Source organism: Panicum hallii, chromosome 1 (assembly GCF_002211085.1).
Source record: "Panicum hallii strain FIL2 chromosome 1, PHallii_v3.1, whole genome shotgun sequence".
In the NCBI taxonomy this organism is placed as follows: Eukaryota; Viridiplantae; Streptophyta; class Magnoliopsida; order Poales; family Poaceae; genus Panicum; species Panicum hallii.
The window spans coordinates 47,282,943-47,343,890 of NC_038042.1; the positions used below are offsets into that span (position 1 = coordinate 47,282,943).

The 60,948-nt window shown below is 47.8% G+C and overlaps 8 protein-coding genes and 1 pseudogene across 16 annotated transcripts; 3 read left to right on the top strand and 6 right to left on the bottom strand.

The window, feature by feature from the left end:
* Positions 1-6,841: 6,841 nt before the first annotated feature.
* LOC112874443 (E3 ubiquitin-protein ligase EL5-like) lies at positions 6,842-8,625 on the bottom strand. Its single transcript, XM_025937762.1, has one exon. The coding sequence runs from the start codon at positions 8,545-8,547 to the stop codon at positions 7,516-7,518; it is 1,032 nt and encodes a 343-aa protein (XP_025793547.1). The 5' UTR covers positions 8,548-8,625; the 3' UTR covers positions 6,842-7,515.
* Positions 8,626-10,968: 2,343 nt separating this feature from the next.
* On the bottom strand, positions 10,969-12,224 carry LOC112902877 (E3 ubiquitin-protein ligase EL5-like). The gene has a single exon (XM_025972067.1). It carries the CDS (start codon positions 12,163-12,165, stop codon positions 11,203-11,205), a length of 963 nt encoding a protein of 320 aa, XP_025827852.1. The 5' UTR covers positions 12,166-12,224; the 3' UTR covers positions 10,969-11,202.
* A 2,311-nt stretch (positions 12,225-14,535) lies between these two features.
* On the bottom strand, positions 14,536-15,707 carry LOC112897629 (annotated as a pseudogene).
* Positions 15,708-16,849: 1,142 nt separating this feature from the next.
* On the top strand, positions 16,850-18,193 carry LOC112873806 (DNA repair protein XRCC3 homolog). Its single transcript, XM_025936870.1, has one exon. It carries the CDS (start codon positions 16,902-16,904, stop codon positions 17,793-17,795), a length of 894 nt encoding a protein of 297 aa, XP_025792655.1. The 5' UTR covers positions 16,850-16,901; the 3' UTR covers positions 17,796-18,193.
* A 3,485-nt stretch (positions 18,194-21,678) lies between these two features.
* On the bottom strand, positions 21,679-22,500 carry LOC112897638. Its single transcript, XM_025965991.1, has 3 exons — positions 22,489-22,500; positions 22,183-22,317; positions 21,679-22,101 (listed from the first exon to the last, which is right to left on the bottom strand). The coding sequence occupies exons 1-3, from the start codon at positions 22,498-22,500 to the stop codon at positions 21,679-21,681; spliced, it is 570 nt and encodes a 189-aa protein (XP_025821776.1).
* A 208-nt stretch (positions 22,501-22,708) lies between these two features.
* On the bottom strand, positions 22,709-23,423 carry LOC112897645 (protein ALP1-like). Its single transcript, XM_025966001.1, has 2 exons — positions 23,252-23,423; positions 22,709-23,163 (listed from the first exon to the last, which is right to left on the bottom strand). Exons 1-2 carry the CDS (start codon positions 23,421-23,423, stop codon positions 22,709-22,711), a joined length of 627 nt encoding a protein of 208 aa, XP_025821786.1.
* A 3,232-nt stretch (positions 23,424-26,655) lies between these two features.
* Positions 26,656-31,954, top strand: LOC112884959 (calmodulin-binding protein 60 B-like). 3 transcript variants are annotated; one of them, XM_025950626.1, is made up of 10 exons: positions 26,656-26,849; positions 26,942-27,123; positions 28,173-28,248; positions 28,353-28,411; positions 28,542-29,035; positions 29,147-29,307; positions 29,393-29,596; positions 29,981-30,215; positions 30,519-30,587; positions 31,055-31,180. In XM_025950626.1, exons 2-9 carry the CDS (start codon positions 27,008-27,010, stop codon positions 30,551-30,553), a joined length of 1,380 nt encoding a protein of 459 aa, XP_025806411.1. In that variant the 5' UTR covers positions 26,656-26,849; positions 26,942-27,007; the 3' UTR covers positions 30,554-30,587; positions 31,055-31,180. The 3 variants fall into 3 exon arrangements, with proteins under 3 accessions (XP_025806411.1, XP_025806402.1, XP_025806395.1); XM_025950617.1 differs by lacking the exon at positions 30,519-30,587 and having other exon boundaries at positions 26,657-26,849; positions 31,058-31,954; XM_025950610.1 differs by lacking the exon at positions 30,519-30,587 and having other exon boundaries at positions 26,659-26,849; positions 31,055-31,954.
* Positions 31,955-32,947: 993 nt separating this feature from the next.
* Positions 32,948-35,205, top strand: LOC112899963 (protein AUXIN-REGULATED GENE INVOLVED IN ORGAN SIZE-like). 4 transcript variants are annotated; one of them, XM_025968666.1, is made up of 2 exons: positions 32,948-33,295; positions 34,625-35,205. In XM_025968666.1, the coding sequence occupies exon 2, from the start codon at positions 34,698-34,700 to the stop codon at positions 35,010-35,012; it is 315 nt and encodes a 104-aa protein (XP_025824451.1). In that variant the 5' UTR covers positions 32,948-33,295; positions 34,625-34,697; the 3' UTR covers positions 35,013-35,205. The 4 variants fall into 4 exon arrangements, with proteins under 4 accessions (XP_025824451.1, XP_025824442.1, XP_025824424.1 ...); XM_025968657.1 differs by having other exon boundaries at positions 34,628-35,205; XM_025968639.1 differs by having other exon boundaries at positions 32,948-33,290; positions 33,417-35,205.
* A 1,530-nt stretch (positions 35,206-36,735) lies between these two features.
* LOC112890944 (ankyrin repeat protein SKIP35-like) lies at positions 36,736-42,055 on the bottom strand. 4 transcript variants are annotated; one of them, XM_025957852.1, is made up of 4 exons: positions 41,861-42,055; positions 40,824-41,487; positions 40,315-40,732; positions 36,736-37,562 (listed from the first exon to the last, which is right to left on the bottom strand). In XM_025957852.1, the coding sequence occupies exons 2-4, from the start codon at positions 41,372-41,374 to the stop codon at positions 36,927-36,929; spliced, it is 1,605 nt and encodes a 534-aa protein (XP_025813637.1). In that variant the 5' UTR covers positions 41,375-41,487; positions 41,861-42,055; the 3' UTR covers positions 36,736-36,926. The 4 variants fall into 4 exon arrangements, with proteins under 4 accessions (XP_025813637.1, XP_025813631.1, XP_025813625.1 ...); XM_025957846.1 differs by having other exon boundaries at positions 36,736-37,721; XM_025957840.1 differs by having other exon boundaries at positions 36,736-37,721; positions 40,297-40,732; positions 41,751-42,054.
* Positions 42,056-60,948: the final 18,893 nt, after the last annotated feature.

Here is a 60,948-nt window from a genome sequence, read left to right on the forward strand (position 1 = left end):
AAATGCAAACCCATATCCGCGCTCGTCGGGTTTGCTATCCATAGGCACACAGATATTTTGTACCCGTTGCCATCTTTACACCAGATGGTCGAACCGAGGTGGCACCGAGTGTAGGAGCTTCTCCACTACTCGCTGCTCCTCTATCTCCTCACCTAGTTCCTCTAGGTTGATGACGAGGTTGGACAGGCGCAATGCAAAATCATCCACCTTTTCGCCGCTGCGACACGTCATGGCTTCGAACTCCCTCGGCAGCTGCTGAGCCCTGCCCTTCTGGACTTTGTCACTACCAACGCACAGCGTCTTGATGGCGTCCCATGCTTCTGCAGCCGACTGCTTCTTGGCCACACGCGGCACCATCTCTGGCAGCACTGAGAGGATAAGGACCTCTCTAGCCATGCAATCTTCCTGAAAGTCATAGTTGCCATATTCAATGGCATTGCAGAGGTTGCGGGCTTGGAGCACCACCTTCATGACCAGGCTCCAGTGAGTGTAGTTGGATCTCGTTAGCGTCGGGTACTTTACGCCACTCAACTCCTTTACCACCCTCTGAACGGCTGGCCACTCCCCGTACCGACAGCGCCGCCCATGCGGGGAAGGGGAGGGATGCCTCCGGTGGCGATGCAAGGTTACAGAGTCATTCGACGGTGACCCTCCCCCCCCCCCCCCGGCATCTTTCTCACCGACCGGCTTCTTCTCCTTCTTCACCTGCTGCTTTGGGTCTTCTGGCCGCTAGTCCTTGGGCGTCAGGTCCTCCTTCCCATGGAAACCTTCTTTGCCCTCGATCGGCTTCTTGCTCTCCCTCGAGCCATGCCTAGACCTAAGGGCTTCCCGGATGGAGATATTGATCCAACGGATACTTAACCTAGGATCTGGTACCAATTGTTGGAAATCCACCTCCCACCGAGTGATTTCTCAGGCTCAACCGAGTGGTTTGCCTAGACTGGGTGGGGATGAACACACGCACACATTTGAGGTTGTTTGCACTAGGGCTCTGACTGGATCCCGGTTGCTGCTGTGAGCTTTGATTAGATGTCCCAAGGGACAAGGTACAATGAAGTGGCGCTGGGTACAAGACCAGACGCAAGTTACAAGAGAGCGGAACTTGGTCCACGGGGTGCATGCAAGCAGTAATTGCAGTATGTCGCTATCTACGACTAGTCTATTTCAGCCTAGATACTGCCTATATAAGAGTTAATGCCCCAACATGCGAGGCACACCACACACTTCGCCGCGTGCTCCTCCTCCTCCTCCTCCGAGCGCGCCGCCGTGCGGTATGTCGTACCCGGCGGCGAACGCGGCACCTCGGGGTCGCCGCCACCGCGTGCTCTGCGACGATGCGGACGTCGGGGCGCCGCAGCGGTGACACGCGCCGAAGCAGCAGTGCAAGGAGACGACTTCTAAGGCGAAGATCGCGAAGAGCAGGACGATACCGGCCACGGCGAGGATGTCGCCATGCCACCATCCACCAGGCCGCCGCCATGGTCGGAATCTCGTGTCATGCTACTTTCAGGTTGGAGGGGGCGTGACGCACGCACGTAGTCATACGCGTGGGGGCTGGCTGAGCGATCGAGCGGCTACCCCTCGCGCCTAGCTGCAATGCCCTGGCCAGCGGCTACGAGTTTTGAACTTTTGACTGATTGGTACTGGCATGTGAATGATGACTGATTGTCGATTCTATCCCACCCTGAACCCAAGTCCCCCGAACAACTTGTCGTGCTGCAATGCAATGCTCGAACCCTGGATCTGTATGTGGGATAGTTTTCGTATGCGCCCCCACGCATTTGGCTATCTTTTGATTGGTTCCTGGAATTGACAGGTTGCAGAAGCAATCACGCAAAATACCTCATCATGAGGACATGAACGTGCCCCGTACCGTGAGTGAAGCGCCCGCTGCGTTACCTTTTGAGCTGTTTAGTTACTGCCTGGAGAGGGCACATGTTTAAAAGAAAGCCATGCAAAGGATAGGAAATATACCCGTGCATTGCTACGGCTACGAGTGAATGCTGTAAAAAGTTATGCAGGTTTATGAACCATATATATCATTATTCTAAGCAGTATGTTTAAGATACACAATTGAACAAAATTAAATAATTTAAGCCATAACATCTCATTTATTTAAGGACAACCTAACTTCATCCAATTATGAAAAAGTACACTTTATTGTGGTGAGTTCTTTCATCCCCTGAATTTGGATGTACCCTAGGACTTAGTGAATTTTAGGTGATCCAAACCATAAAAAATTCAAATGATGGAAGAACTCACCAAGAGAAGTACAAGCTCAAAGATGAGGAGTAGGCTTGTGCCATGAGTTGAAGAAGAGGAGCCTAGTGCCGCCGCTGCATGGGCTCGAGGGAGGAGGCTGGTGTGGCGGTGACAACGGAGGAGGTGGAGGCCAGCTCCGCCATCGTGGGCTCAAGAGATGAGGAGGCCGGTGTGGTGGTGATAACAGAGGAGTTTGAGGCTGACGCCATGATGATGACGGAGGAAGCAGAGGCCGGTGATGCATAACTTGGGAGGGGGAGGGGATGGGGGAGGGCTAGTGCTGCGGTGGTCATGGAGGAGGTAGACGCAAAGCGAATGGACCCATTCAGACTAGTGTATGTGGAGCAGGCCAAGCAACAAGGGAGAACACGCAAAGGTTGCGGACACATTGTGTGACGGTAAGGGTAGAGCAAGTAGGTAACATTTTGGTCACAGGCAATTTTGAAATGTAGATTAGCTATAAGCAAAGCACATCACTTTTTATCTAGTTAAAGCCTTAAATGTGATACGTTTTGTTATAATTTTTCACTTACCAGAACTTGTTTGCCTAAACGATTGTTTAGTCCATTTACACATCGTGTAAACGCTACACTATAATGTGTGCACGTGCGTGGTGGCACTGTACGCATGTTTCTTATGTTTCTAAAAAGAATTAATAGTGGTCTGAATAAGGTGCTGCAGAGAATTTTATATGCACAATTCTTGGAAAGTTGCATACTATCAATCTTCTGTGCTAGACTGCCAGCGCTACACGGCGGCTTCCTGGGTTTTCACTAGCCATTTGGCGGGAAATAAATTGGGTGCAGCCCGGCTGCAAACCGAGGCTGCTGCAGCCCTGGATGGATTAACGCCACCTGTCCATCTAATCGAATCTTAAGGCAAGTTTGTTGTCACCGCACGGCCTATCATGGCTTCGGCTTGATTAGTTCCAGCTCCGGCTCGATTAGCTCCAGCCCCGTAAAGGATTAACCTAACACAGAGTCATGCCGCCGCCGCCGATCTGATCGCAACACAGGATCACGCCCCCGCCGATCTGATCGTTGCTTCCCGTCTCCTGCACCTTCTTTCTCTCCTCCATCGCAGCCAAGTTTAACACAACGAATAAGAAGTCACGAGATGACAGAGCAAGATGAGGCGGCAATACAACCTGCACTCCCTTTTGTGCATGAGAACTCTTCAATCATTGATGATTATTGTGGAGTCAACGGCCAGCAAATTGCACACGTGAGTCACCTATTTATTGGATGTATGTTTTCTCTATGATTTTATCATTCACACGATTGTAGTGCTCATGATCATACGTTACATGTGCATATGTTAGATGACACAAAACACAAATTCGATGACCATAGAGCAAGAGACGGATGAAGCACCGAAAGAGCAGACACTGCATGTAGCATCATTGGCGACTGGTGCAATCACTCAAGGTGATGACAACACAATCACGGAAACAACATCATCTAAGGTGCGTATGAACTTGACATTTAATATTTTTTTAAAAAAATATGATGTGGCAATACAATTATTATTCTAACACACAAAATAATTAAGCTGTTGTAATATGATTTTTATTCTTACAAATCGTACGATAGGTTGATGACAAAAATGAGCCAAGAGTGGTAGTTCCTGAAGTTGGAATGACATTTGAGTCTGAGAAAGATGCTTATAACATGTACAACAACTATGCTGGCAAGGTTGGATTCAGTATTAGAAAGAGTGATATAAAGCGCCGAGTAGATAAAACAATATATTCCAAAATTATAGTTTGTAGCAAACAAGGATTTGCATAAACTAGTTCATCAGAAGCCACTACAAGGACAGGATGCAATGCTCGCATTTAGTTTAGTGTCGGTAGAGAGGGTATTTGGACTGTGAAAAGGTGATATCTAAATACAATCATTATCTAGCTAGTCCAAATAAGACTTGCAAGCTAAGATCTCAACGACAAGTTATAGAAGCCGACAGAGTACTTATTGCTCAGATAAGGGAAGCTGGGATGAAGCCAAGTCAAGTGTTTGAGTTCATGAAACAATTTTATGGTGGCGCCGAAAATATTCCATTCTCAAGGACGGATTGCAATAATAAAATTGGTTGTGAGAGGATAAAATACTTGGAATCTAATGATACACAAACACTGTTGGAATACTTGAAAAATAAGCAAATAGAGGATCCTGCATTTTTTTATGCCATTGAAATTGATAAGCCAACTGCTCGGATAACAAATTTCTTTTAGGCTGATGGTCAGTCTATCATGGATTATGCATGCTTTGGTGATGCTGTGTCATTTGACACTACATTTCAGACAAATAAGTTTTAAATGCCATTTGCTCCGCTCCTTGGAACCAATCACCACAAGCAGACAATAATTTTTGGGGCTGCACTGCTATTTAATGAAACTATTCCATCATTTATTTGGTTGTTTCAAACCTTTTTGACGGCAATGTCAGGCAAGCATCCAAGTACAATTTTTACCGATCAAGATGCGGCCATGGCAGGAGCAATTGCTTCTGTATTCCCAAATACAAGTTATCATCTTTGTTTGTGGCATATTTATCTTAATGCAGCAAAGCATCTCAGTCATGTAATTCATGAGCACCCCAAGAAATTTTTACCTGCTTTTAAAAATGTGTGTACGAAGATAGACCAGAGGAGCGTTTCCAAAGAAAGTGGAATGAATTGTTAACTGATTATAAACTTGAAGAAAACTCATGGCTACTAAATCTGTATGATTTGAGAGAAAAATGGGCCGCTGACATGACAACAACTCAAAGGAGTGAAGGTATGAATAATGTCTTTAAGAAAAAATTTTGGAGGAAACTTGGTCTTTCTGAACTTATTGTCGAATGTGAGAAAGTTTCTGCTTCCCTTCGTGAAAATGAGTTGGATGAAGATTTTAAATCCCGTATAAAGAGCCCGGTTAATTACATCCCAGATTTACCTTTGTTGAAAACTGCTGCTGAGTTTTATACAAGGAGGATATATGCAGAGTTCGAGGCAAATTTCAAATCTCAATTCTCATTTTCTTGTAAAATGTTACAATCTGAAGGTTCAATATCAACATTTATGGTTACTCATATGCATTCTCAGGAAGGAGTAACTACTGTATTCAATAGTACAGATATGTCTATTACATGTTCTTGTAGAAAGTTTGAGGCCATAGGTATGTATACACATGCTGAACACATTTTGAATTACAGTACTAATTCTTTTAAAAATTGCTAATCACTTGCTTCAATATTTTATATATAGGTATATTGTGCAGCCATGCCTTCAAAGTATTCAGTGTGAATGATGTTTTCATTCTACCATCACAATATATATTGAACAGATGGACAAAATATGCAAAAAGAGGTTTTTATATTGATGAAAAAGAAAGTGAGAAAGAAAACTCGAAAGCACATGCTGCACGTCTATCTCGAATGGCAACATCACTTGCGTTAAAGTGTTCGGTGTCAATACCACTTCTTGATGAGTTGGAGAAAGCATTGCACAAGTTAGAATTAGAAGCAGATGATTCCCTAAGAAAGATGCAAGAGAACGACGTAGAAGCAATCATGCCAGTACGATGTCCAAGCTCCAAACCATTGGCCAGCAAAATGGCCGCACGAATTGGCAGCCCCAACCAAGCCCCCAACAGATAATCCTGAGTAAGGACTGAGGGCATGCCCTATGCCCTGAGCCCTGGCTCATGGAGATGCCAGCTGAATTGACTTTTGAGCCTTCTACTCCTCGTTATCTACACTTCAAATAGCATTAGGGTTCGTTTTACATTTTCTGCAACTAAACATCCTGAATGAACACACATGGTGGATATACTTTCATTCTAAAAAAAGTTAGTGGCATTTCGACATTCATGTCACAGACATAGTTCGCGCGGGGACTAAACTTTTGCCATGCCCGAGGCCTCTCGGTCATGACAAAATTTTGATAAAATTTGACGGACCTCAAATTAAACATGCCATAGTTTTCTGAAATCAACAGTGGATTTCCTTGTGACATTAATCCGGTATATTGGCATAAAACGATTGGAGATACAAACTTAGCTTTAACAAAGGTGCAAGCAAAAGTTACATGCTTAAAACACTTGAACTTTCTGTATATATTCGCTCGCATATAGCATAAATCTTGACACACCTGTAGAACATCACAGTGCTTGTGTTGGAGCCATCTAAACCATTGAAGGGGCCAAACTTGCCCGGTTTTAACCGTTGGATGGCTCTGGTTATCCGATTTTGCAGATGAAGGTTGAAAATTAGATTTTTATGATAGTTTAAGGGTGTAAACTGGACTTTTCCCTTTTAGATATCAATCAATGGTGGATTTCCATATGACATTAATCCGGTGCATGCTAAATCTCGGCGACATCTCACGTACAACCTACCACCTCAAGGGTATTTATCAGTGGGCTTGACGGTAAAACACGGACAGCATATACTGCTATACAATAGCAAGTTAGAGATAGTTGATTGTTGCTTGATGCTTAAAAAGTTGGGAGATATAAACTTAGTTATAACAAAGGTACAAGCAAAAGTTCATGGGGACTATAAAACACCTGAAGTTTCCTTATATATTCGCCCTCATATAGCACAAATCTTTACACATGTAGAACATCACAATGCTTGTGTTGGGGCCATCTAAAACATTCAGATGAGATTTAGCTTTTTCCAACTGACCGTGTTTGCCCTAAAGGTTTGCTGCCTGTTTTTCCAAACACAGACACATGGAAGAGAAAATTACTTTTCCAGCTTTTGGGCACTGGCCTACTGCTCTATCGATCAACCGAGAACGATGAGTCGGCGCTTCTCCAATGATCTCCGCGGTTGGGAGCGCGAAGGACCGGCGGGAATTTGGCTCGATCTGACACTGGTTTTGGGCGTGCGGGTATTTTGGGACGTTGATTGGGCAGCTGTTGGAGAAGGGTTTTTCGTGTTTGGTGCCTAAACTAGATTTTTGAAAATTGTTTTGGACATATTTGGAGATGCTCTAATGAGCAGCCGCCCTCCGAAGCGACGCTCGCGTCGCCCCAAAAAAAAAGCGGCATACTCCTGTTAGACGCCCATGAATACTGGATACTTTTTTCCAACCTTATACGCCCATGAAAACTGGATGGAGGGAGTATAAAAGAACGTGCACATGCTACAGACTGAGACTGTACAAACGAAGTCTATGCACAGAGATCGAAAATTGTAACTGATCTCCGATCCGTGTCCGTCGACCGTTGGCGGTCGGCCCGCCGCAAGTCCGGTTCCGTCGCTATACGGCAGATCCCTGGGTTGCACCACCCTGCTCCACGTCGTCTCCTTCGCCGGCGCCGCCGCAGGAGCAAGAGGAACTCGCCCCAACCCCTTGCCTTCCGAAGCTCCACAGCCTCCGAAACGACCTCGGCCTCGCCGAGCCGGCCGGCGTCTTGGCCGCGTCGCGCAGGGTCGGCGCCGGCACGGCCAACGACTCCGGGATCTCGATCACCAGCACGGCCGTGGTGCCCGTCGAAGCGCTCGTGTCCCCGTCGGAGGCCACGGTCACCGCGGTGACCGCGCCCTGGTCGGACACCCCGAGAAGCACGCTGGCCGGCAGGTTCGCGGAGTAGTTGGCCGGCTCTGGCTGCACCGGACGGAGAGCCAAGGCAGGAGCGGGAGACGCGTCGGGCTTGGCGACGGTGAGCCGGCAGAGCGGGCAGGTGGTGTGGGACGCCAGCCACGTGTCGACGCACGCGGCGTGGAAGCCGTGGCCGCAGCGGGACAGGAACCGGGCCTCCTCGCCGTCCTCGAGCTCCGCGAGGCACACCGCGCACTCCGCCGCGTCCTCCTCCCTCGAACCCGGCGCCGCCTTGCGGTACACCGTGACCGGCAGGGAGCGCAGCACGTCCGGATTCACGCCCCGGGCGGCCCGGATCCCACCGCCGCCGCCCGCCGCCCCTCCGCCACGGCGCCGCGACGCCCGGGCGCCATGCCTGTCGGTGTCCCACGCGTCGAAGAAGTACTGGAGGGTGACGAGCCCGGCGGCGATGACCATGAAGATCAGGATAGTGCCGGCCACGGTGGCGATGCTGCCGGCCGTCATGACGGACCCAGCTGCCGCCGCCACGGGCGCCGTGGGAGGGCCGGCGGCGGCGGCGCCGCTCGGCCATGGCGAGTCCATGCTATCGTCGCTCGCGCCTGGGTGCGTCATGCTCGGACCACTTCGGTGTGTGGTGCGCGGCGAAGCGCAAGTGTATGCCGAGCAGTTGGGAGCTCGCGCAGATATACAAATACAAGAAGCCGGGGGGCGCACGAAGTGTCCGAGCATTGCCGTGATGGTGGGGAAATTGGCGTTGATGCGATGGGGCGCGTGCGCGGACGAGGAAGAAGGCGCCGAGAAGGAGGCTGCGGCTAGGCTTGAAACTCTTTGCTGGTGCTTTGCGCGCCTGGGCCAGGCTTTAGGCCGGCCGGCCGGTCAGCGGTGGCGACGAGACCGTTCCACGGTCGCGCGCGCCTCTCAGTGTCAGCTGCTGGCGTCTGGTAGTTGCAATGCACCGGTTTTTGATTGATTTGAGGCGACATATGGTTTTAATTTTGTGGAGAAGATCCTAATCTCTATTTTCTACTCAAATGAATAACATGATAGTTGTAGTTTCATCACATTAATTCAAAGATACCATCCACGTCTTTACTTGATTAATAACATGTTTGGAGCAAATTAGCTGCTATTGTTCCAAACTAATCTATATTTTCTACTCAAATGAAAGAACGAAATTGAGTAATTGACCCTCACAAAAAAAAGAATAAAGAGCAAACTTGTTGTCTAGGGATGAAATGGTCGGAAACCATCGGTGAAAGGCTCATCACTTTCACTTTCATATTTTTTTCATCGAAAATGAAAACGATACGATATTATCGAAAACGAAAATGGCATCGGTATTACAATAATTTTGGAAATGAAAATATACGATCGAGAACACATTGATAATGATCGAAACTTATCGAAACAATATTTTAAAAAAACGATAAATATGTCAAACTATAGAGCACAACTCTAACCATATGATTTGACACATTTTATGCACAAGTACTGATGGTTAAGATGTTAATCCAAATATCCATCCATCCATGACATGTATCTCATTTTATAGTACTAAAAATTTAAATATTAATCCCACCATCCAAGAAATTATTCATAGTCCTATGAATTCAGGTCGCTAGGTTGTGATTTAGGGTTAGAACAAATAAGTCATGACTCTAAAAGTATATATATGATATTTAATATGGATAGCAGGGGTGTTGGCTTTGTACGTGGATACGGTATTTCTATCGGTATGAAGGTCCTGACAATACGATAGTTCTCGAAAATGATCGGAGGATGCTCAAATTATTTTCGTTTTCACTTTCATATTATTTTACCATTTTTGCTTTTGTTTTTTATAATTATTTTTATTTTCATTTAGCCTTAAAAGTTGATAAAATCTTGAAAACCATTCTCGAAAATTGGAAATTATCATTTTCATTTTCACCATCGCAAAAATCTAAATGCTTTAACACCAGCGGTCAACATGGCACCTTATTCCTCTTGCAAAAGATGGCACCCGAAATGCTTGTTCTCTCCTTTTCTGCCATGAGTAAACGGCCATTTTCCATTTGACCGGTTGAAAGCTAACACGACAAATCGAACTGTGATTTTTGCCTTGATCGGCTGGTTTATTAAACTTAAAATTGACAGCGACATGGGCCAGAAAAGCTTAACATGCACGAGGATCATGAGATGCGTCAATGCGTGCAATGCATTCATCCATGTCACGGCTTGACTTCCAATCCGCTGGCTGCTTGTTGACATGGACGGACCGAGGACGACACGGTTGCGTACCAAGCAAAGACTTGGCAAGAAAGATTTGACGGTGTTGAGGTCGCCGCCGACAATGAGTTGCCGGTTATAGAATCTCCGGCGAAGTAAATAGACAAGTTAAACACGTCTCGCAAACTATCCCAAACTATTATGAGATGCCAGAGTTGAATAAGTATGTGCTAAATCTCGAATTATATCTTTTCTCTAAGATCTTCCTAAGTTTAATTTAAAAATAAAAAGGCATATGATTCTCGATGACGCAATCGCTATTGATTAGTCGAAAGAAGAGGGAAATAATAACATGTACCGCCGGTCCTTGAACTTGAACTTAGATTAGAGTGTCATCCCTATCCTCAAACTTTCAAAATACACATTTAGATTCTTAAATTTTATGGAAGATCCAAATCACAGTTGTTTAAGCTAAATTGAAAGTTATATAATTTATTTAAATAAAAAAATTATATACATACAAAAATAATTTATACCAGTTTACTTGTACAAATATATTCAAATATAAAAGATCTATATAAAAAATTGTAAAATAAGAAACTTATATAATCAAATTTGTAAAAAATAGAAAATAAAGGGCAATTTTGGAGGAAATATTGGGAAAAAAATATTCGGCATAAAGTTTTAAAACAAAATTTTGGAAAAAAATTAGAAAATATAAGAGTTGAGCAGAAATTTTGAAAAATAAAATTTGGACCCACATAAGTTGAACACTTTCATTTTATAATTTAAAAATATTGATTTGGACTTCACACGATACGATTAGCAAGTTTGAGTACTTAATGTGCATTTTGAAAATTTGGGAATCGGGATGACACCCTGAGGCAAGTTCGAGGACTGGCGGTTAGAACCCATGGATGCAGCAGAATGTAACTTATTGAGTTCACAAATGCTGACTGCTTTTTTTTAAAAAAAAAGAACAACACAAGTAGGCATTTTCTTTTGCCTTTTGGTTGCTCATTGACGGATCAACGGAGAACGATGAACAATTACATCATATGGAAGCTTGAAATCTAAGAATAAACAAAAAGAATGTACATACTCTATTCTAAAACTAAAAGAAATGGTATATTGAATAAAAAAAGAAATGGTATATTGACTGTATGTACATCTGCGCTATTGCAGAGAGCTCAGAAAATTGGTGTTGCTCTCCGGCCGGTCGGCGGTAGTGCTGGTGCCCTGCTCCAGGTCGGCTCCTTCGCCGGCACCGGCGCAGGAGCAGGAGGAGCTCGCCCCCGCCCCTTGCCTTCCGAAGCTCCACAGCCTCCTGAACGACGATCTCAGCCTCGCCGAGCCCGGCGACTTGGCGGCGTCGCGCTGGGGCGGCGCCGGCACGGCCGGCTCCGGGATCTCGATCGCCAGGACGCCCGTGGCGCCGGTGGAAGCGCCCTTGTCCCCGTCGGCGGTCACCGTCACGGCGTTGAGCGTGCCCCGGTCGGACACCCCGAGGAGCACGCTGGCGGGCAGTGTCGCGGCGTAGCTCGCGGGCTCCGGCGGCACCGGAGGGAGAAGCGCCGGGCGCGGCGGCGCATCGGGCTTGGTGACGGTGAGGCGGCAGAGCGGGCAGGTAGTGTGGGACGCGAGCCACGCGTCGACGCACTCGGCGTGGAAGCCGTGGCCGCAGCGGGGCAGGAACCGCGCCGCCTCGCCGTCCTCGAGCTCCGCGAGGCACACGGCGCACTCCACCGCGCCCTCCTCCGCCTCCTTGGAACCCGGCGCCGCCGCGCGGTACACCGTGACGGGCAGCGAGCGCAGCAGCTCCGGGTCGACGCCCCTGGTTCTGGTCCGGATCCCACGATCACTACCGCCACGGCGGCGCCGCCGCCGCGCGCTCGGCGCGTCTTCCTGGCGCCCCTCTCTGTCCCAGGCGTTGAAGCAGTACTGGAGCGAGACGAGGACGAAGGCGAAGACGACGAAGAGCAGGAGGATCCCCGCCACGGTGAAGATGCTGCCGAGCTTCATGGCACCCGCCGCGGCCGACACGGGCGGCGCGGGGGCGTCATCGGCGGCGCCGGCGCCGCCGCTCGGCTGCGACGAGCGCGCGGCCCCGGCGGCGCCTTGTTCGGAGTCTTGCGTCATGCTGCTCGACCGAACTGAACCCCCGGTTGGCACGGCTGGCAAGCGTGGGTGCTTGTCGATGGATCAAGCGAGCGCTCTCGAGCTTCGCGAGCTCGCACGCACCTATATATCCCAGGCAGGCGGTGGGAGCCCGAAGCGTTCGAGTGTGATGCCGTGGCGACGGGGGCAGAGAGGTCGACGCGGCGTGCGCGTGCGTAGCGTAGTGATGTGACGGGGGAGAGGGGGAAGAGAAGGCGCGGCGAAGCTGTGGCCTGGGGGGCGCTTGCACCTGGCTGCGGCCGCGCGGGCCGGCTTGGCGGCCAAGGCTCTTGCTCGTGGCAGCGTAGCGCGCAGCGCACTGGCCAGGCGAGGCGAGCGGGACCAGCTGGGTCCGCTGGTCAATGGCGACGGCGAGACCGCGACCGAGAGCGACGGAGATGGAGGCATCTTTGATTCTTCCACCGAGCACCAACGGTTCGTCCGTGCACTTTCTTTGGTTCTTCCTTTGGACGAAACGTGCGCGCGCGGTGGAGTGGTGGTTTTGGGTGGCCGGTTCGGTTAGTTTCGCCGCGCGAGTGAGGTCGCCGTCGTCGTCCGTGACTCCTGATATTGACTCGCGAGACCGCGCCGGTGTTTCCTTCCGGTACCGAATGTTGGCACCTTTTCCTATCTAAAGAAAAAAAAAGAATGTTGGCACCTTTTGCTTGCCGCATGCCCTGCATCTGAATTTAGCTACTCAGGTTAGCTAACGATTCAGAGACTGCATTGCATGTAGTATAAAAAGTTGCTTTTCTGCACCGTGAAAGAGTAAGATCGACCAGAATGTCTCCAGACCACTTGTAGTCAAGAGACTCACGATACCACTAAAAGAGTTCTTCTAGTTAGGGTACATATATGGCATCTTAGGCCCTCGCCAAGTAAAAGGCTGCCGCATCTTATCTCTTCTTCTAAAGCTCAATTCTTGCTTCTATTTGACCGGCTGAATGCGTGCAAAAACCGCAATGATCAATTTAAACTCTTCACGCGCAGTGTGTTATATAAAACACTAGAAAGAAAAGAAGGCATTCTTGTCAATCAACTAAATCTCGTTTATCTATCAATGGATGCCCTGCAACGTTGGATCTTCACGGAACGCACAAGATAGTTCTATGTGAAAATATATTTTCAGCCCGTGTTGCGAGTCAAGGTGGCAAAATTTTCTGAATTAGCGGAGCTCCGCGGGGACCCACCCTATTATCAGCAGGGATTGGGGAGAGTTTCCCCCGCGGGGAGGCCGGGGTGGGGTCGGGGGAGGAATTTGTCCCACGGGGATCCATGGGATCCGAGAAAAAAAACAAGGAAACTAATCAAAGAAGTCCGACAAATGAGCCCGATATATAGCATCCTGTGAAAATCCTAAAATGAACTAGAGCGATGGATGGAGGGAGGCATCTTGGATTCTTCCCCCGAGCACCAACGGTTTGTCCGTGCACTTTCTTTGGTTTTTCTTTTTCCTCTCCGACGCCACGTGAGCGCGCGGTGGAGTGGTGGTTTAGGTTGGCCGGACACCAGTTAGTCTCGCCACGATTGTGAGGTCGCCGCCGTCCGTGACTCGTGACGATGCTCAAGCGACCGCGCCGGTGGTTCCTTCCGGTACCGGGTATCCGCACCGTGGCCGCACCTTTTGCTTTCTGCATGCCTGCATCGGAATTTGTCTACACAGGTTAGCTAACGATTCAGATACTGCATTGCTTGGAGTATAAAAGTTAGTACTTCGTCTCTGCACCGCGAAGAGTAAAATCGACCAGAAATGTCTCCAGATCACTTGTAGTCAAGATACCACTAAAAAGGTTTCGTCGGGTCAGGGTACATATATGTCATATTATTCCTCGGCAAATAATCTTCTCTCTTCTTCTAAAACTCAATCCTCACTTCTATTTGACCAGTTGGATGCGTGGAAAACCGCTTAACCGCAATGGTCAATTTGAACTCTTCACTGCAGTGTGTTATAAAAAACTAGAAAAAAGTATGATTGGTACCCTCCGATTAAGATCCTATTCGGATCCACCCAGCAAATCTATTAGCCGGCTACTTGAAATTAATTAAGTTGGACTAGCTAATCGAATAGATATATAGCTTGTTAGAAGGGTTTTAGCTGCGCATTACCTAGTCCCGTTTGCATCCATCCTGATTAAATTAGCTACGCTAGTGGATCCAGGTATACCCTAACTATCGTGATATTTCGGTTTTCAACTGTGAACTATAAAAACGGACACCGAGTCTCATCGTACCGTTGAAATCAGACAATGCTTCAAGCGTGCGTGCGTGGATGTAAACATCCGCGTCCGTAATGTGTTTTAATGTGAGTTGAACAGTACCCTAAATTTATGCAAAACAATTTGCAAGAACAGATTAACTTTGACATTGAAGATGGCGAGGGAGCATCGATGAATTTCTTCTTGCAAAGTACTCGAGATTACAGGGGAACCAAGGAATACGAGTACAATGCATTGCTTGCTGGCAATGAAAAGACTCCGAAAGAATAAAACTACAACTACACGAATCAAATTTGACAGGAACCAGAAGCTCCTTGTGAATCAGCCACCACTGTGAGCTGCTCCACTCCTGTGCTGCTGACGACAAGGGCGATGAGCCAGGGTACTCTGCTTTTCCGGCGGCAGGAGGCTCCGCCGCGTCCTCCTCGGCGAACCACCTGTGCTGGAGCGCGTCTGCCGCGGTGAGCCTCTCGCAGGGGTTGTAGCTTAGCAGGCCGGCGAGGACCTCGCGCCCGGCCAGCGACAGCATGCCGTCGAAGGCTTCCGGCCCCATCGGCAGCTGCACGAGGATGTCCTCCGCCGTGCACCCCATGAACAGGGGCATGCCGATGAGGAGCTCGGCAATGACGCACCCCAGCGCCCACATGTCCACGGCCGGCCCGTAGCAGCGGATGCCCATCAGCTGCTCCGGCGCGTTGTACTGCGTCGTGCCCGGGCGCCGCTCCGGGTACGCCTTGCCGAGGGGCCTCGCCGGCGACGCGCACCCGAAGTCGCGGACCTTCAGGGCGCCACCGGCGCCGACGAGGATGTTGTCGGGCTTGTTGTCCCGGTGGATGGCCCGGCGCCGTGCATCCGCTCCACGGCGCCGAGGAGCTGCCTCACGCACGCGCGCGCCTCGGCCTCGGAGAAGGGCCGGGTGAGCCGGGGCTGGAGGCTGGGCCCGTCGAACTCCATGACGAGGAACAGGTCCCCCGTCGCCTCGTCGGCGGCGACGCCCCTGAGCTCCACGATGGAGGGGTGGCCGCGGCACGCTTCGAGGCAGCCGGCCTCGCGGAGGACGGCCGCGCGGAGGTGCGCCGCGCCGTCCTCGCCGTCGCCCTCGCCGCCTTGGATCCACTTGACGGCCACCGTCTCGCCCGTGCGGCGGTCCCGCGCCTTGGCCACGACGCCGAAGGTGCCCTCCCCGATCTCCTCGACCATCTCGTAGTCGTCGATGCTCCCGAACTGGAAGAGCGCCTCCGCGGGACAGGCGGGTCCGCCGACGAGCGCCGGACTCTCGAGGCCTGCGGCGGCCGCCGCCGCCGCCATGATCATCAGAGCTGGATTGAGCCTTGGCGAGCCGAGAGTGTGGAGAACGAGAGATGAAACATGCTGCGGCGCGGGTGTCTCCCCTCAAAAACCTCTCTATATATAGGCGCCTCCAATTCGGAGTCGGATTTATGTAGAGGCGTGATGCATCGCCCGGACTTTCGCCAGCAACCAACTCTGCCGACCCCTCCAAACCACCAATCCGAACTCCGAAAGGAACACGGAAAATTGATGCCATCTCGGATTGAGATTGAGATATGGTGTTGCCTTGCTCGTGCGCTTCCTTCTCCAGTTCGGTTTCTCCGAGGTTGGCATTTTGGTTAGTTTTCGACGTTATCAGACACTTTTTCTTTGTGAATAGCTCTAGCATGTCTAGGATTTTTTTAATCAAGATCGACCTTATTTTATTTTAATTGAGTTTGGGTGGCACTGCCTATCTTACATGATTCTCCTACTCGCGGGAGTTTTGGTACAATTATTCGTGCATGGAGCATCTCTAGCACATCCTCATAATACATATCGTTAATCAAAGGGAGCATGAGGAACTAATATTATAAAAAAAAACGAGGAACTAAACACACATACACTTGCGCGTGTTAGAGCACAAGGAAGTGACTTGTAGGGTATTTGAATACCCTTGAATTATCTTGTATGTGGATTTTTATGATTTTCTTTCTTTTAAATTGGGCGAGTTTGTTGTTTGATAATTGGCGGATTTTTAGAGTTCATGATAGCCCTCTATCTCCATGTAAAATTTTGCTTCACTGTGAACAATTATGCCCGGGCCTTTACTTGTAACTGGGAATACCCCCTTTGTCTGAACTCAGTTGCTAGTCATTTTTAGTAGTATTATGCTTGGTAGTTTTTTTATTTGTGCTATTCCCTTTGTATTTTTAGTAGCACAGTTCGATGATGTCAAGAAAATATAATTGAAGAGAGAGAGAGAGAGAGAGAGAGAGAGAGAGAGAGAGAGAGAGAGAGAGAGAGAGAGAGAGAGAGAGAGAGAGAGAGAGAGATTATTGAAAACCAAGACAACTGGGCTAGGCCCAACGCCCCAACCTTTATCCATCGCACAAATATCAGCCCAAGTGCCAAAAAAAGATTTCCTCATCCAAGCGGGAAAGTACCTGCGACACTTCAAAACCAGATTCCGAGCGAAACCCCAATCCCCTTTGGCGGCGAAGCTCGCCGGCGATGCGGCCGCCAGCGCCTAGGCCCCCTGCTGCCTCCTCCTCGTCCTCCTACAGCCAGCGCGAGCCCCGCCCAGAGAACCCGCTCCTCCTCCTCCCTTCGTGCCGCGCCGCCAAGCTCTCCCTCGGCTGCCCCCTCCTCGACCGCCTTCTCTCCGGCGGCCTCCCCGCCGCCTCCGTCACCGAGATCGCCGGAGAGTCCGCCTCCGGCAAGACCCAGCTGTGCCTCCAGCTCGCCCTCCTCGCGCCCCAGTCCCCGCTCTCCGCCTCCGCCCTCTTTCTCCACTCCGACCTCCCCTTCCCCCTTCACCGCCTCCGCGGCCTCGCCCCCAAATCCCGCCCTGATATCCTCGACCACGTCCTCGTCGCCGCCGCGCACTCCCCCACCGACCTCCTCTCCCTCCTCTCCCGCGCCCAGCGCCTGCTCGCCAACCCCGGCCGCTCCCCGCACCGCCTCCCCATCCGCCTCATCCTCCTCGACTCCATCGCCACCCTCTTCCGCGCCGACTTCGACGCCTCCCCCGCCGACCTCAAGCGCCGGTCCGCGCTCTTCTTCCAGATATCCGCGAAGCTCAAGGAGCTGGCCTACAGGCACCACTGCGTCGTGGTGGTGACCAACCAGGTCGTGGACGTGGTGGAGGGCGACGCCGGGAACACCGTGGCGTGGTCGTCGGGGCGCCGGGTCAGCCCCGCGCTCGGGATTGCGTGGGCCAACTGCGTCAACACGCGGCTGTTCCTGACGCGGGAAGTGGACGGCGCCAGCGGGATCGCGAGGAGGCGGATGAAGGTGGCGTTCGCGCCGCACCTGCCGGAGCGAGCGTGCGAGTTTGTGATACGGAGGGACGGCGTGTTTGGCGTCGAGCCAGCGGGAGAGGTAGGCGCTCCTGTTCTTGGATAAATGTGTGGCCATTACCTTTTCGATGAAATGTACCTGTGGTGCTTGGTTTGAGCACGGTGTAAAAGATCTTGCCATTTTACTTGAATTATGTAATGGATGGAAAGCAATGTAAATTAAAATTTTGTTGCAACACAAAGTGCAGCTTGTTAAACTCGTCTGGGAATTGAACAACCATGTTGGTAAAAAACATCATAGCCCCTAGATTAAAACATCATAGCTCCCAGATTGAAGCCTAGAATCAGGAACAATTAGGTTGTTGTATTCTTGAATGCTCCTAGATTGAAACGTGCTAGCCATGTAGACGAATGCGCTAATGTAATTTATTGTTTTAGCGAAAAATTCCTAATTTTATTAATGATATATTTGCCATGTCATGTGAGTGTGTGGAGCCTATTGCTAATTTGTTGCTGACACAGTGCACTGTAGTACCATCAAATCAGTTACCGGTGCTAGACTTCAATAGTGTGCAAGTGCTTATGATGCTACCAACAGTAATATACCATCCGAAGATGTGGGTTATCTTCCAGTTGAAACATTTGCAGCTTGCATTAATTAAATTAAATAACTGTACCTGGAAAGATGATGGCATGCTTGAATTTGTGCGTAACAATGATAAAGACTCAATGAAACTTACATGATCAGCAAAATGAAAAATGTTCAATATAAGCACACCATGTGAAGATCGAAGAGTATACCTAATGAAAGAATTGACTGTGGTCTTTGGGAAGTAGCACCAGGTTTGATTATTGAATATCACTTAGTCTGATAAGGGGAAGCACACTTCTAAAAATAGTAATTATTCTACACAAAGAGATTTTGCTGCAGCAGTGGTAGAATTTATCAGATCCACCATCAACATATTGTTTTTCTTGGTGGTACATGACAGACATCCTCAATTGCAGTTGAGGTTTGGGTCCGTATGAATAAATTATTGCCATATTACTGCTTTGAGAAAAGAATAACAAATCTAATCGATGTTATTGCACAGTTAATGAGAAAAAACTGGTAAGTAAAAAAAAAGTGAAGCTGGCCGTCATTGTTTGTATCTAACATTTCAGTTCAACATCTAAAAAAAATTCCAGTTCTAAATTGTGTTGTACATTTTACTTTAATTGTATACGGTTGATACTTCTAACATTACTTTGCAACTGAAGCATGCTTTAACACACTTGAAGTATTGTTATGTTACTCAAGGTACCCTGTTCCAGAAAACAGGAGTAACCTAACTGTCATACATCTAAACTTCATTGTTGAAGTTTCCAGCACAACATGCTTCTATACAAATGTTCATTCATTTCCTTCCTGAATCAGATCAGTGGAAATATCTTCAATTAGTCAATTGTTTGGACAAGTGAGATATCTCATGTGAACAGTTCTGGAGGCAATTCAATGAATTCTTCTGTTATTTTAACTTCATCATAGCAGCCAATTCAATGGGCCACTACCTTTGTTGTCTTAATTTTATCATAGCAGCCCTCCAGTGCCACCGCATACAGCAAAATTTTTTAACCAAATGTCTTTTGCTCAAAGCTTTTCTAGGTAGGCAGTTCAAGCCTATGATGGTCTGAGATGACTAGGAAGATACCTGGGTAGTAATGTCATTGTTGGTAGTTGACTTTCTTAGTATATCCTTTTTTTTCTTTCATTCAACAGCTGGTTCTATAGTTTGGTATTTAGGTTGAATAAAATGTAGCTCAGCAATTCACCATTTGAGCTTGGTGTAAGCTTAACAGAACGAACAAAATGACTCCATTAGCTTCGCGTCGTGGGTTAATCAGACTTGGAAATGTGAACTTCAGTCTTGGGTTCAGTGCTCTTGGCTACAGTAAGCCTATCGGATTATTGGATAGCCAAGCAACCAGTTTGCAAAAGTTCCATTGTTCGATCAAACTCTTAAGAGATAAGTGGATGGAGCCAAGCAACTAATTCACAGAAGTGGATGGTCTGCCGGCAACCATCACTGTTGCATAATTAAGTTATTCAGCCTTCTACATCAAACCTGCTTTAGTTAGGTTGATCGGAGCAAGATAACTGGTGAACAGGACCATGCAATTTGTAAGCTCCCAAAGCTGTCTTATAGGACAGCCATGTTAAGTCTTCAAGGACCTGCAGTAAATTTCAGGTTAGTGCATTGTTTTTAACTCGGGTGTGATCTCCATATATGGCAAGCTAATCATCATGCAGAGCACATCAAGCAACAGTTCAGAGGCGCCAGGCACATACAAAAGTTCCTACAAAGTGATCAGACTAGAAAGACACACACAAAAAAAAAGCACAAGCAAATCATCCCTAGCCATGTATCTGCAAATATGTTAAGGTATGTTCACTGCAAGCCAGCGCTTTTGCATATATCCTTATAAGTCTAGGGGGAGGAACCACTTTCTGATCATTTGTTCATATCATTTTTAGGCTGACCTGAGTCCATGGATATGCAGATGGATAAGGTTGAGTTCAACTCAAACTTGTCGCTCCAGCAGTCATATCCTCCAAAGCTTCCAACAATATTTTCTTGCAGCTACTGTCGTCAGAAGTTCCAGAGTGCTCATGCTTTATGTGGCCACCAGAATGCGCATAAGCTCCAGCATAGCCTTGGGAAGAGGAATCGAGAGGCTTTTCTGGCAGTAAGACAAGGGAAAGATGAAAATGCTGGGATGGAGGGAAGCTCTGCACTCTCTGCTGAAGCTGGCAGCAATGTTCCGAGAGGAAAGAAGCAACGTGACGAGGTTTGCCAAGTACTGCAAGGATCAGGTGGTTCAACATCATCTAGCACAATGATCCAGAAATTTCTTCAACAGGAAGTATTCTTTTTACTTATCAGAGAAACATGTTCTCCTTTTTACTTATCAGTGAAACAAAAACAATGTTCCTCTGCTGTATTCTGTTTTTCACGGAATGCATCAGTAGCCCCACTTAACCATCTGTTTCAAAAATTCTGATGTTGAGGCTTCTAGAATTTTGCCCTATGGTTTTGTTTTGCACATGGTTAACATTCTTTTTCTTTGACAGCAGCAGTCCCGTGTTGTGAGGAATCCTTGTGTGGTTACTTCAGTGCGGTTTTCTTTCTTGTCTCTGGTACGAGTGGAAATTATGAGTGCGGTTTTTGCTCTATTGCAGCGCTGCAGAGCACTCCAGCTGGTAAGTGGAGCTATCGTAGGCTCGTAGCAGTCGGATTCAGATAGCAGATTGCTTCAACTCTGCATGTGGTGCGAGAGGTCTCGGTCCTGTTGCCCTTGCAGGAAATCTCTTTGTAATTTGTGAGCCTCCGGATGGTGACTCTGTGGTTCCGTTGCATGGTTACATGACGAACAGTACCCGTCACCACGACGCTGCGGGGTTCAGGGGTCCAAACTCTTCGGTATTGTTTGGTTGAGGAGTGAAGTGGAACGGAGCGGCTCCCTCCTAGATTTTAGAAACGGAGCCGTTCTATTCCGTGTTTGGTAAACTGGAACAAAGCGGTTCTATTTTTTGTTTGGTTGCAAAGTGAACTGGAACAGAGCGGCTCCATCCTGTGTTTGGTTGAGGAGTCAAGTGAAGTAGAAAATAATCACATTCTCATATCTTAACTAAATAATCAATCAAAAAATACTAATAACATCATAACATCATAACATATAATCCAAAGATTACAGCTCCTTAAGATCCATCATAACATAACATATAGAATAAACCACAAGTCATCACGACATGCATATAATCCAAAGTGCCTTGTTCATGGATACAATCAAAAGCATGACATACAAGTTCATGTCACCCAAAATAAAGTCTTGCTATCATTTGCTAATTAGCAAGCCTACATATTAGCATTAATGAACTCAGTAACCATGGAGAGCTTGTACAACAATGGCGCATCCACAAAGCCATGTGCAACATTAGGATGGTTCAACTATTTAGCCTTTTGCTCAAGCTCAAAACCAGGAAGGCTATCCACAGCTCCAAACAAACCCGGTGGCAAATCTTTCTTTGATGCTACATCTCGTATGGCACTAGCTAGGGTTTGAGTACCATGATCAAAGGCTTGAACCAGAGGATCAGCTCCATTGTCATCCTTCTTAGCTCTCTTGGAGGGCCTATTGCCTGAAGCCGCCGTGTCATCTTTATCAATAGTAGAACTAGATGGTGTCCCAATATTCATCTCATCCTTTTGTGTACCATCTTCAACATCTACAGCAAGAGGTTCACTTGAGGTCTTCACAAATTGCCCTGTTGCAACACTATCACCAAAGATTGTAGCTAGATTGCCATAGTATGGAAGAGGTTTGTTTATGTACTCATCATCACCCTTGTTTCTCTGCTTTCCGCTCTCATCCTATTATTGGACAAGGTAATTAGTACCTATAGGATAACAATAATGATAAAAGAAAATATACAAGTACAATAAAGTTATTACCTTAAAATGACTTGTGTACATCTCATGATCATATTGGATGATAAAGTTCTCTTCATCCCAAACAGCACCACTCTTGCTCCTAAGTTGATTGATCCTAATGTTCTTTTTCTTCAATGTTTTCAAGTGGTTGGAAATCTGTTCATGTGTTCTATTGATCTTAAAATGTTCATTCAAAGTCTTAGCACAAGCGTTGAGATGAACTCTCTTGAAACCACTTGATGTTTTGGAACCATCAGCTACAAGATTAGCAAGAAAAGTTTGCACAAAAGTGGACTGACTTGCTGTTCAAACAGTGCCACCTTTTACCTCTCCCTCCATTGTATCAAGCTTTAAATTGAAAGAAAATTAAACTAAATTTCAGCAATATAAATAGTACAAAGTAAATCTGATTTCATCATTAAATGAAACAACAGATACATAGGTTCATAGAAAAAAAATACATAGGTTCATAGAAACAAAACATACATAGCCTCATACAAATAAAAGAGTACATAGGTTCATGCAAACAAATAAAAAGATACATAACTCATGAAGTATTGGAATAATATTGCTGACGGTCTGCCCACATGGCATTGGTAAGTTCTTGCCTAAAATTAACCATGAAGGTATATTCCGTTGCTTGTCCATATGTTGATGTTTGATGGGTAATAATAGGGAGGTCATCACTTTCAGATATAATCAAATCATCACCGCCATCTTCTATGACCCAATTATGAATAATGCAAGCAGCAACAACAACTTCTACTTGGGTAGGAAAGGGAAAAAATGGTATTGCATCATCAAGAATTTTGAATCGCCTCTTCAAAGAACCAAATGCATGCTCTACTGTAACCCTGAGAGATGAGTGCCTAAGGTTGAACAATTCCTTCTCATTTTGTACGGGGTTGCTGCCCCACTCATTCAAGTGGTACCTCACACCACGATAAGGAGGCAGAAAACCCGGTTTGGCTCCATATCCGGCATCAACTAGGTAGAACTTGCCTCATATAAGGATATGTATGTGAGGTACACTAGTCATTATATACAGTGGGTTAGTGTAAATGAGCTACTCAAATTTTATTTATTGTACCTTCGGGAACACGAAGACCATTTGGGCGTTCTAAAGCATCTCGTAAAATTGAGGCGTCATGGGCTGTTCCCTCCCAACCAGCTGTAACAAATGTGAACCGTAGATCAAAGTCTACGGCTGCCATTATATTTTGCGTAGTATAACTCTTCCTACCACGAAATGCAGCCTCCATTTCCTTAGGAACAGACGCTCGAATATGTGTGCCATCAATAGCTCCAATACAATCCTATTTTAGCATTACAAGAATGTGTAAGGCCTCAAAAGTGTACCTAGAATCAATAAAATTTGTGCAAACAAACCAACCACTACCTTAAAATAAGGATCCCATCGTGGGTTCCCTTGAATTTTAGATGGTGTCGCCGATGATGGTGGCTTAATGAAGTCGTTGCGTAGCTCTCCAATTGCATGAAGCACTTTATTGAAGTACCGACTAACGGTTTCTCCGGACCTACCAAAATTAGTGGCAACTACCCTATTCCTAACATTGTGGCCAATTGTGTGCAAAAACATAGCAAATTGCTGCTCAACACACATGTGTATAGTGTCTTCTAATAAACCTCTATCCCTAAAAAGTTTACAAAAGCGAAAGAACGATGCTCTATTAAGCCTAAGCATATTGACACAAGTAACATCATTCTTCCAAATTTTATCATTAAGGTACTCAAACCTCCTCCTATCCCTCTCATCAATTGGAGCATATCTAATTTGTCCTACGGGTGTATGACCATGGCGTTTTCTTTTTCTACTTTTAATAACCATTGCCATCATCGAAAGCAACACATGAGCAGCAGCTATAAAGACAATAAGCTGATCGTCCTCATCCATCTATATATTATTAGACAACAAAGAAAAATTACCAATCCACAACACATGAAGATAATATAATCCATTGTTAATGTAGAGGTATGTTTCGTGTTAGAAGTATACCTTAGCTGCAGTTGTTCCTGACTGAATTAGTATACCTTAGCTGCAGTTGTTTCGTGTTAGAAGTATCCAATCTGATTTCCCTATTCAAAATAAAAGACATGAATTAGTTGCTAATCAATAAAGACTTAAAATGAGGGAGAAGGAGGCCATGGCGTAGGGAGGAGGAGGAGGCCGGCCATGGTGTAAGAATGAGGGAGAAGGAGGAGGCGGCGCGGCGGGGGAGGAGGCGGTGCGGCAGGGGGAGGAGGAGGCGACGCGGGGGAGGAGGCGGCGGCGCAGCAGGGGGAGGAGGAGGCGGCGGTGCGGGGGAGGAGGAGGCCATGGCGCGGGGGAGGAGAAGGCGGTGCAAGGAGGAGGCGGCGGCGCAGGGGAGGAGGCGGCCATGGAGCACGGGAGGGGGAACGAACCTGGACGGGAGAGCGAGGCGAGGCAGGAGCGAGTGCGGAGCGGAGCGGCTCCATCCGTCCGATTTTCTGGAGCGGCCTCGTTCGGTATCTGGGGAGAATATTCTCCGTCGGGAGCCGCTCCGCTCCACTAGTGTGGCAACCAAACATCTGCAAAAGTAGGATGGAACGGCTCCGTTCCACTTTGCTCCTCAACCAAACACTACCTTCGATCAGGTTCATGCCCTTGTGCCCAAATCCACCGGCATGCATGAACTTTGTTGTTTTACCTTCAATGATCTTGCCCTGCTCTTATATAATATATATGGCTCCCTCCTCCGATCCACTTGGCTGGCTATATCTCCCAAGGAGACCCCTGTAAGCCCACCAAAACATTCGGGATCTCCTCGATACCTAATCCCACTTCTGCTAATCTCTTGTTGACGACTTTGATGCAAAATTTTAGTGCAGCGTATATTATCAACATTTTTTTATATTCTTGAAATTGTTGAGTTGTTCGGGCTAAGGCAATGGTTCACGGGATTGAGGTGTTGGCATTCGCATTCTGGTTTAGGAAACAATAGCATTACGACGTAAAATACAAACAACATTTTTTTTGAACGGAACGAACAAGATTAACGCGAATGATAAACTGTTAAGCTTTAAAATATCGCTTTGATATGTAAAGCTTTAATCACTAAAGTAAAAAAAAGGTTTGGACTTTTTTTTAAACTTTTTAGCCACCATCATCAATCATCAAATCTTCATCCAACGGCTCAACTGTTCTTTGACCCTGTACACAAACTCTTTACTCTATCTTAAAGTCTACTTTCCCTCCCATTAAAACCTTGATCCGACGGTCCATCCTCTCTCCACTCGTGTATATCTTGATCCGATGGTCCATCCTCGCTTCACTCGTATATAAGTATGTCCGCCCTGACCCTAATTCAACATCCCTAACCTAGCCGCCGCCTCTTCCCCGTTGCACCGATTCCCCAGATCTCTCTTGTTGCGCGCACTCACAATTGCATCCCTCATGATTGCCTATGTTCAGCAACACCGTTAGCCACCGCATCACTTCACATCCACTCCAATCTCCTCTTTGGCGGCTCATCGGTGACAAATCCATCACCACCTCCATTGGATCCGCCATGTCCATCTCTCGCAGCTCTCTCTTTAGGAGCGCTATGCATACTCACCAATTCAATCTCTTTCACTTTGAAAAATCAGATGGAATTTTCCATTCAAACCCTTTAGAACTAGGGATCATATTATTTCTCTAACCTCATGGAGCCGGAGAAGATGGAGGTCGCAAAAGCACAAATCGCGACACACGTAGTTAGGTAAGCCAAACTTCTCTAACAATTAAGTACCGGAGTAAATATATAGTAAATTAATAGTGATGCGTAGATCAAGTACTTACATGGATTTGGCATGAAGCCGACCTACCGAATGGAGTACAAATTTTTCGCCGGGCGCAATCCATCCGTCGAAGCACAGTAGCGCATCTCTCTTGGCACTTCACACTGTGCCCACGATCCCAGTAGCCAGTAGGAAGGAGTGTCAGGATCGGGATCCCATCGCCACAGAAGATCCCTGCATCCTTGACTAGGCACAGTGTCGGGCGCCCCACATGTGTATGTGTTTCTTCACCAACCACGAACTCTATTGAACCAGGCGAACCCACTCCACTGATTGGTGGGACGCCATTCCCGAGGCCCACCTGTCATACGTGCTGCCTCACCCCGCGCGACCCTCACCGACAGCCCGGCCCATGCAGACGGCGGCCCACCAGTCAGTGGTTCACCGGAAATGAGCGGCAGTGCACAACGCCCAATTGGGCAAGAAATATCCTATCATCTGGTCCGGCCATCTTTTCCCGTAGCCGCCGCCGTCGTCACGCACCCCACCACCTCGTCAATCCCCACTATTCCACCCACCCACTGACCAGCGGACCCACGGAAGCGGGACCCACTCGTCATTGTCCTGCGTGGCTGGACCTCCGGACCAGCGGGCCCGGGATGTCAGCGAGCGAGAGCCGTGCCGGAGCGGCTTGCGGCCAGGTATGCGAGGCACGGCAAGTAAACAAAAACATTTGGGCCGTAAAGAAAGGCGGAGGCTGGCGAGAGCGAGCACAAGCGGAGCACCACCCACGCCACGCACGCACACCGGCGCTCGCCGCCACACTCATCAGAGAGGCGCACGCGCGCGCAGATCTCCCGCCGCGGCCCAGCCCTCGCGATTCCGGCCGGAGGGGTGCCGCCCTGGACGCCGGCGCCTTCGATTCGGTAGCCGCGGCCGCTTCAGTCCGGCTCCCGTAGCTATTTTGGGGATTTACACCCGCTTTTGTTTCCCTAACCTGGGTTTGTGATGGGCGCAGATCTGACGGCCCCCGGCGGCGGCTGCGGAGGGCACGGGGGGAGGCTAGGGTTAGGGTTCCGCCGCGATGCAGCGGCCGGGACGGCTGCAGCGCTCGGGGTCGAAGCGCGGGCTTGACCCCACCGGCGGCGGCGACGACGACGACCATGCGCCCAAGCGGCCGCGCGTCCCCGCCCTCGCGAGGTGAGCGCGCGTAAAATGTTTCTGATTCTGCTCTACAAAGGTTTGTGATTGGTTAGGGTTCCGGTTCCGTGGCTAGGTTGTCTGCTGCTTTGCGGTCGGATGAAATTTGAATCCTTCGCTTTAGTTTGGTTCGATTGAGATGACAGATGGAAGCAGTAGTGGATGTTGCTAGTGCTGCTGTTGCTGTTAAACTTAAAATCGGTACAAATGACTGCAGCAAGTTTGCCTAATTAGGTTTTTTGTCAATTTGGTTAACTGTCAGACTGAGTTTGAACTGGAGGATGGTTTGGTTTACATGTGGAAACTATTTTTTGTTCTGAGATGAGGTGGAAACTATTACAAAATAAGGAAGAAGCTTGAGTGGATAATTATGAACCTTAAATGCAGTGTGGTCCATGCAAAATTGATGGGTTTTTTCCAGCAGTTCTGAGTGTTTGCTCTTTTGGCTGCTGGGTGCTGCCCACCTCAGAGCACCAACTTACCGATAGCAAAGCGTTATGCTGTAGAAAGTGGATGATCCAGTGATTATAGAAATTGAAGTTCAATATTAGCATGTATTTCTGCCATGCTGTTCTAGAAACAATTTCTCCTGATTCAGTAGTGAATGCAAGCTGAGTTATAAATTAGCAATCCACATGCCAGAACCATGATCTGGGCAGGGCTGTCAGTCCGCTCTTACTATTATTGCTGCTACTTTTATTGCTGTTACAAATACCATTTTTTCTAGTCCTTTCACCCTGAGATTTGTTTGTTAGTTACTTAGTTTGTTTTGATGCCTGATGTTGGGTTTCATCTCTACCCCATCCCACCTTTCTTGGGAATAAAAGCTTTGCTGTTGTTGTGTATTAGTGTAGTATCTTGTTTACGGAAGGTGGGTGCACAGTTAGGGTTTGCTAATATATTAGATGCAATGGTTATATAGTCAAATGAGATGCTTATAATTCACAAAATAATTTTGGTCGAATTTAGTAGATAAGTTACAGCTTTTTTCTATATAAACTTCTTGTTACAAATATGTTTGTTGCTTAACTAATGATATGTTTCTTCAGTGTCATTGTGGAAGCTCTCAAGATGGACAGTCTGCAGAAGCTTTGTTCATCGCTCGAGCCCATTCTCCGAAGAGTTGTGAGTCAAATTGCTGCTGGACTTATGCTTTAGTTTATATGTAAATTCTGCATACAATTTCTTATCCTTATTGATATATCTGATCCATTCTATTTGGGTACTAGGTAAGCGAAGAAGTAGAGCGTGCTTTAGCCAAATTGGGCCCTGCTAGGATCCAAGGAAGGTAAAAAAAAACCAACTTGTCTTCACAATGATGCTTGGAGGAGGATGCTTAAATTGAAATTTATTGTTGCAAATGTGATTTGACCACATTAAACACTTTTGAGATGTGACACTAATACAAATTAAAACAGATCCTCCCCGAAACGAATTGAAGGCCCTGATGGTAGAAATCTTCAGCTTCAGTTCAGGAGCCAGTTGGCTCTTCCAATCTTTACTGGTGGAAAAGTTGAAGGTGAGCAGGGAGCAGCTATACATGTTGTGCTGCTGGATGCAAACACTGGATGTGTTGTTACCTCAGGACCTGAATCGTTTGCAAAACTGGATATCCTTGTGCTCGAGGGCGACTTTAATAAAGAGGAAGATGAGGATTGGACAGAAGAAGAGTTTGAAAATAATATTGTCAAGGAGCGTGAAGGGAAGAGGCCTCTTTTGACGGGTGACCTGCAAGTGACTCTTAAAGAAGGTGTTGGAACCATAGGGGAGCTTACCTTCACTGACAACTCCAGCTGGATAAGAAGCAGGAAATTCAGACTTGGGCTGAGGATTGCTCCTGGCTTTTGTGAAGGTATTCGTGTCCGAGAGGCCAAGACAGAAGCTTTCCCCGTTAAGGATCACAGAGGAGAATGTATGTGTGGCACACATTCCTGATTTACTCATAGCATTAGATGATATAAACATTATGTCTTTTTTTTAGAGTTACACATTTGCCAAACATGCTGATTTTGTATTTAATTAGTGTACAAAAAGCACTACCCACCTGCGTTGAAGGATGATGTTTGGAGATTAGAAAAGATTGGCAAGGATGGTGCATTCCACAAGAAGTTAAATGCCAGTGGAATCTACACGGTTGAAGATTTCCTCCAGCTTCTTGTTAGGGATCAGCAGAGATTACGCAGCGTGAGTTCTATGATGCCTGTTACTACTTACTAGGTTGTAACTTACGGTGTTTCATATATGATCTAACGTCCTTTGTTTTCTGTAGATTCTGGGCAGTGGCATGTCAAATAAGATGTGGGAGAGCCTTGTTGAGCATGCAAAGACTTGTGTCTTAAGTGGAAAGCATTATATATATTATGCTAGTGACACAAGAAACGTTGGTGCAATATTCAATAACATCTACGAGTTTACTGGTTTGATTGCTGATGATCAGTTCATTTCAGCAGAAAGTCTCACAGACAATCAGAAGGTTAGTGCCCCCCTTCTCTCTCTGCGACTCTGCCACCCACAAGGCCTTAAGTTGAAAACCATTACAAATTTGTGTTATTTCATCAAGTTTGATATTCTGCTAATGTAACCAGCAGTGAATCAGTATGCAAATAATCATATTCTTGTTTGAAGAATAGCTTGGGAAGTTGCTATACATTAACAAATCATCACTATACTCAACTGAATGAATCATGGCAAAGTCAAGACCTGGAAGTCATGAACATTAAGTGGGTGTTGGGATGAGAGGGATGGTTTTGAGAGTTTTTATGATTTATTAGCTAAACACCAAGGGTTTGGAACCAAATCTTCTATCCAAGGTGTGGTCTACTGAATAAATCATGACCTTGCTCACCTTAAACTGTAGGTCTATGCTGATGCATTGGTAAAGAAGGCATATGAGGACTGGATGCATGCTGTAGAATATGATGGCAAGGCACTCTTGAGCTTCAAGCAGAAAAAGAAATCTGTCACAACAAGAAGTGACACTGCAGCTGCTTCAACAAGCAATCCTGCTTCATATGGTTCGGCCAATTCACAGAAACAATTGTCCCTGCCAGCGAAATCTGGACAACCTGCCTCGGCGGGTAGTATGAATGATGGTGAGCTATTGAGCCTTCTTGTTAACCTTTTTTTGTTTTAGCCATGCCTCACTAGGCCAGACATTTTTAAGGAGAATTAGCATGGTACTATTGCGAAGGGCATAAATTAAAATAACATGTAGTATGAAGATGACATTTATGCTGGTGGCCACATGCTAGTGACACAATGGAATCTTCCAACTAGTTGATCTTTGCAATGGCACTATACAGTATTGCCCAATGCCCTTCTTTTATCATTTCTGATGACATGCCCAGTGATTTCAGTCTAAGCCCATTCACTCATCCTTGCTAATTCACATATAGTCACAGAAAAGGGGGTTGAAGGCACTGTTCCTTGACCCTGGAATGGCGACCCTGTCCTGGGAGTGCGAGGTACCATGTTCCTCGACCACCTTGACCCGGGAACTCTGTGAACTCACATTAATGTGAAAAAATGATAATGAAATTTTCCGATGGATTATTTTCATTGTGTTGCACATAACCCAAGGTTTACTTCACTTCAATTTTTCTGTTACTTTAATCTGTTATGATAGCATAATAAGGCTTTGCTTCTGCGTATGCTAGATTATGACAATGACCAGTCAAGTAGGCTTCCTCAGTTATTCTTGATGCTGGAATCATGTCATTAGTAAGCAATTGCACTAATAATGCATACTGTAGCTGTTGCTTTACAACAACATGTACAATACTGAGTTAACAATTGTCTGTTGTGTAAAGAAACATGATACTGCTTATGACTATGGAATATGGATGTGCGGTCCACATGATAGTTGTGTGAATTTGATCAATATATCATGTGTGCGCTGTACTGAAATCACTGAATTACTTTTACCTTTCAGCAGATGGAACTAGAAGTGCATACAATGGAAACCAGTCAGCAAGATATGCAGACAACACTCAGAACATTCCCACAAACATCACCATGCAATATGACAGGAGTGCACTGTCGCCAGAAAGCCAGTTTAGTGGTTCATCGCTTCAGGCTCAAGCTTCAAGAGGGTCCAATATGCTAGCATTGGGACCTCCGCAGCAACAGAACCAAAGTTTTGAATTCCCAGCGCTTGGTCAGTCCATGCAGTCAGGGATAAATCCTTTTGATCAATGGTCGCAACCACAGGAGAACCGTGGTGGGGTTGATGACTACTTGATGGAGGAGATCAGGATGAGGAGCCATGAGATACTAGAAAATGAAGAAATGCAGCAAATGTTGCGGATTCTGAGCATGGGCGGCGCAGGAACCAACCTGACTGAAGACGGCTTCAACTTCCCTTCTTACATGCCTACACCTTCCCCGAACTTGAGTGTTGAGGACGACCGCACCCGTGCGCCTGGGAAAGCCGTTGTCGGGTGGCTCAAGATCAAGGCTGCCATGCGGTGGGGGATCTTTGTGAGGAAGAAGGCTGCCGAGAGAAGAGCTCAGCTTGTTGAGCTCGATGACTAGAGGGAAAGTATTAACAGCTGGAAGCATGCGCTCTCGAGCTGGTCTTGTACCAAGGTTTCATCGATGTTGTTTGTGTACCTGGGTGGGCTCAGCTCAGCAATGACCCTTAGGCGGACAGTTCTGGTCCTGAGCTTAATTATGGACAAAACTCTCTTCCATTTTTCCTTTTGTATAGCTCTTCCTACCATTTTCCATGCTTTTGTTTGTTTAGTGTGATGCTAGTCCTGTTATGAACCTTAACCTGAACTCTGTACATTTATTTGTTACAGAATCCAAACAGGCATTAAACATTGGCACCTGGGCACCCTTTGTTCCGCTGTTAAACACAGGACACACAAGATCCAACCAGCGTTTGAGGATGTTTTGCTGTCTCGACTCTCGAGTGGTCTATGTCTCTCATTTTGATGCCTCCGAATGCCTAAAATAGCCCTAAAAAAAGAATGTCTAGAACACACCTCAGTGCCGTACCCAGTTTAAAATAACCTGACAACTGCTCTATGAGCTTTGATCTTACATGTTCAAACATATCTTTTTTTTTTATCGGTGATGATGGTCCACGTATATAACAGAAAAGAAGAGACCCACGAATTGTGCGTGTCGGAGTGCAGGGTGTTGTGTACTCGATGCCTATCTGGTTTGCACTTTGCACAGGCGAGTCATGGTTGATATTGGTTGAGAACGAGCTCTTTCTTGCCAAGTGTCCATATATACATCCCCTCTCGTTGCTGCTGGTCGAGACGAGGCAAAGCAAGCTAAGGTTGGAATCAAGCACGCACTTACAAAAATGCTCCCAAGGTAGACCCAGACACGAGCACTGTCAGGTTAAGGTTAATTAACCCATCATTAGCCATTAGCATCGACAAGGACAGCATCAAGACCCCCAATTTTTGAGGTGCGGACACCATAAGACAAAAAGGGCGAGATAGACAAAGAGGTGGCCGGGCCAGCGCGGGCAGTACGTGTACTCGTGGTATGGGCCTTTGATTAACAGGAGGCCGGGTATTCGTTTAACTTAATAATAACCATTAAACAGAAGGGGGAAAGTGCAGCGGACTAACAAGAGGCCGGGTGACTACTGCGGCGTAGTAGTGTTAGTAGTAATTAAGAAAGGGGGGGTGTGGCCAGGGCCAGGGGAGAGGAACCACCCGAGTGCATGCACTCCCCCCCCCCCATTTTTTCCCAAAGATGTTGGCTTATAAAACTCACTCATCGCCGCCTGCCGTCACCTCAGCATTTGTGTGGTAGACTAGACTACGACGGGGGGGCACCGTATTTGCCGGGCCGGATGCAGTGTACCCGGTCCCAGAACTAACCTGGCTGCCCTCTTCTTTCTCCGATCCTGTCTCTCCCACGACTGGCCGGCCGGCCGGTCCTCCAGCTCATCATCGCTCTCGACTAGGAGTATATAGCTAGCCGCCCTGCACCTGCAAGCTCCATCTCTTGCTCGCTCTAGCTCACTCCGCATCCGAAGCATAGTGACCTGGGCGACCGGCCGGCCGACCAACAACCGACAGCAGGATGATGGTGGTTGGATAGCGTCGGCGGCTGCGTGCATGTATGCATGGCTTGAAAAGATGCGCGCCGATCTCCTCGCATCTCACCGGCGGCGGCGGCGGCGGCAGCAGCAGCAGCAGGTGAGGTATGGTACGCCATATATATATATATGCTCTTGCACGGTCTCGTGCTCCATTTTTTCTTTTCCCTAGCTCGTTTCGTTCTCTTTCCTTTCCGGGATCGATCCAGGCAACGCATGTATGTAGGGAGAACGAAACTACGCTGCTCCATCCATCCATTCAATCAGATCACTGGAGTGTTTATTTGGTCGCCGTCGATTAAGGATGGATATACTGCTGTTTTGATGGTTACATCGTCTCACGCATGCAACTGCACATCATTTAATAAATCTCTGAAAGTTCTAGCTCGTCTCAGGGACGATAGACTAAATTAGAACATTTGTGAATCATGATCAACCCTAATGGCTAATGGGTCTACATACCGTACCTCTGGTCACATCGAAGCTCAAAGGTGCTCAAAGGGTCTCTTTGAAAATATTTTATTTATTAAAGTTGTTTAGATATCAAAATAGTTAACCAAGGTATCGAGCAATAGGACTAAAAAAAATAAAGTTATTCATTGCATTTGTAGTAATGATGGTAAGGAGAGATCGCGTGAAATATAGAGAGAGCGGAAGCCCTGAAAACCATGGAACCTCTTGACAAAATCTTCAGGTTTCGTTGGCCTTGATTCAAAGCACTTCCCTGTTTGTATTTTTAACTGATCTAAGGGAACGAGAAAAAAACGGTGTAGCTGGTATTAGGCCGAGTTAAACCAGCTAGTGGCGTAGGACAGATTAAAGCTGAGGCGTGGCGCAGCTGAGCCAGACATAGCTCCAAGCTTCGTTTCATGGCTGAAGTGTGGAGAAAAATGCTGAAGAAATCTGACAAATAGATGAGGACGAGATACTCCTAGCAAACCAAGGTATGGCGGCGGTATATATATACATGTTGAGATCAGCTGGTCAAGTCTGACGAAGGACCAAGCCATATCGCATATGCAAGAGAACACTGGAGATAGCGAAGAAAATACACTTGACCATAAGATGAGACTCACGACACGAGGCCCTCCATATAGTGCATTTACATGGTCGTTTGGTCCGAATAAAGAGAAACGGTAGGTGATCCACTGTCAAGTACTGATGAAGAGCATCAACGAGACTACAATATTGTGCAGGATCAGCAACATATGCATGGTTTATTGGTTTTATACACAGAATCTCATCATAGCGGTAACGAAAAAACCCGTACAGTTCAGCACAACATGCTCATCAATACACAAAGTAGAAAATTGTGCTGCGCGTGCGCTACTCTATTTCATTGATTTACTCACTCTCTTTGCACACTCATCACAGAGTAAGGTAAGGCAAGAAATTGACCTAGTACCTCATGTTGACCATCTTGAGCTTTAAAAGCAGCGTTCCGGCCGGAGGGCAAGCCGAGAGGGGGCCAGCCACCGCCATCGTTTCCTCGAAGCGGCGCACGTGAATGCCGTCGTCGCTGACATCACCGCCAGGCGGGAGGACGACGACGGCTCACCTCGTCCCCGGCCGGCACAAGTGCCATGACCCAAGCACGCCGAGGGGCTTCTGCGCCAAGTACTTCTCCGTGGAGTCGTGCCTCCTGCTCGCGCTCATCACCGTGCTGCTGCTGGTGCTCCCGCTCGTCCTGCCACCGCTCCCGCCGCCGCCGCTGGCGGTGCTGCTCGTGCCGGTGGCGCTGATGGCGGTGCTGCTGGCGCTGGCGCTCACGCCGGCGGCCGGTGGCCGGAACGAGGTCGTGGACCCGGCGTCCTACTTATAGTACGTCTTGTAGATTGATGTGAATTACAAGAAAATTTTTGAGGGGACAAAGGTTTTGATTCGAGTGTACGTTGGATCGATTTCAAACGCATATTGAGGATGTTCTTTTGTTAGTTTTCTCTTCGTTAGATGCTTGTAACTTTATATGGTCTCCGTCTATGTTTGTCTAGTATTTTGTTTTATTTTTGACTTGACATCTTGCTTTTTGTTAAAATGTAATTATTATTAGTACGTTGGAACGGAGGCTGGCTACATGGTGGTGCACCACTAGATCCTTATCTAATGGCCAACCACTTAGAGCAAACAACTCAGTTTTTATAGAATAAAAAAATGTTGTGCAGCTTGAAGAATTGTCAAATGAGCCATATAATTAAAAATAAATGCTAAAATAGGAAGTAAAACGTTGACTAAATAAATATTGTTCATAGGATAAGAAAAAAATTGAAAAATAAAAACAGTTAGAATGAACTATATAGTGAAAAGATGTGGCATCTTTGAAAGAATGTTGATAGAAAAAAATGCTAAAATAGGAAATAAAATGTTGAGTAAAGAAATGTTGTTCATAGGATAAGAACAAAAATGTTGAAAAAGAAAAACAGTTAGAATGAACTATATAGTGAAAAGATGTGGCATCTTTGAAAGAATGTTGACTAGAAAAAGGTTGAAAAATTGTTGACTAGAAAAAAAGTTGACAAAACATATATTGCATGGAGGACATGTTGAGTTGTCAAAAGTTGGTACTGAAAAATGTTGAAATAGGAAAAAAATGGAGTGAACTCTTTCTAATGAACAAAATAATGCATCTTGGATTGAAGAATAAAAATGTTGAGTAGAAAATGTTTAGAGAAACATATATTGCATAGAAAAATGCCATTGGCTCTTGATAAGAAGAAAATGTTGCCATTGGATCTTGATGTAGTTTTTGATCACTGTTTGTATCCTCCATGCACAACTATTTGGGTATTCCATTGTAAGTATATTTTTACTAACTACTAGATTCATTTACAAGTGATTCTCTTTTATAGTTACGAGTCTTATTCTGCTACTTGAGTTGTAAGAAAATTGGTGTATGTATAGAGCTTACGTTTGCTACAACATACTCCCACCAAATGTAATATAAAGTTACAGAAAGTATTTGCCAAAACTGCAACTTGCAACCAGAAGAAAATAAACAAATGTAACTAAAAAGTATGGTGTAAATAAGTAGAAAATCAGTTGTGTTTATTGACTCTAGCTTCCTTTACTTGATCATTCCATAGTAGCTACTAATCTTGTTAAAAAGCGTGGGATGATCATCTGCAGGGTTTAAGGCCCAACAAAAATTGAAATAAATCAGTTTTTTCTTTCACGAAACATACCTCCGAGGGATTGATATGAATTATCTTGAGATTGATAAAGTCACAACATGCAAGTTGTTGGTGTCATCCAGCATATTACCTACCACTAAAAGGATAGCACCATCGTTAATTGCTGAAATAAATGGGACAAAATGCGAGGACCTATACCATGCCTAGGTTCGAACCCACCTGAGCTGTGCTGTCGTAGATCTTATTGCACGCATGTTTACGGATATGTGAATTTACGGAGTAGTTTAAAAAGGCATAATAACACAAAATAAGTAAAATGCTTTCATAGAGTTTATTTGCCTTCATATACATGCATAGATAGATATATAAACGCAAACTGCACCCCCCCCCCCCCCCCCCCCCTCAACAGGCAATCGATAGACAAACTTCTCTTCTTACAAAAGCACTTTGTACATGACCATGAGGCCTGTGACGCACCAAAACTATTGCTACCACCAGTCCGCTGGAAGGCTGGGATTTTGGCAGCTACACACTGTTTTGTACACTCTTACACAACTTAATAAGGACCATACAATGTTTAATAAGCTTATTTACACTTGGTAAACCTCTCAAGATCCAACCAAGAAGGACGGCATGTGGCGCTCCAGAGCCATCACCAGATCCTTCCCCTGGCTCTCCGCGCCAGCCTGCTCCCCGAGTCGGCCCGTCGCCTCCACCAGCTCACCCCTCAGTCTCTGCGGCAGCAGCTGCCCGCCCGCCTCGCTCACACACGCCCGGTACAGGGGCAGGTAGGCAATGCCGAGCACCATCTGCGATGGGAGGGCATCCAGGCAGACAGGGGACGCGCCTCTCCTGAGGACCCTCATGACGTTCACGAAATGCGCCTTGCCAGCGCTCACCCCTTCGGCGAAGGCATCCTGAGACCAGTGCTCTTTCAGGAATGCGACCAGGTCGGGGGGCTCGCCGTTGGTGGCCCCCCTCGCGATGAGGTCTGCCGCCTCATATGTTGCGGCAGCGTCTCTTAGGAAGTTGGACCTCAGGAGGAAGGCAACGCCGTTGAGCGATCCGCTGCCCTGGCCATGAGCAGCTTTCAGGATCTGTGTGCTGAGAGCTTCGAGGATCTGCTGGGGGATCTGTTCAAGTAGGTAGGATGCCACCGTGAAATGGCCACTGGAGGCAGCGGTTGTGAGGGCGAGGCACATCTCAATCTCAGAAACACCTCGATTGACAAACCAGTGGATGACCTGCAAGCACCCACGCTCAGCAGCTTTTATCAGAGGACCAAGGAAAGAGGATGCATTCCCTTCATCAACCAAGCATGCCATTGTGTCCAACTTGCAGTAATGAGAAGCATACACTAGAGCCAGGTCAATGTCCACAGCCAAGCTGTTCTGATATGCAATCTGCATAAAGGGATACAAGTTACGGTTGTCATTGTCATGCTGTACTAACTCAGATGTACTACTTTCCAAAGATGTTTAAGGGTACAGTTGTTTGACAATTCTAGGATAATACAATATTTTTTAACATAAAGGAAAAGTGATTTTCACCTCCGTCCTGCGTACAAAGAAATAAAATCTAACAGGAAGGACCTCATATCACCATAAATCTTTTTCAGGAAAAATTCTCTACAATGATGCAAATGCTACAAAATTTCAAGACCAAACTATACTTCTTCAGTAAATCAATATTTATGCACTAGGTCCAATCCCATTCCATGGAAAAGCGCAGAATGCCATGAAGAACTTTGAGAACATGCTCTAGAATGCAGAAAAAGTAGTTAAAAGACCAAAAACTTCGACCAAAAAATGGTAGTTACATTACTACAATAATATATTTTTAGTTAAAAGGAAAAGATAGTTTAGACGCCAATAACATTGCTCAACATTTTCAGGATAATATGGCAGGACTGTTTCAAAAGAAAAAAACTGGTTTTTATTCCATTTACATCATAAGGAAACAAAATCTAAACCGGAAGGGCCTTATATTACAGTTAAACTTTTTCTGGCCAAACTGTAGAATAGTTCACAATTGCTACAAAATCCAAGATCAAACTATAATACATGAGCAATCTACTTTTTTGTTCAAAATGCATATAAGCCCAATACTATTCCATTAAACAGCACAAAATACTATTCCGTTGAACAGCACAAAATGCCTCAGCTAATTGGAGTACGACAAGCTCTCCGATGAAGATAAATAGTTAAAATCCCAAAAACTACAACATAACAGAAAAAAGGTAGCACATAACTATATAATATGATACTTTTTAAGTGCAAAGAAGAGGAAAGGCTGAAATATTTAGTTTCTTGAATGACTATACTGAAAGTTCTTACAGGAAACGGTTTGAAATTATTGTGTATTTATTTTCTGATCCTACCTAAGATCAATAATAAATAAGCAAAGAACATGCAGAATTGACTATCAACTTGGTTGCCATAACTTGGCTATATTTTGGCAAGAAAATGACCTATCATTGACTATATTTTGGTTGCATTTTAAAATTATGGAAACAAACAAACTAGATGCCCAGATTCTAGCAGATTCAGATGTAGAAACATGGAGTTATAATATTAGTGCTTTCTACAGAATAGTGTGCTTACTAGACAATGGCATATAAATTGATGTCATCATGTAAGGAAGTAATATGATTGTATGACATATTTAAGATAATAAGACAAACTAGGGTTCTACAAAGAATAAGTGGTTTGCATCCCATTACACTGCATACCCAAACAAATCTAAACAGACTGCTAACCTATTTTAGGCCAAAATTTAGAAAAAAAACTCTTAAATGCTACAAAATTGTAAGATCAAATTATACTTGAGTACATAGATTTTATGCGCATAGTCCAGTCCAATTCAATGGAAAACCACAAAATGCCTCAGCTTGTTGATGTGGTTCAAGAGCTGCTATAGAATGTAGTTAATAAGTAGTTAAAAGGCCCTAAAGCTTCAACATAAAAAATGATAGTTACATTACTATAATATTATACGATTACATCTTAAAAGCATAGAACAGTAAAGATGAAAATATTGAATTTCTAGATAGTTGGAACACACTCAAGATCTTGCTGGAAGAGGATAGTGCAGCAATTCGAAAATAGCGTGTTTAGTTTGTTATCTTACCAAAGCCCATCTTTACTGTTAGCCATCATGTTAGCCATCAATTTTTTTCCCCCTAACTAGACTATAATTTGCGAAGAGAATGAACTACCATTGACTGTGTTTTAGTTGCACACCAAAATAAGGACACAAACAATTTTGATCAATCAGTCTAAATTTGGCAGACCCAGATGTAGGAGAAGTTACAATAGAGTGCTTTCATTAGAAATTTGGGTTTTCTACACGACAGAGTATAAATGGATGCTATCATTGACTAAGGGCCTGTTTGGGTGTGCTAAAGTTGAGTGCTAAACTTTAGCACCTATTAGCACCAAAACCCTTGCTAAAAAGTTTTTGAGTCTTGGCTAAAGTTTAGCATACCCATTAGCACTCCTGTTCGGATGAACTACTGCTAAAGTTTAGCACTTTTGACCATTAGCACTTGGATCCAAACACCCCCTAAGTATATTTGCTATACAGATCACCACTATGATGGTGTTCTTTGCACAGAAACAAAGAGTTTGTCAGCAAAAGGCACTAAATATGACTATAAGTTGGAATATCATCTTGAACTGCAACTGGAACTGTTTCCAATATTCTATGGCTCACAAATAAAAGGTAAATATTGTCCACAGCCCATTCAAAGATTTGGATCCTCCTAGATGACATCCCAAAACTTGCCTCTCTAGTATTAGGAACATAAGAAAAACTAGGTAAATAATCTAGAGCTCTGGACCTAATTTCTTGGTAAATAACTCACACAATCAATCTCTTCTAAAAAAGCAAAATAAAACATTGCTGAAATATCTATTTACTATTTTTCTAAACACACTGACTAACTCTGACATCAAGATTAATGAGAACCTAAATTACCTCCAGCAGAATACGTACAAGCTCAGTACTTCCAAAGCGTGCTGCTTCCAGGAAGCACTGATTTACATTGTCAGCGCCTCCTTCCACCAGCAATGATAAAAGACCCTTAATGGAGACTGCTGAACTCCCAGAAGACCATCCAGGTTCAAATAAACTTGAGAATAGTGTAAGTGGGAAGCAGGCCGCATCAAATGCCTCGGTGAAAATCTTGCCACTGAGATTGTCACCAGCTATGTCCAAAAAGACTCTAAATGCTGACAAATGGAGCTGCACCTCTCGGAGAGTGTTGCAGTTCCATCTGTACCTTTGTGTCTCTTCAGAACAATGATGCATATGAATACACTGCAAAGCCCATTCCATAAACTTCTGCACTTTGGCACCTGCCTCAACTTTCAGATGGTCGGCACCAGGACAATCCCGCAGACGGTCATGCAATCTAAATTTCGAAACCAAAAGAAATAGCATCACCAATAATGTATTAAACAGACCCTTCTGAAAGAAACATTTATACGTATAAGCTGAGTCACCTGTCGGCGACGATCTCCATGCTATCACCCACAGAGATAGCCTTGCTTTGGCAAGCTGCAACACAAGATGCAAGTAGTGACGTTCTGAGGATTGCTCTTGCAAAATCCTTTGCTCCCGAGGCCACAATCTTCGCTATCAGACCATTGAGCCCCTCAAGATCCTGCTTCATCCGCAAGAACCATATGGCGTCAAGGGCAACTGACAGGCCATAATCCAGCAGCGACTGCTGATCTGCTAGAGCAACAAGACTCTCAGCGAGGCCCCACTGCCGTGAGAACAGCAGCAGCTGCAGGGAATGCCCAAAGTCGACCCACCCATTTTGCACACCCCCACCTAATTCCTGGGTTTCATCATCCCCATGACTATAGCTGACGCTGCATCCTTGGTCGTTCTTGGGCGCCAGTGGTGATTCTCTTGCAAACACAACCCCGCCCGCCTGGCCAATCTTGTCAACCTCCACAAGCAGCGATTTCTTCGCCTTCGCCGGAGGGCCTCGTGATTTGCCTTGCTCAACCATTTGATGCAAGAAAGATCCAAACTTGCAATTCATTCACTAACGCAATTCTATTGCCAGCTAAATTAGGCGAACCTCCGACCATAGGGAACGCAAAGAACCCTAATCAACAAGAAAGATCACGCCTCCGCGACCAAAACGGCGCCGATCTGCAGACGAAGATTAAAAATTAGCTAACCCTTAATCACAAGCAAGGTTTTGAGGGGAATAGAAAGATCCGGACCATAAGATTCTTGGGCATAACAGAACCCTACAAACTACTAAGATCAAGTTGAGGCAAGAAATCCGCACAAAAAGAAATCGAAGAATAAGATGAGGAATTTGCAGCCAAGAGGTCAGGAACCTCAAGGCTCAAGCTGTCCAAGTGGATTGCGAAAACTGATTACTAAAGGGGCAGCGGGGTCGAACGAACCTAGAACTTGGCGAGATCGAAGACCAGGCGAGAGTATAGCGAGGAAAAATATGAAGGAGAAGGGGATCAAACATGAAAGCAAAAGGCAGAAGGAGATGGAGACAGTATACTTTTAGTATTTGTTTGCAGAGGCGGAGCTCCCCATACAGCATGGTGGGGCACCTGGCGGAGCAAAGACCCCAATCTCTTCCTTCCCCATGGCAATAGGCGGCCGGAGCGGCGCTTGGAGGTTTGGTACTGGCGATTTTGCATCTGACGACAGGAAGAAGAAGAAGCGCTCTCTATTGGACTGGGGGCGGGTGGAATAGATGGGCATGGCCCAATTCGGTTTTTTGGCCCAGCGCTATGCTGAATGGCCGCCCCCGCGTCACTGCATTGGCTGGACTCAGCGTTATACTTCCTGTGATCGATGTTTATCAACGTGTCAGGTGTCGCGCACGTTGTGAGGCTTGTTGTCCATTTACTCTCCCGTCAAGCTATACATCATACATGTGCATGTACGTATATTAAGAAAGGAAATTGAACAATTGGTAGCTTGTGAATACACGTGCATGCGTGACATTCTTTTCTACCAGGCACGTATGAACGTGTCCATACGATCGCTTGCTTATTGTATTGTCTTGTCTCTTGAATAGCACACGTCAGCTTATATCTTCTATCATCGTTTTCTAAAGGATTTACACAAAATCTCATCAAACATTGGTTAGAATAATATTGTGTGATGTGTGTTCTGTAGTCTTTGTGCAGTTGACTTTCATATACTCAAGTACTTAGACATCCACTACTACAGAATTGTTCTTTACAGATGGGTTTCGCCACCGGTTTGAACCAAATTGGTAGTGATAGACTATTACCGTCGGATCCCATTGGAGCATGGTGATACTAGCCGGTTTATAATACGATCCGGCGGTAATGCGCTCGATACAACCCGACGGTGATGCCTTTCCAAACCTATCTATTTCCCTCTTCATAAATCACTCCCACTCATTTCATTCTGATCCCGGTCCTTCTCTCTCTCCCTTCCCTTCCATTTGTCAGATCTGGAACCACGGGACTGCTTACGTAGCATAAATATTTCTAGGATAAAGGATTTGACGTGTTCCATACCTTGGGATGTACTCGGATTCGAGTAGAACTAGTTGGTACAGAAGGAAGCTACCCGAATAGTACTCGGGTAGAACTCCTAAGCTAGTATTGGTCTATAGGATTCCATGTATTCCTGTCCCCAAACTATATAAGAGCAGATAGGATTCCCTCCAAAGGACAACATCAATCTACACGTAAGGCAATACAAACCACCACACAGGACGTACGGTATAACGCACATTGCGGTCCGAAATGTCTAAATCTTTGTGTTCCTTGCATCTTCGAGTTCCTGATCTCGGCGATACCCTATCTACATCCTACCACCTCGGGGGTATCCCTTGGTTGGCTTGGCGGTAAAACACCGACAACTGGCGCGCTAGGAAGGGGTGTTCATCGAAGATCTAAAAGTACATTTGGCCCCCTAAGTGGGTTTTGTGTTTATCGAGTTATGGATAGGTTAAAGTTCAATGAAAGACGCCAATCTACTTGATAGACGGTGATGGAGCTAAAACGAAGATCTTTATTTTTTTATTTTGAATTTGAGTACAGGAAACACCGTACTATTAAGAGGGATGCGAATGGATAGCTTGAAGATGTCAAAGTGCTTAATTGATATACTAACAACCCAAGAGAGACATAAAATCACACACTTATGAATTTAGTTTTCTCACTAACTCAGTGTGTGTCGGAAGTTCTGACGCCTGCCGAAAGTTGCTTGATAGTTCCGATAGGGGTCCTCCGTCGGCCGTTTTTAATCAAGTCGGCTCCGACAATCACTTAACCGGTACACTAACGGCTAATTTTTACGGGTTGGGTATTTATACCCCTCCGCCCCTCCTCACTTGATGCTGTTCTTCCCTAAGAAAAACACCTCCACTAGCTTCTACTCCACTTTCTAATCCTTCCTTTTGAGCAAATCCTTGAGTTGATTCGAGCGAGGGCTTGGGTGAGAGCAAGATTGAGGTGTGAGGCTTGAGTACTTGATTGAGAATGCAGCCACGTTCATCTCAAGAGCACTCAAAGCATCTTCATCCATAGATTCACATTTGTTACTCTTGAAGCTTGCTTCTAGACGGTTCGGCTTCGCCCGATTGAGCGTCCCCTTGCGTGTGCGCGTCCCGGGAAGTTTGTGTAAGACCCGGGGCCACGGGACTGGGTACATAACGTAGTTTAAAGAGGTCTGGATTCAAGGCTCGGGGGCTGCGGGATACGTGGCATCGACTACTTATTTTTCAAATTTCTTTGAAGGATAAGGAGGATTACAAACTAATGGGACCCTCAGCTTGATTCTCCGATTCAACCTAAGGCTCGGGGGCTACTCCATATGGAATGCAATTTTTTAAATCGCGCACCATGTTAAAAATAAAATTCAGGGCATGAGCACCTCATAGCTTCGATGCAGCCAAGCAAGTACTCGAAGAAGGACTTCAAGACGAAGCTTCAGAAGAAGTCGAAGATTGCTTCGAAAGTACTCGATAAGCCTGCATTACTCAGCTACGAAGAGCTCGGAGGCTTTTCAGACCTAGGGCCACAGGACTGGGTACATAATGTAGTTTAAAGAGGTCTAAGAGATTAAGTCCATCTTATCTCTTATTCATCTTGTTTATCTCTTATTTATTCTGTTTAAATAGGAGATAAGGCTAACCGATACAGGGAGAATCTACTCGAGACATGTTCTGGTACGATTCCTTAGCTGGTGTTGGTTAGTATCTTTGTAACCCTGGCCTCTCGGATATATAAGGGAGGACAGGAACCCCTCTCAAAAAACAGGATCTTTAGATCATTCTACACCAAAGGAATACAAACCACCATACAGGACGTAGGGTATTACGCACCTTGCAGCCCGAACCTATCTAAATCTCGTGTTCCTTGCACCTTCGAGTTCCTGATCTCGGCGTTCCCTCACCCAAAACTTACCACCTTGGGCATACCCCTCAGTGGGCAGCCGGTTAAACACCGACAGCTGGCGCGCCAGGTAGGGGATCGCGTCGAAGATCCACCGGCGAGCTCGATGGCATCTTTCAAATTCACCAGGTCAGTTCCCTCCTAGGGTACGACATTCGTTTTTGGCTCGTGGGTCTGCATCCCAGATGGTGTGGGCGATTTTCGGTGATTCCTCGTCGACATGAGGCCAAAGACCTCCGCTGCGGATCCCCGCAGCGACCTCGACAAGTTCATCGACGGGCTCGACAACTTGCCACTCCATGCTTCTGCAACAAAGATCAAGGTGGAGACTGCTCCAGGCTCGACTTCATCCAGTGTTGCGGCAACTTCCCTTGGGTTGGACTCGTTCCAATCTAAGAATTTGCGTAACCAATCTCAACTCGGTTCATGCAACGTGGCCACTGATCTTCAGGAGGCCAACGTCTCTGGGTCTCTCTATGCGCTAGAGAAGGACCTGGATTCTCTGCTCCAGGCTAGAAGGCCTGAAGCCACCGCACGTCGGGAGGCTTCGGGTTGTTTTGGTGCCAGTGATCTGATGATCGCCTCCGTGCCGGATGGACGCATTGTGCATTGGAGGGGGATGGCGCTCTCCGATCTACTCGAGGCTGAGGGTTGACTTGTGGCCCACCTCGAGCCTTTGCCTTTTCAGGAGGGCAGGCCGTTGGCTACCGTGGTGGAGGAGTCGACAGAACTAGTCGACACGGGCTTCGATGAGCTCGCCTCCCGCCAGGTGCTAATGGCAGAAGAAGGCGAGGACGATGGGGATCTTCCCATCGTCAACTTTGAAGCGGTTTCCGAAGATGAGATCACAGCCAACACCGACGACGAGAACGACGCCGATCGTGAGGCACGGAGGGCCAGGAACAGGGCCCGCACAATCCAGCGGAGGAGGGCCAACGAGCGTAGGCGATCTATGCATCGCGAGCTTGACCCTGAGTTCGCCGCCGTAAGCGAACGGGGTTTCAGGACTCCGGTGGCCAACATCGCCAGGGTAACGGCCATCCTCGAGCGCAGCCACGATCTAGAAGTGCGTCAAGCACTTCTTTATGCGCAGAGGGCTTGGATCCAGCTGGATCAGCACAACCCGGCGTCCACCATCAGGGAGGAGCGCGTGGGTGAGAGTCGAAGTCAGGCTCACAGCCGAACGGCTGGCGGCCGTCCTCGACACCAGCTCAGCAACGACAACGCTCGCGGGAGCCAGGCTCCTGGCGGGAGGCAGCAGCCACCGCAAGGGGGTCATCCGTGGCAGGCCAATCATCGACCTTCTCCAGAGGACCTGCGCCAGCACATCAATGAAGGTCGCGACGCGCGGACAGTGATCTCCTCCAGGCGCAAGGTCCGCGAAGAAGTCGAAACTGAAGATACTGACTGTAGCGACCGATTCCCTGCTTTTTCTGCTCGTTTTAGCAGCTACAAGTATTCGGAGAGCTTCAAACCAATCGGCATTACCAAGTACGACGGCAAGCAAGCTCCTCAGCAGTGGCTCCGTTGCTACTCCACGGCCATTGAGGTCGCAGGGGGGTCGAATATCACCAAAGTCGTCTACTTCCCGATGGCTTTGGACCCTGCACCGCTTACTTGGTTGGAAAGCCTCAGCAGCAACTCAATCGACTCCTAGGAGCGCCTCAAGAAGGTCTTCATCTACAACTTCCAGGGAGCGATTGCTCGTGCAGGTACTCGTCACGATCTTGCTCAGTGTAAGCAGGAACGTAATGAGCTCCTGCGGTCCTACACACGTCGCTTCTTCGACGTTCACGCCACCATCGCCAACATCTCGGAGGACGACATCATCGATTGTTTCTACAACGGCATCACCGACCCGGGCATCTACAGGGATTTTGGGCGGAACTGGCCGAAGACTGTTGCGGGCCTTCGTGATATGATGCACGATTGGTCCTAACAGGAGGAGAAGATGCGGGAGCGGTTCCCGCAGCATCAAGATAGTAATCTGCGGCGCCCAAACGACAACCGCAACGACAAAGGCCAGCGGGACTTTTTGGGTCCGCCCCGGAAACGAAAGCCAGATGATGTCATCGCGGCTATCGATCGTCCTTTGCGGGGCAAGAAGTCGATGACGCAGGAGGAGTTTGAGAAGCTCCTGCAGAAGAAGTGCCCTTGGCACCCAGGTGCCAATCATGTCGCCATTGACTGCTACCACCTTCGGAGGACGTTCAGCAACTCCGGTGGTGGCAAGAAGAATAAGAAGCCTGCGGACAAAGAACCCGAGGATGACGAGGATCACGGGCGCAACCCGAAGTTTCAAGACGCCTCGAAGGTCGTCAACGTCATCTTCGGTGGAGATGAGGAATTTGGTTCCAGACGGGAGCAGAAGTTGCTTCTCCGGGAGATTTTGTCTATTGAGCCGGCGGTACCACGACCACTCCGTTGGTCGGAGATCCCCATCTCATTCTCTCGCGACGACCAGTGGATGAGCTTTTCGGAGCCCGGTAAATTCCCCTTGGTCCTGGATCCTGTGGTGGCAGAGGTTAAGCTCACCAAGGTCCTCATCGATGGCGGGAGCGGGCTCAATCTCATTTTCATCAGCACTCTGAAGAAAATGGGCCTGGATTTCAAGGACATGCTGGTTCCCAGCAAGTCCCCCTTTTACGGCATCGTCCCAGGTAACGCGGCACACCCACTTGGTACGATGGTCCTCCCAGTCACCTTCGGCACGCAGGAGAACTATCGTACCGAATTCATCAAATTCGAAGTGGCTAACTTCGAATCTTCTTACCATGCCATATTGGGTCGTCCGGCACTCACCAAGTTCATGGCAGTGCCGCATTATGTCTATCTGCTTCCTATGATGCCAGGACTCAGCGGAGTACTCACCCTCCGTGGCGACTTGAAGAAGTCGTATGACTGCAATCAGGAGGCGATCCAGTATGCTTCGACTACTCACGTGCCAGATGCTTCAGGAGAAGTACTCGCGGCCGCGCAGCAGCTTTCCCAATCCGGGCTGGAGATTCCTTCCAAGAAGGCCAGCAAGTCGAGCATCCAGTCGACTGATGACGTGGCCCTCAAGACGATCCAGCTTCAGGAGGGAGATTCATCTAAGACCGCTGTCATCGGTGCAGGCTTAGGTGACAAATAGGAACTCGCGCTCATCAGCTTCCTACGGGCTAACCGAGATATATTCGCGTGGAAACTAGTGGATATGCTAGGGGTGCCCAGGGTGTTGATCGAGCATGCTTTGAATGTACACCCGAAGGCTACGCCTAAAAAGCAACGCCTGCGAAGGTTTCCCACGATAAGCGTGAGGCCATTAAACGGGAGATTGCTAAACTTCTCGCAGCTGGATTCATTAAAGAAGTAATCCATCCAGAGTGGGTAGCGAACCCCGTTCTTGAAAAGAAAAAGAATAATGAATGGAGAATGTGTGTCAACAACTCATGTTGTTAGCAGTGCCATTGTAGTTGAGAGAGGCGAGGAAGGCCAGGCGTTTGGGGTGCAGAGGCCTGTCTACTTTGTCAGCGAGGTCCTCTCCGAATCCAAGGTACGGTATTCATCTGTTCAAAAGCTTTTATATGCAATCTTAATGACATCAAGAAAGCTACGCCATTACTTCGACGAGTACAAGATTACTGTGATCACGGATTTTCCGTTGGGGGATATTCTTCATAATCAAGATGCCACGGGGCGCATATCTAAGTGGGCAGTGGAACTGGGGGTTTTGTCAATCGACTTCAAGCCACGCACTGCAATCAAGTCACAGGCTCTAGTCGACTTTATGGCTGAATGGAGGGAGAATCAAGTCCCAACTCCAGTAGACAAGCCAGAGCACTGGACCATGTACTTTGATGGGTCCCTCAAGCTCGACGGCGGCGGCGCTGGTGTTTTGTTTATTTCTCCACGAGGTAAATAATTGAAATATGCCCTTCAGATCCTGTGGGAGGTATCCAACAATAAAGCCGAGTATGAAGCCTTGCTTCACGGGCTTTGTTTGGCGATATCACTAGGGATCAAATGACTACTTGTATATGGCGATTCCCTTCTTATTGTTCAACAGGTCAACAAGGAATGGGACTGCAACAAGGAGACGATGGATGCTTATGTACAGGAAGTGCGCAAGTTGGAAAGCAACTTCTCCCGCTTGGAGGTTCACCATGTATTGCGGGAGCACAATGTTGGCGCGGATATCCTGTCCAAACTGGGGTCCACACATGCTCAGGTCCCGTCGGGAGTCTTCGTCCAGGAGCTCAAGAAGCCATCCATCAAGTCTTCTCCGCAGGTAACCATCGACGCGGGTCCCCAACAACCCGATCGAGAGGTTATGGTGCTAGGGGAGGACTAGCGAGAGGCTTTTATCGACTTCATTCGAGATCAAAGGCTACCAGCGGGAATTGACGCCAAGAGCGCGGAGGCGGCACGCGTCCTGCGAAGGAGCAAGGGTTTCGTCTTGGTTGACGGCAAGCTTTATCGGCGTGGCGCTCGGTCAGGAGCTCTCATGAAGTGCGTCACAAAGGAAGATGGTTACGACATACTGTGGGAGATCCACGAGGGCGTCTGCGGAAACCATGCGGCTTCAAGAACGCTGGTGGGGAAAGCATACAAGGCCGGTTTCTGGTGGCCCACTGCATTGACCGACGCGGAAGATCTTGTGCGCAGGTGCCAAAATTGTCAATTCTTCGGCAAACGGACTCATGTTCCAGCCCATAGCCTCATCACTATACCGCCATCCTGGCCTTTTGCTAGTTGGAGCCTCGACATGATCGAGCCCTTCACGACAGCGCCAGGCGGTTTCACCCACATTCTGGTGGCTATCGACAAGTTTACTAAGTGGATTGAGTACAAGCTGATAGCCAAGCTCACGCCAGATCAGGTCGTCGACTTCATCTCAGATATTTTGCATCGTTTCGGCTTCCCCAACACCATCATCACGGACTTAGGATCAAACTTCACGGCAAACCAATTCTGGGAGTTCTACGAGAATGCTTGCATCGAAGTTAAATATGTCTCGGTCGCACACCCAAGGGCCAATGGACAAGTCGAAAGGGCGAACGGCTTGATAATTGACGGCCTCAAGAAGAGACTTTATGATGAAAACAGCAAGAAGGGAGGCAAATGGGTGCATGAGCTGCCACATGTCGTCTGGGGGCTTCGGACTCAGCCGTCCAAAGCCACAGGACAAACACCTTTCTTCCTCGTATATGGATCTGAAGCTATTTTACCAGCCGATATCATGTGGAAGTCTCCAAGGGTCGAACTGTAATGAAGGCGAGGCGGACGAGGCGAGGCAGTTCGAGCTCGATTCTGTGGAAGAAGCTTGCTGCACCGCTCTTGTTCGGTCAGCTCGGTACCTGCAAGGGATCCGCCGATATCATGATCGCAACGTCAGGGAGCGGTCATTCAGTGTTGGTGATTTGGTCTTGCGGTGCATTCAGGACGAATCTGGCCTACACAAGCTCAACTCAAGGTGGGAGGGCCCGTTCGTCGTCAAGCAAGTTACAAGGTTAGGGTCTTATCGGCTACAATATCCTGAGGGTCAGGATGTCCCGAACTCCTGGAACATTCAGAACCTGCGCAAGTTCTACCCATAAGACGAGGCCCGGTGATAGCTGAATCCCCGGGGGCTTAGAAGATTTTGTTTCCTCGAATCAATTTGGAGGCTATGAGCCACAAGATTCGGGTTGTACATTCCCTCTTACGCACACGATGGCCACGGTCACGTGCAACACTTATATAAATCGACTTCTTGTCGTGAATATTGCGGGGGCTATGACCACGTTCATATCCTTTCGACTTCATTCTCTGACGGAACCCTCGGCTCCGTCTAACTCCTCTACATATCGATTTCCGCCGTGACCTTGGATGGTCGCACGTGACAGCAGTCGCATTTTTCCCAACATAACCGACCCGTTCGACTGGTTTATTCCCAGTTTGTTGGATGAGCTCGTGCAAAGAGCTGCTTCGACTACATCCTGCGTGGTTGCACCCAGAGTAGTCTCGTCCCGGCCAAGAGCACGGCATACCAGCGGCGACGCCCGCATTCGCTTCCAGCAAGTCCGATCAGTCCGTCCGGGTCCTATATAACTTGCGGAGCGCGCTCCTATGAGGAGCAACCCCGACTACGTCCAGAGTCGATGCACTCAGGGTAGTTTTGCCTTAAAGCCTGGCAATTGCGCGACGATGCTCGCGTTCTTTCCTAACAGTTTTAGACCCACGAGTTCGGGTTGTGGTCAACTTGTTAGACAAGTTCCTACATGGAGCTATGGCTACCTTTAGGGTCGTTGCACCCAGGGTAGTGTCTACTACTTACGCCTTGTAAGCCTGGATACCAATTCAGCCTACGCACATACACAAGTAGAGACATCAAAAGAAACCATATATATACAAGGAAGCGAATACTTGTTTTCAGTACCGTAATCCTGCATTACACTTTGAACTATGCGTTCTGATACAGGTTGGGCCTCTAGGAGGTATCTGTCGAATTGCTCCTCGGTGCAGTCCGCCGCCATGCCTTGAGCAAATATCTCCAGCTTCGCGCTCGGTAGGAAGGACTTCACAATTGCGAGGGCGTTGTTGACGCACGTGACAGGTGCCTCGGAAAGGAACTCCATCACTTTCTTTGGGGCCTCGCGGAGATGCTCTAGCAGGGGCTGGGGGCTTGCTTCGCCTTCTTCTGGTGGATCCACCATGTCCACCAGCTCCCAGGCGGCCCCCTGATGCTCTCGAGTTCTTCGCCCAGCGTCTTGATTCGCTGAAGGCTGTCGACGAACTGTTGCTCAGTGTCGCCGATCACCTTCTGCAGCTTCTCGACGTCATCTGTACGGCGATAGAGTAGGTTCTTCATGTCAGTAAGTAGCTCTTCTTTACTGGTTAAGATTCTCCTAAGCTCTGTGGTGGAAAGCTTTTCAAAACCCAGGTTGAGTCATACAGTGCAAGTACCCGAGGGGAGCAATGGTTTACCTTGGTGCGCCCTCTTTTGCTCCCTGAGCTGCTCCTTATGTGCCTCGAGCTCCTTCTTCTGCTCCTCGAGTTGTTGCTGGAGCTCGGCGTTGACCTTCTCAAGATGTACATTTTCCGTCTTCTCATCGTCAAGGCACTTCCTCAGGGCAGCGAGTTCCTTGCGGTCGCGGGTAAGGGTCTTCAATTCCTCTGCCTGCTTCCGGGAGTGGGCGATCACACTTTGCATAAAAAGGGGAAATCCAGATTAGCAACTCGATATAGCCACTAGCATAAAGGCTCTCAGGTCTTACCATGGTAAAGTCATGCGCCTTCTTGAGGTTCTCTACATTGCCGTCCGTCAGCAGCAGGTCATCTGCCGGGTCGGTGGCGACGGCATCTTGGCCACCAGACCCGGCCAGCAGCAACTCAGCGGGTCTCCCAGAGGCTCACGCGACTTCTTCAGTAATCAGCCGCTGCGCACTTGTAATCACATATGTTCTCAGCATACAGCATGCAGATCCTGGTAACTAGTCGGGGCGATCGGATGCTCACCTGCGCCATCCGTGGGAGCGGCGCTAGGGGTCTCGACTTGTTTCTCGCCACTGGCCCCGACCTCGACTTGTCGGAGCTCAGGCGGCGGCAGGTCGGGCAGCGTTGCGTCTGTCCCAAGGGTTGGCTGCGCGGGCGCTGACCCTTCTAGGGCTGATGCCTCGGGGGCTGACGCAGCGGCGACTGGCCCAGCACTTGATGATTCCTCCCGGGTCGAGGACCCGGGGGCGGGGGTAGCCGAAGCTGGCGTCAGCTGGAGGTCCGCGGCACTTGCAGCACTAATGAAGTCGAAGTTAGTCAACACATAGGTCAAAAGATCAAATCATTTGCTGTGCAACCAGAGGCAGACTTACAGTACAGATTTCTTCTTAATGGCTTTCTTCATCCGCACGGCCTGACGCGGCGTCCCCGTTGCTGGCGGCGGGGTTTCACCAACTTGTGGCGCGGTCCCCGCCACGGCGATGGTGACGGCGGCGGCGGCCGCGGGGCTCGTCCTTTCTTCTTCGGGCTCGGCCCGGGCGGAGGACACGGAAGGACTACAGGAGGATGTCATAAGTACAACTCAACATTAAGGTACCGCATTACAACAAACCAGTAGGCTCTTACCCAGTGGTTTCGAGTTCCTGCGCCTTGCATTTGCGCACCAGTCGATGGCCTTGCGGCACCAGTGGCAAAGCGCCGGTCAACTCCACGCTTTGCTCGGAGGAGTCATCCCGGCGCGCTTCTCCTTCGGCTCCTTCCCCCGCCTGCGAGCTCACGCCCTCGGTGGACTCGCTGCTGCGTTGAGCTACAGCAAGGCGAGCCCTCTTGGCTTCAACGGCGGCAGTGGGGAGGAGATAGTCTGGTCGGGGGATGTCAGGTCACGGCGGGTAGCTGCGGTGCAGCTCCGTGTGTCCCTGCAGGAGGTTCTTTAGTTAAGTAACGGAGTAACAGAGGTTATCCTCAGCAAAAAAGAAGTTGAATACTTACTGGTTTGGGCGGATTTCATGCGGAAAACAATGTGGACATGTACGGCACGGCGTCCACGTCTAGCAGCACCCGCTGAACTCGTTGGAGCGTGGCTTCATCTGGCAAATCCTCTGCGCACATGCGAGAAGGATCAGCAGGGCTTGTGTACTCGAATCCCAGGCGATGGCGCTGCTGGATGGGTTGGACGCGGCGTTTGTAAAATGCAAACATGACGGAGGCGCCGGTCACTCCCTTCTTCTTCTGTGCCTCTATGACGTAAGCAGCTCCTTGACCTGATCCATCTCCCTGCCGGAGGGTTCGAGGTTCCACTTTCCCCTCACTACAGGTGGTCTGTTTGACTTCATCGGGAGGTGGGGCGCATGGTTCTCGATGTAAAACCAATGGTTCTTCCATCCAGGAAGGTTGGAGGGGAATTTGTATGAGAGATAGTTATCGCCGGCCTGCCGACGCAGTTGGATGCCGGCGCCCCCCACAATGGAAAGATTCTTGGAGGTGGGCTGTGGTTTGAGGCGGAAGAGGAAGCGGAAAAGATCCCAGTGGGGTTCGATTCCAAGAAAAGCCTCGCAGTAATAGATGAAAATTGAAATGTGGCAAATAGAATTTGGGTTGAGATGATGAAGCTCAAGCCCATAGTAATACAGAAGGCCTCGGAAGAAGGAACAAGAGGGGAGGGCCAACCCCCGTTCGGCAAAATGGAGAAATGTGACGATTTCGTCAACATTTTCCATGGGAAAAGGTTCACGGTAAGAGGGGCGCCAGTTGACAAGGTTCTTTTCTTGCAGCAACCCCTCGAAAACTAGGTTCTTAAGATGGTTGAGGGAGCACTTACTGTGTGTCCACTCCGCGGTCGAAGGCTACGCCTCCTTCTTCTTCCCCTCGATCTCTGCTTTCTTGGGCGCCATTTCCTATTCGCTGGCCACGAGATGCTCGGGGGCTGCGGGGAGAGGGGCGGGGAGGTTGGAAGGGGAGGATTTCTATGGAGAGGTGGCGGCGGCGTTTGGCTCTGTTTGGGGATTTTGGCAGTTCTTGGCAAAATGCAGATTGAAAGCACAGTTTTTTCCCACTGTTATCGCGGGGTTAAATAACCAGCGGGGTGGGGAAAGTTACTGTTCCAAAGTTCAAGGGTCATTTTTTGGGAATATTCTGAAGATGAGAGGTCATTTGGTGGACTGTTTGGATTAAAAATCCGATTAATCATTTTTTCAGGGCTAGTTAGCCCGAAAAAAGGGGTTTTTTCGGGTTGATGGTCTAGTTTCCATCATTTGTATCATCACTTTGGTAATTTTTTGAGTCATCATTTTTAGCCTACACGCCACGGTTTTTAGATCCTTATCTCCATATTTGTGGGATTTGGATTTAAGGCTCGGGGGCTGCGGGGTACGTTGCATCGACTACTTATTTTTCAAATTTCTTTGACGGATAAGGAGAATTACAGACAAATGGGACCCTCAGCTTGATTCTCCGATTCAACCTAAGGCTCGGGGGCTACTCCATATGGAGTGCGATTTTTCAAATCGCACGCCATGTTAAAAATAAAAATTTAGGGCATGAGCACCTCATAGCTTCGATGCAGACAAGCAAGTACTCGAAGAAGGACTTCAAGGCAAAGCTTCGGAAGAAGTCGAAGACTGCTTCGAAAGTACTCGATAAGCCTGCCGTACTCAGCTACGAAGAGCTCGGGGGCTTGTCAGACCCGGAGCCACGGGACTGGGTACATAACGTAGTTTAAAGAGGTCTAAGAGATTAAGTCCGTCTTATCTCTTATTCATCTTGTTTATCTCTTATTTATTCCACTTAAATAGGAGACAAGGCTGACCGATACAGGGGGAATCTACTCAAGATATGTTCTGGTATGATTCCTTAGCTGGTGTTGGTTAGTATCTTTATAACCCTGGCCTCTCGGATATATAAGGGAGGATAGGGACCCCTCTCAAAACACGATCTCTAGGTCATTCTACACAAGAGGCAATACAAACCACCATATAGGACGTAGGGTGTTACGCATCTTGCGGCCCGAACCTGTCTAAGTTCTGTGTTTCTTGCACCTTCGAGTTTCTGATCTCGGCGTCTCCTCACCCAAAACTTACCACCTTGGGTATATCCCTCGGTGGGCAGCCGGTTAAACACCGACACAAGCCGATAGCCAAGCTTACACCAGATCGAGTTGTTGATTTCATCTCCGATATTTTGCACCGTTTTGGCTTCCCAAATACCATCATCACGGATTTGGGATTAAATTTCACAGCCAACCAGTTCTGGGAGTTCTGCGAGAATGCATGCATCGAGGTTAAATATGTCTCCGTCGTACACCCAAGGGCCAATGGACAAGTCGAACGGGTGAATGGTATGATAATCGAGGACCTCAAGAAGAGACTTAATGATGAAAACAGCAAGAAGGGGGGCAAGTGGATACATGAGCTGCCACATGTCATCTGGGGGCTTCGGACTCAGCCGTCCAAAACCACAGGATAAACGCCTTTCTTCCTTGTATACGGATCTGAAGCTATTTTACCGGCCGATATCATGTGGAAGTCTCCAAGGGTCCAAATATACAATGAAGGCGAGGCGGACGAGGCGAGGCAGTTAGAGCTCGATTTTGTTGAAGAGGCTCGCTGCACCGCTCTTGTTCAGTCAGCTCGATACCTGCAGGGGCTCCGGCGATATCATGATCGCAACATGAGGGAGCGATCATTCAGCATTGGTGATTTGGTCTTGCGTTGCATTCAGGATGAATCCGGCCTACACAAGCTCAACTCAAGGTGGGAGGACCCGTTCGTCATCAAGCAGGTTACAAGGCCAGGGTCATATCGGCTCCAATGTCCCGAGGGTCAGGATGTCCCGAACTCCTGGAACGTCCAGAACCTGCGCAAGTTCTACCCATAAGAAGATGCTCGGTGATAGCTGAATCCCCGGGGGCTTAGAAGATCCCTTTTTCTCGAAACAATTTGGAGGCTATGTGCCACAAGATTCGGGTTGGAAATTCCTTTATGAACACAAGAAGGCTACTGCCATAAGCAGTATTTATATAAACCAACTTCTTGCCGTGAATTTTACGGAGGCAACTGCCATGTTTATATCTCCTCGACTCCATGTCTTGACGGAGGCCCCGGCTCCGCTCTTACTCTCCATGACTCGATTTCTGCTGCGACCTTGGATGGTCGCTCGCCACCGCATTTACTCCAAAAAAATCGATCTGTTCGACTGGCTTACACCCAGTACGTTGGAAAGGCTCGCATGAAGAGCTACCTCGATTACATATTGAGTGGCCGCACTCAGGGTAGTTTCTTTTCTGCCAAAAGCACGGCAGACCCGCGGCGATGCCCGCACTTGCTCTCAACAAGTTCGATCCGTTCGTCCGGATCCTACCTAACTTGTGGAGCGTTCTCATATGAGGATCGACTTTGACTACATCCAGAGTCGTTGTACTCGGGGTAGTCTTGTTTTTCTGCCTTACGCACGGCAATCCTGCAACGATGCTCGCGTTCTTTCCTAACAAGTTTAGACTCGCTCGATCGAGTTGTGGCTAATCTGTTAGACGAGTTTTAGCTACCCTCCGGGTCGTTGCACCCAGGATCGCGTCTACTACTTAATCCTTGTAAGCCTGGATTCCAGTTCAGCCTAGGCACACACACACACACAAGTAGAGACATCAAAAGAAACTATATATACAAGGAAGTAAATACTTGTTCTTAGTACCCGAATCCTGCATTACACTTTGAACTATACGTTCTCATACAGGTTGGGCTTCTAGGAGGTATCTGCCAAACTGATCCTCGGTGCAGTCCGCCGCCATTCCTTGAGCAAATATTTCCTGCTGTGCGTTTGGCAGGAAGGACTTCACAATCGCGAGGGCGTTGTTGACGCATGTGACAGGAGCCTCGGAGAGGAATTTGAATATTTTCTTCGGGGCCTCGCGGAGCCACTCTAGCAAGGGCCGAGGGGTTGCTTCGGCTTCCTCCGGTGGATCCACCATGTCCACCAGCTTCCGGGCGGCCCCCCTAAGGTCTTCGAGTTCTTCGCCCAGCGTCTTGATTCGTTGAAGGCCGTCGACGAACTGTCGCTCAGTGTCACCGATCACCTTCTGCAGCCTCTCGACGTCATCTGTACGGCGATAGAGCAGGATCTTCACATCAGTAAGTAGCTCTTCTTTACTCATTAAGATTCCCATAAGCTCTGTGGTGGAAAACTTTTCAAAATCCAGGATGAGTCGTTCAGTGCAAGTACTCGAGGGAAGCAATGGCTTACCTTGGTGCGCTTTCTTTTGTTCCTTGAGCTACTCCTGGTACGCGTGCTTTTGTGCCTCGAGCTCCTTCCTCCGTTCCTCAAGTTGTCGCTGGAGCTTGACGTTGACTTTCTCGAGATGCAAGTTCTCCGTCTTCTCGTCGTCAACGCATCTTTTCAGAGCAGCAAGTTCTTCGCGGTCACTCTCAAGGGTCTTCAGTTTTTCTAATTGTTTCTAGGAGTGGACAATCACATTCTGCATAAGGAGGGAAATCCAGATAAGCAACTCGACATGGTCTCCAGTAGAAAAGTGCTCAGGTCTTACCATGGCAAAGTCATACGCCTTCTTGAAGTTCTCTATGTTGTCGTCTGTCAGCAGCGGGTCACCCGCCAGGTCGGCGGCAACGGCATCTCGATAAACCGACCCGGACAGGAGCAGCTCAATGGGTCTCCCTGAGGTTCCCACGGCTTCTTCAGAACGCGACTGCTGCGCACCTGCAATCACAATATATTCTCAGCATACAGCACGCGGATCCCGGCAGCCAGCCGGGGCGGTCGGATGCTCACCTGTGCCATCCGTAGGAGCGGCATCGGGGGCCTCGACTTGTTCCCGGCCACCAGCTTCGTTTTTGACTTGTTGGAGCTCGGGAGGCGGCAAGTTGGGCAGCGTCGCGTCCGCCTCGGGGGCTGGCTCCGCGAGCGTCGACTCTTCGGGGGCCGACGGCTCGGGGGCTGGAGCTGCCGTGACTGGCCCCGCGCTTGAAGATTCTTCTCGGTTCGCTGACCCGGGGGCTGGGGTAGTCGAGGCCGGCGTTAGCTGGAGGTCCGCGGCGCTTGCAGCTCTAATGAAGTCGAAGTCAGTCAACGCACAAGTCGAAAGATCAAAATGTTTATTGCGCAACCAGAGGTAGAATTACAGTATAGATTTCTTCTTGATGGCCCTTTTCATCCGCACGGCCTGTCGTGGCGTTCCCGTTGTGGGCGGCGGAGGTGCACCAGCCAACGGCGCGGTTCCCGCCACGGCAATGGTGATGGCTGCGGCGGCCGATGGAGCTGTTTCTTCTTCTTCAGGCTCGGCCCGGGAGGAGGAGGCGGAAGGACTACAGGAGAACATTGTAAGCATGACACAATATCAACATATAGCAATACAACAAAGCAGTAAGCTCTTACCCGGCAGATTCGAGTTCCTGTGCCTTTCGCTTGCGCACCAACCGACGGCCTTGCGGCACCAGCGGCAAAGCGCCGGTCGACTCCACGCCTGGCTCGGAGGAGTTGTCCCGACACGCTTCTCCTTCAGCTCCATCCTCTGCCTGGGAGCTCACATCCTCTGTGGACCCGCTCCTGCGCTGAGCTGCAGCAATGCGAGCCCTCTTCGCCTCAACAGCGGCGCTGGGGAGGAGGTGGTCTGGCCGGGGGATATCGGGTCACGGTGGGTAGCTGCGGTACAATTCTGTGTGTCCCTACAGAAGGTTCTTCAGTCAGCAATGGAGTAACAGAGGTTGATTTCAACAAAAAGAAGTCGAATACTCACTAGCTTGGGCGGATTTCGCGCGGAAAACAACTTAGGCACATACGGCATGGCATCCACGTCCAGTAACACCCGCTGGACTCGCTGGAGTGTGGCTTCATCTGATAATTCCTCTGCGCACATGCGAGAAGGATCAGCAGTGCCTGTGTACTTGAATCCAAGCCAGTGGCGTTGTTGGATTGGCTGGACACGGCGTTTGAAAAAGGAGAACATGACGGAAGCACCAGTCACTCCCTTCATCTTCTGTGCCTCTATGATGTCCAGCAATTCCCTGACTTGATCCATGTCCCCACTGGAAGGTTCAAGATTCCACTCCGGCCTCACTGCAGGCGGTCTGTTTGATTTCGCTGGGAGTTGGGGAGCATGGTTCTCGATATAAAACCAGTGGTTTTTCCACCCAGGAAGGTTGGAGGGGAATTTGTATGATAGATATTTGTCGCTGGCCTGCTGACGTAGTTGGATGCCGGTGCCCCCTGCAACGGAAAGGTTTTTTGTTGTGGGCTGTGGTTTGATACGGAAGAGTAAGCGGAAAAGATCCCAGTGGGGTTCGTTCCGAGGAAAGCTTCGTAGAAATAGATGAAAATCAAAATGTGGCAGATGGAATTCGGGTTGAAGTGATGGAGCTCAAGCCCGTAGTAATAAAGAAGGCCGCGGAAGAAAGAACAAGAGGGGAGGGCCAATCCCCGTTCGGCAAAATGGAGAAATGTGACGATTTCGTCAACATTTTCCATGGGGAAAGGTTCACGGTAAGAGGGGCGCCAGTTGACAAGGTTCTTCTCTTGCAGCCAAGCAAGTACTCGAAGAAGGACTTCAAGACGAAGCTTCAGAAGAAGTCGAAGATTGCTTCGAAAGTACTCGATAAGCCTGCAGTACTCAGCTACGAAGAGCTGGGGGGCTTGTCAGACCCGGGGCCACGGGACTGGGTACATAACGTAGTTTAAAGAGGTCTAAGAGATTAAGTCCATCTTATCTCTTATTCATCTTGTTTATCTCTTATTTATTCTGTTTAAATATGAGATAAGGCTAACCGATACAGGGAGAATCTACTCGAGACATGTTCTGGTATGATTCCTTAGCTGGTGTTGGTTAGTATCTTTGTAACCCTAGCCTCTCGGATATATAAGGGAGGACAGGAACCCCTCTCCAAAAACAGGATATTTAGATCATTCTACACCAAAGGAATACAAACCACCATACAGGACGTAGGGTATTACGCACCTTGCGGCCCGAACCTATCTAAATCTCGTGTTCCTTGCACCTTCGAGTTCCTGATCTCGGCGTTCCCTCACCCAAAACTTACCACCTTGGGCATACCCCTCGGTGGGCAGCCGGTTAAACACCGACAGGTTGTATTATCCATCCTTTGTGAATTTTATAGTAAGTGACTCAATCCTCCTTTGTGGTTGATTGAGTGAGGTAAAGTGTCAGTGCAAGATCCAGCTCTTTATGTGCTCCTCAACGGAGATGTAGCTTTCTTAGTGGGAGTGAACTTCGGGAATAAATTTCTTGTGTCTTGAGCTTATTGCATTTATTTAGTTCTTGTTGACTTAGAATTTGTGCTGTGATGATCTACGTACTCAAGTTGTTGTGGTTGCAAAGATCATTTGCAGAAGTCTGCTAGTATCATTGCGCAATTTTTGATTCAGCCAGGTTCTATAATTTTAAGTTTAATCTTGAATTTCATATAAGAAATTTCCTTTTGTTAGAAGTTCTGACAGGTTTAATCGTTGCAAAGATTTTTCAGGGATTTTCAAATACTCCTATTCACCCCCCCCCCCCAGGCATCACCAAGATACTTTCAATTGGTATCAGAGCCTAATCTCTAATTAAGTCTTAACCACTAAGGGATAACAAGATGTCTCAAGTTGAGGACGGCACCACCAACATCACCGAAGCTGCCGCCGCTCAAGCCACTGCGGGTCTAGGCCTTAGGGGAAGCACCGTGAACTCCTTTAGCCAAACAAATCGTCCACCCTCCATCCATGGATCAATATCAAGTGAAGATTCAAGTTC

Bases quoted from the DNA above. Each gene is read 5' to 3' on its own strand.
- LOC112899963 (XM_025968666.1), top strand. From the start codon at position 34,698: ATGCCGTCGTCGCTGACATCACCGCCAGGCGGGAGGACGACGACGGCT.
- LOC112884959 (XM_025950610.1), top strand. From the start codon at position 27,008: ATGCAGCGGCCGGGACGGCTGCAGCGCTCGGGGTCGAAGCGCGGGCTT. The intron at 27,124-28,172 runs GTGAGCGCGCGT...ATGTTTCTTCAG, and splicing joins CGCGTCCCCGCCCTCGCGAG to TGTCATTGTGGAAGCTCTCA. The intron at 28,249-28,352 runs GTGAGTCAAATT...TTTGGGTACTAG, and splicing joins AGCCCATTCTCCGAAGAGTT to GTAAGCGAAGAAGTAGAGCG.
- LOC112873806 (XM_025936870.1), top strand. From the start codon at position 16,902: ATGCGGCCGCCAGCGCCTAGGCCCCCTGCTGCCTCCTCCTCGTCCTCC.
- LOC112874443 (XM_025937762.1), bottom strand. From the start codon at position 8,547: ATGCTCGGACACTTCGTGCGCCCCCCGGCTTCTTGTATTTGTATATCT.
- LOC112890944 (XM_025957840.1), bottom strand. From the start codon at position 41,374: ATGAATTGCAAGTTTGGATCTTTCTTGCATCAAATGGTTGAGCAAGGC. The intron at 40,733-40,823 runs GTGACTCAGCTT...TTCGAAATTTAG, and splicing joins ATGGAGATCGTCGCCGACAG to ATTGCATGACCGTCTGCGGG. The intron at 37,722-40,296 runs GTAATTTAGGTT...CCCTTTATGCAG, and splicing joins TTGTACGTATTCTGCTGGAG to ATTGCATATCAGAACAGCTT.
- LOC112902877 (XM_025972067.1), bottom strand. From the start codon at position 12,165: ATGACGCAAGACTCCGAACAAGGCGCCGCCGGGGCCGCGCGCTCGTCG.
- LOC112897645 (XM_025966001.1), bottom strand. From the start codon at position 23,423: ATGGAGGCTGCATTTCGTGGTAGGAAGAGTTATACTACGCAAAATATA. The intron at 23,164-23,251 runs GTACAATAAATA...TCCTTATATGAG, and splicing joins TGGTCTTCGTGTTCCCGAAG to GCAAGTTCTACCTAGTTGAT.
- LOC112897638 (XM_025965991.1), bottom strand. The intron at 22,102-22,182 runs GTAATAACTTTA...GTCCAATAATAG, and splicing joins TGTACACAAGTCATTTTAAG to GATGAGAGCGGAAAGCAGAG.